This window comes from Malus sylvestris, chromosome 13 (genome assembly GCF_916048215.2).
Source record: "Malus sylvestris chromosome 13, drMalSylv7.2, whole genome shotgun sequence".
NCBI classification, from domain to species: domain Eukaryota; kingdom Viridiplantae; phylum Streptophyta; class Magnoliopsida; order Rosales; family Rosaceae; genus Malus; species Malus sylvestris.
This window is the reverse complement of record NC_062272.1, coordinates 26,625,996-26,698,084: the sequence shown is the minus strand read 5'-3', so window position 1 is coordinate 26,698,084 and position 72,089 is coordinate 26,625,996. Positions and strand designations below refer to the sequence as shown.

General features: G+C 37.6%; 1 protein-coding gene and 1 long non-coding RNA gene across 5 annotated transcripts; one reads left to right on the top strand and one right to left on the bottom strand.

The window, feature by feature from the left end:
- Positions 1–29,342: 29,342 nt before the first annotated feature.
- On the top strand, positions 29,343–31,587 carry LOC126595783 (uncharacterized). 2 transcript variants are annotated; one of them, XR_007613687.1, is made up of 2 exons: positions 29,343–29,717; positions 30,397–31,587. It is a non-coding gene; the product is annotated as an uncharacterized LOC126595783 (long non-coding RNA). The 2 variants fall into 2 exon arrangements; XR_007613688.1 differs by having other exon boundaries at positions 30,369–31,587.
- A 15,020-nt stretch (positions 31,588–46,607) lies between these two features.
- Positions 46,608–48,345, bottom strand: LOC126595613 (uncharacterized). 3 transcript variants are annotated; one of them, XR_007613625.1, is made up of 2 exons: positions 47,119–48,305; positions 46,608–46,956 (listed from the first exon to the last, which is right to left on the bottom strand). XR_007613625.1 is itself a non-coding variant. In XM_050261894.1 (2 exons), the coding sequence occupies exons 1-2, from the start codon at positions 47,984–47,986 to the stop codon at positions 46,899–46,901; spliced, it is 834 nt and encodes a 277-aa protein (XP_050117851.1). In that variant the 5' UTR covers positions 47,987–48,345; the 3' UTR covers positions 46,608–46,898. The 3 variants fall into 3 exon arrangements, 2 of the variants coding, with proteins under 2 accessions (XP_050117851.1, XP_050117852.1); XM_050261894.1 differs by having other exon boundaries at positions 47,211–48,345; XM_050261895.1 differs by having other exon boundaries at positions 47,177–48,322.
- Positions 48,346–72,089: the final 23,744 nt, after the last annotated feature.

The window sequence follows — 72,089 nt, the reverse complement described above, 5'->3', positions numbered from 1 at the left end:
ATTAAGAGTCAGGACAAAGATGTTTAGGCAAGTATATGTGTGTGTGTGCGCGCGCACGTGCATGTGTGTGTGTATAAGCAAAACAAAATAAAAGTACCTTGAGCCATGTCTCTAGATTTTGGAGCAAGAGTTTTATTTGGTCGATCACCGAAGATTTTGTTCTTGATTTCCTTGGTTGATGTGCCAAAGAAATCTTTGGTGTAGATTTCGCACCAGTCGGTGAAGGCACTAGTACCATAGGTTTCAGGGGTATTCAACTGAAGGCAGAATTTAATGCACCATTCTTGAAACTCTTGCTCTACTTCCTCACATTCCCTTTATGAAAAGCCAGAAAATCGTTATCAACTCAAAATGGAGCAAGAAGTGAGTAGAATTACATGATAACCCTGGAGATAGCCTAGTTATCGAGCCACAAAATGAGGATGGTAGACTTTCTAATTGACCCACCGAGCGTCACAACCAAAAAAAAGGTCGTCAGCTAGCACAGACAATCCCTAGATCTGCTGTAGATCGGTGCCTTCTATTTCCTCCCATATGAATGTGGGAAGCCTGATGGAGGATGGTTAATTTCTTCAATGACAGATCAAGAATTCATCTTTGGTAAGGTCGTCTAGGTAGAAGAAATATTTAAAATTTCTTCGACTAAGTGAGTCAGGTTTGGGCGTGAAGCTAGTTGAAGGCCCATTGCTTCAGACGAGTCGAAGTTGAAGTTCTATGGCCTGGTGATGGAAAAATAAACTTACAACCAAAGTTGAAAGACCCAGAGTGGGCCGTTCTGGTGTCAGTGGATTTTCCTAACAGTTGCCTTGACCAAGCAGCTCGGAAGGTTAGCAAGGATGGCGGGGCTAAGGGCCAAAGTGTGACCGCTGGCCACGGCTTCGGCCACTGGAATATTCTCAACAAGGCATTTATTTGACTTGGTAAAAAAGTTGAACTTGTTGTACCAGTAGAACAAGAAGGCCTCGTGTTCTCCCTTCTTGAGTTTTTCTTTTTGTCGGCTGGCAAAGTGATTGATGAGAGTGCTGTAGTTGAAGAAATTCTTGTGTATCTTGTTTACTTCATCTTTTAATACTTTCCCTTGGTTATCTTTTTTTAGAACTTCAAGAGCGCACTTGTCGAAGATTATTTTCAAATCCAAGTCGAATTGATACCAAGAGAGAGTGGTATTAACTAAAAGACCAAATGGTAAGGTGCCAAGGATAGCTATCACGTCTATAATGGTTGGAACAATAGGGCTGAGAGGAAACACCATGGTGTTAATGGCTGAGCACCCAAAGCTTAGAGCTGCCATCAGGAGCTTTCGGTCCATGCTGACCTCGATGATCAAGATCTTAATGGCATTGAAGGTGACAATTGACTTCCAGTCGTCACTGAAGTGTGGTTCCATTTGGCTAACCCAAGCAGCCCAGGCTATAGAGGTTGAAGGCGAGGCTTCCTGAGGTTTGGCTAATTCCCATTTCGACCAATTATAACCTTTGAATAAAAGACTCAGACAATGGCCCTTCATCATTTTAGTAATGACTTATGGGATGTCATCTTTAAACAAAAGGCGCATGATCTAGTTAGAGGCAACTGAATCCTCTTCAAATCAAAGAGTTTAGATGGCATTCCGATCGATAAAGTCATGACACTAGTCACATTCTTCGACAAGCTTAGTGATGAAGGTGTTAGCAGCTATTGAAGCGAGGGTTTAGTGGTTTTTTTGGGGTTTCAAATGAGGGATTTTCTTTCTGGGTTTCGAATGATCAGAGTAAAATGGCAAGAGTTCTGGGATTTTTGAAATCATAAACGATAAATGAGACCGAAATTGGTATTTATAGGCATTAGAGAGGAAGATCGATGGTTTCATATTTGAAAGTTGAGTGCTAAATCTAGCCGAATATTTTTCAATCATTACAAAAATAAAAAAATCAAGGCGAAGAGGCCGAAAAGCATGCGAATCAGGGTTGCACGATTGTGTGTGACGACGAACTTTAAGGCACAATCATTATGAAAGGATGTTTCAACATCTACGCGCCTCGAGTATGGGGAGCATACGTCACCAAAGCTAGACAACCGCAATGAGAAGCTGCCGCATGTCAAACATTTACGACGTTTAAGGATCAAAATGCAAGGTGGGAGATCGTGCCTAATAAAGGCATTTAAGAGGAGAATGTTCATCTTTGCAAGGATTTTTTGATTAACCGATAAGTGTAGGCTGAATGCTTATTTTTGTTTGGTAATAAATCGCTTATTTAAGGTCAAAGTTCGGCCAAGTCGAATACCTCAGAAGCGAGGGGGCAATGTTTCGGCCCAAAATAACACTTTGGGGTGAGCCTAGAGTTGCCCTCCGTCAAATAAGGATTATCAAGAATATTATATGTCATAGGCCGAGCCCAGTAGAGTTCTGTCGAATCCTATCAAAATGTGATTTCTGCCTGGATAAAGGTGAAGTGGCCAAATCCTAATTCAATAGAGATTCTTCATAGGCTAAAAGCTTCTGAATCAGAAATGATGCTGAAAGTCAAGGGTTAAATCTGAATGATTACAGAGCTTGGTTCATAATCCTATAGGAGTTAGGATTGGTTGAGGCTAAATCAGATTGGGATGAAGAATTCTAGTCTGAGTAAAATTCTAGTTCGGTAATTGGGGAAATTGCTACAATAAATAGAGAAAGGTGTGCATCATTCAAAGTCCCTTCCAATACACACAATTGCCTTACGCAAACCTCTCAAAAACCTTGAGATTTTTTTTTCTTTTTTTTCCCACCAACACATCTTCAATTTGGATAAACAACACTATGGAGGCAACCGGCAACATCTTCAGTTTGGATAAACAGCACTGGAGTAGTAGAATTAGTCGATCGATGAGCACCTTCAGTTTGGATAAACATCACTGATTCAAGACCGACTGGTTATTTATCCAAATTTCAGTCAACAAGGATTTATGAGTCCTTGTTGGAAAAGGTCATCTCATCAACCTTCTCGGCAAAGTAAGGTGTTACCAGGTTACTACATTCGACACATTGAAAGCCGAATTTGATATTGAAAGCAGAACTAGTAGCCTTGTCTTCAGGCTCTATAACCCGAAGGCCAAGATATGTTCCTTCCTTGGCCACAGTCACGCAATCAAGAAGTTAGCAGCACACCCAATGCCACATCAACATATTTTACTCCCCAGCTGAACTCGGTTGATGAGTTGGCACACTCTACATTTAACCGAAAGACGTAGTTAGCTTATTAATTACTCAGTCTGTGCGCCACGTAGGCTAGGTAGATTTTAGAGTCAACAATAAGCTTAGAGCAACTCCACTATAGGCAATAGCCCTGTGGACTGGCAACAAAACCAATCCAATCGCTTTCCAAAGTAAAGCCAGCCCAATCAAGCAATTGGGCTAAAGAGGAACCTGTGGGAGAAGTCAGGTGCAAGTCTAATGCCGGAGCACCTGAGAGGGGAGTGATGTAACCCACGTTATAAAAAATTTTGCGTCAGGCAAGTGCATAACACGTGCATGTGCGGGTACGTCTCCGACAACATTTCAGGCGGTGGGACCCGCGTGGTAGCCCATTCAATAGTCGGTTTTGGAAGCAATGTGGCTTCTTGTATGCTGTTGGATTTTCAACTGCTCTTTTTTCTAGACCATTAGATTTCCAGCTAAAAAAAAATTTCAAACCTTCCTCAACGGCTAGATGACATGACACATTTGAACCGTTTGATTTCCAAATCAACAATCCACTTTTTCAACTTTAAATTTTTTTTAAAAATAAGAAGAAAAAAAATCTTATATGTTACCATTAGGCCATGTGTCACAATCTGGACTGTTGGATTTCAAATTTTTTGTAATCCAATGGTCCAGATTAATTAAGTTAATAAAAAATTTTAAAAAAGATTAAAAATTAATAAAAAATCCCAAAATCTACATTGGGTAGAGGTTGTCTGCTAGGTAGTATGCTCCTGAGTGTACAGTTCCATTGATTATATATGTGACTGGAGGAGATCTTCTTGGCAAGACATCTTTGAACACTGAGGATTGGGCAAAGACATTGAGGTCATTTTGAGCTCTTGGAACACCAAAAAAAACATGTCAAATCCATGTATCAAATGATGTCACCACCTTCAAAATGATACTTTTGACTCATTTTTCTGTCTCTATAAACTTCTTGCCAGGCAGTTTTTCCAGGTCCAGTGCATACAATCGATGCTTCCAATCATGCCAGGAAAATCTCACATCTCACCCTTCTTCAGAAGCCTTTGCAGGTCAATTGTCATGGGACTCTGAAGGTACTCTTTGGTGTAGATAGCTTCGATCAGAGCAAAACCTCATCAAGGACTCAAGAATGGTTGATTTCCCCATCTGCTATATCTCATCTACTAGGTCTGCAGATGCTCTGTATACAAGCATCCGCAAGGTAGCAGTAATTTTTTGCTTAGGAAGAACACCCATGATTTTGTTGAACAAATGTCGTTGCATTCTAAAACAACGTCTAAAGTATGCATTAGTTAATGCACTGCTACAATAAAAATAATCATCCAAGAGATCTTTACCTCGTTGTTTGCAGACCGCCTGGGCTTAGAGATCTCAGCCGCCACAGCTTGGATGACTCGATGGGAATATGAGGCTTTCTCGCTTCTTGCTTCGTCATCTCTCCTTCTACGCTCCTCATCCTCTTCCTCTTCCATCTCATATTTCTCCCTCCTGGAGATTAAACATTTCTTCTTCCTTAAACAATTCTTTCTCTTGCTCCTCGATTTCCCACAAGATCCTTGAAGAAAACATTGTAAGAAGTCAAGATTTATAAACTATAAAGACGGATATAGATTTGAGAGATTTTGATTTCGGTCTGTGATTTCTTATGATGAATGGTGGGTTATATGGAGAAAAAAGAAAAGATTAGGTTGTAGATAATGCCACATGGCACACCGTGATTCGTTAAAAATCTTATCGAAATTTATCCTCAAAGATTCTAAACAGACAGTGACACATGAGACAACGGGATTGGTTAAAAATCTTATCGAAAATCTATCCTCAATGATTCTAAGCAGGTAACGACACATGACGTGACAGAATTAGATAAAATTTTTATTGAAATCTCTCACCAAAAAATATACTTTCAGATAATGACATATGGCGTGACAAGATCGGTTAAAAATCTTATCTAAAATTACAAATAAAATTATTTTATTATTTTATAATAAAAAAATATTAATATTTTAATACGAATTGTCTAAGGTATTCAGTTTAGGGGTGGAGATGCAATAGGCAATTACTATTTATTAAAGGTGGTTACTATTCACTTAAGGTGATTGATTTACCGATTACCATAGGGAGCCTTTACACACTGAAACTGCTCTTACAACAATTAACCACCATTGCAAAACACTCCTAAGGCATTCCTTAATAGTTAATGTCACAACCTGTCCTAAAATATCTATTCTCGACGGCGTGAGATTACTTATTTACCCTTGGACGTTTTGTGTGGTTAGGTGGGTGAAGTTTTATTTGAACCAATTCAAAGATTTTCCTAAGTTTTTGGAACACTTAGGACTTAAAAGAGTTGTTTTGTGTATTGGAAGACCAAGTAGGACCAACACACCCACACACACTTACCCAACCTTTCTCCAGTGCACTCTCTCTCCTCTCCCTTTCGATTTTTCTGCAACGTCTATAAAAGTGTACGGACAAATCTCGAACCCTCTCTTTCAGAAACGGATCGGGCTTGTAGACACCATCATCATCTTCATCTCATCGTCAAGATCCCATCCATACCATTTTTAGGACGTGAAAGCTTCAGGATCATGGGAACCAAGAACCCCGAATGGAGGTACTGTTCATGCACACGTTAATGTGGAGTTTTTGGAAGATTTCATGCTTATAGGGAGCTTAAGGACCTCTCCACGAAGCTCGGAGAAGAAAAATAGCATGATTTGGATGTCGAGAAGTCAAGATCGATGCATTTGAAGTTTGGCCGGATTATCGAAGGTTCTCTGGCAAATTTCCATGATTTTAGGTCCCAAATCAGGTATAGTTGTGTTATACTCGTCCTACGTTTCAAATTGGTGCAAGTTTTACTAATTTTAGTTAAGTATTGGATGAGATATGAAGGTTTTTGCATTTTCCCGGCAACTGCGGCGACTGGCGAGGTTCATCGGAAAAGAAAGAAGAATATTCCTAACGGCAGTTAGGGATTCCGTTAGGTTTCCATGCGCGTGGTCGCGCGTGTTGCCATGCACTTGCCGGCACGTGGCAGCGCGTGGGACGTCGGAATTTTTTTCTAAAAATATAAGGATGTTCATGAGGTTGTGTGGATCACGTTGGTATATTCAAATATCCCATTTGAGCAATGTATGAGAAGTTATTAGCTAGTATTGGTTATGTGCTTTAAATTAACGTTTTTATAGTTGTTTCGCATATAGGGGACATTTATCCTGAGGATAAGCGCAGTCAAGGGTGACACGACTTGGCGGCTATGACCATTCGACATACCAGTGAGTGGGTTTTTGGTTTGTAGTATATATTTATATACTTGATATTTTGCCAGAAAATGTGTTTAAATGAAAGTATGCTTTGAAATGCCATGCATATAAACTTATATTCAGCATATGAATAAGTATATGATGAATAATATGAATTGGTGTTGTGGACGCTCAGGTAAGTACTAGGTGAGTATTGTTTTGTTATATGAGATATTGATAATGTGACACGTGATTGAGAGCTCATAAACATGCACCCCGGGTGATTGTGATTTAGCCAGAGATATAGTACAAGCCTATTTATAATGTCACCTCCCGCACCATATGCTCACATGGGATCCAATTTAGGTGCACAGTCTTATCGTACAGGCCATTATAGGTAGTTCCAACTCGTAGGTGACTAGCGATTTATCGCACAGCTATCATGAGAGCGTAGCATTTAGCATAACTATATTACACCGAGTCTTGTCGTACAGACCCTTCCAGTGGTTCCAACTCGTGTGCAGTATAGTGTCGTATAGGTCACCTGTAGTGACTCCAGCTAGATTGACTAATAAGCTATGAATTCAGCCAAACAGACTTCTACTGGGGTTCCGACTAATATGTTATTTTCCATGAAATTATTTTCACCTAAGTTACTTACTCTGTTTTATATTTTGGCATGGCATATTTATGATTATGGATATGTGAAGCATGATTTGAATATATATATATATATGTTCATATGTTTGTATTCTAATTCTGGGAAAATTATACATGTTTTACTGTGACGGGTTAGAGCGTTTGATAAATGAAATGATTTTGAAAAGCTTTGTTTTTGCCCACTCACACTTTCTGTTTTGCGCCTCTCCATGTTTTAGGTAGACCCATCTGTTGGTGGCATTTGAGGATTTCGGCAGTTTTGACAGAATAAAATATTCGTAGGATATCTTCTGGTACTGTATAACTAGTACTTGTCCTATTAGACTGCACCGAGACATTCTATGATCTGATTAGGTGTATTTACACTTGTATCCCATTTCTAGCATTTTCTGCTTATTAGTGCACATTAGTAGCTTTCGGTTTTTAATTATTCTTATATTTCTTATCCTTATCGCTTTCGCACTGTGCCCATGGCTATGTCACCTTCACATGACGGCCAACATGCGCTGATTCGGGTCGAGGTGTCTCAGTTTGGTATCAGAGCCTAGGTTTAGCAGTCCTGTATATCTCGTGAATGATCTAATCATTATGATGTCTTATGCCAGAACTATGCCACCTCGTAAAGATCCATGTCACTCAGCTAAGCCTAGTTTCCCTGATATTACTCAGTTAGGGAAGGCTATAACTAATGCCATTCAGTTTTCGCTCCATCCTCCTTAAAGGACACCTCTTCAGACTGTGTATAACCTAAAGCTGAATCATTTCATGGGTAATGAAGGACATGAGGGAGCAGAGAAGTGGCTTAATCATGTCGAGAAGACTTTCCTTGTGATGCAGAGTCAGGGGAATCTTCCTCCTAATAGGTGGGTCGAGACGACTACCTGGTTTTTGGGTCCGGAGCTCGCATCCTGGTGGAGACAGGAGTCCTATCAGATGCCACCAGAGGTAGTAACCGATTGGAAGGTGTTTAAACAGTTGTTTCGGATATGGTTCATTCCCCCTGAGTATATTGATTGCAAGAAACAAGAGTTTACGCATCTGAAACAAGGAAAGATAACGACAAATGAGTATTACAGGAGGTTCACTTATTTGTCTCGATATGATCCGGAGGTTGCTGCTAATCCGGTTGAGATGCTCTATCGTTTCAAGTTAGGTACTAAGAAGAAATGGCGTTCTATAGCAACATCGACCCCTTGTGCTACTTACCAGGAGTTTTATGAGGTTTTACTGCAAATTGAAGACTCAGAGAACATGCCCAGTGAAAGTGAAGATGAAGAAGAAAAGAACGGGAACCAGATGTGATATGATAAAGGTAAAGGTCAATCATCTAAGGAACCTCGTAAGACCTAGAGTTTTAAGAGAAGTGGTGTCAGTTCCAGCTCTTCTAGTGGAGGTTTAAGCTCTCATGTGCAGAGGAGAGGTGGTAGATTTTCTGGAAGCCCGAGATTTCAGAGGCAGAAGGACTTTGGTGGTTCAAGTGGTTCAAGTGTTTCTTTATGCTGCAGGTGTAATAATAGGCATTTCGAGGAGTGTAGGAGAGGCACAGTGCATGCTATACTTGTGGACAGATGGGGCATAAGGCTACTCATTGTCCTCAGAATCAGCAAAGGCCCCAACAGCCTTCCTTACCACCACATGCGCCGACCTAGCAAGCTTCAGGACCTAGTGGTTATGCTCAGACTGATCGTAGAGGTGCTTATCATTATCAGGGCGATGTCATTCCTTATGCTACAGGGCAGTATCAGTACTCATAGGATCCTCATTTTCAGGGTGGTTACCCTAAGTATCAAGGAGGTTCTATGCCATATCAGCCACATTCAGCAAGTGGATCCCAGTGGTACCAGGGGGACAACCCCAGCAGTTAGAGATTGCTGCTAGCAGTGCAGGATCTTCGAGGCAGTCTGGTCAGCCGAGACAATGACGAGGTATTCATGCTAGCAGAAGTCGTGGTGGACGACAGCAGAATCAGAGATGTATCCATAATATGACACTGCAAGATGCTCAGAACAATCCTGATTTAATCATGGGTACGTTAAATATTCTTGGTCATTTTGCTAGAGTATTGATGGATTGTGGTGCTACGCATTCTGTTGTTTCTCATACATTTGCTCAAATGACACGACCTCGTCCTCCACCGCTAGGATATGATTTAGACTTTTCTATGCCTAGAGGGGAGAGATGTTATGTGGATCGGGTATATCCAGGATGTCCATTAATGGTGAAGGATGTTGTTATGCCAGCTAACCTTATTCCGTTAGACATTATTGATTTTGATGTGATTTTGGGCATTGATTGGTTGCACTACAATTGTGCCAAAATAGATTGTTATGGAAAGACAATCACATTCCATCGTCCTGGATTACCTGAAGTTACATTTGTAGGAGAGCCTAGCGGGGTGAGGCATGGTGTTATTTTTATCATGAAAGCCAAAATATTGTTGTTGAAAGGTTGTCAGGGATATTTGGCTCATGTGGTGTTGAATGATGATGCTCCTTGTAATGTGGAGGATGTGCGTGTGGTTAGGCATTTTCCGAATGTGTTCCCTGATCATTTGCCTGGATTACCGCCAGATAGAGATGTGGAGTTCACTATTGATTTGCTTCCAGGTACAGATCCTATATCTTTGACTCCATATAGAATGGCTCCTGCTGAATTAAGGGAATTGAAAGTTCAGTTGCAGGAATTGGTTGATAAGGGATTTATTCAACCTAGTACTTCACCTTGGGGAGCTCCAGTTTTATTTGTGAGGAAGAAAGACGGAACGTTGAAGCTATGCGTTGATTACAGGCAATTGAATCGAGTAATTATTAAAAACCGTTATCCATTACCGCGTATAGATGATTTGTTTGACCAACTCCGAGGTGCTTGTGTGTTCTCTAAGATTGACATGAGGTTTGGTTACTACCAGTTGAAGATTAGAAGTGAAGATGTCCCGAAAACAACATTCAGAACTTAATATGGCCATTATGAGTTTCTTGTGATGCCATTTGGGTTAACTAATGCACCAACAGCTTTCATGGATTTAATGAATCGAGTATTCCAGTCGTATTTGGACAGGTTTGTCATTGTTTTCATTGATGATATTCTGGTATACTCTAAGTCTAGGGCTGAGCATGCTAGACATCTTAAATTGGTGTTAAAAAGTTTGAGGGAACACCAGTTATATGCTAAGTTTAGCAAATGCCAATTCTGGTTAGATCAAGTGGCATTTTTGGGACACGTTATATCAACTCAAGGCATTCGAGTGGATTCTCAAAAAGTGGCAGCTGTGGAGAATTGGGAACAACCTTGAACCGTCACTGAGGTACAAAGTTTTCTTGGCCTTGCAAGGTATTATAGACGGTTTGTTAAGGATTTTTCAGTGATTGCTTTACCATTGACGAGGTTGACCAGAAAGGATGTTAAGTTTGAGTAGGATGATAATTGTGAGCGAAGTTTTTAGTAGTTAAAGTATTATCTCACTCATGCACCTGTTTTCGCATTCCTAGATGATAGTGGTAATTTCGAGGTCTACAGTGATGCTTCTTTGAATGGTTTGGGTTATGTGTTGATGCAACATGGTAGGGTGATTGCTTATGCTTCGAGACAGTTGAAACCTCATGAGAAGAATTACCCTACTCATGATCTGGAGTTAGCGGCTATCATCTTTGCTTTGAAGATTTGAAGACATTATCTTTATGGGGAGAAATGTAAGATCTCCACAGATCATAAGAGTCTTCAGTATCTTTTTACTCAGAGAGATCTGAATCTTCGACAGCGGAGATGGATTGAGTTACTTAGTGATTATGATTGCACAATTGAGTATCACCCTGGTCGTGCCAATACAGTGGCGGATGCACTTAGTAGGAAGACTCCAGCTAGACTTAATGCCATCTATGATTGTCATGTTCCTCTCCTTGCAGATAGATTTGAGGTCCACTAGAGTGAAGTTAGGAGTGGAAGATTGAAAGGAAGCATTACTTGCTAATTTTCAAGTCAGGCCAATTTTAATTGATCGTGTGCTTGAAGCTCAGATGCATGATGAAGGGACCTAGGAAATAATTCAAGCAAGGAATCAGGGGAAGAAGAAAGATTACAGAATTTGAGAAATTGATGGCATGCTTGCAAGAGAACAAAATGTATGTGTCGAATAATGCAGAGTTAAAGAAAGAAATCCTTGATGAAGCACATATTTCGACATATGCAATGCATCCAGGAAGCACTAAGATGTATCATACCATTCAACCATTTTATTATTGGCCAAGTATGAAAAGGGAAATTGCCGAGTATGTGAGTAGGTGTGCAATTGCCGTTTGGGTTGATACAGCCGCTTCCCGTTCCACAGTTGAAATGGGAAAATATTACTATGGATTTTGAGTACAAGCTTCCTCGTACACAAAATGGTTATGACGGCATTTAGATGATAGTTGATCGGCTCACTAAGTCAGCACACTTTATTCCAGTGAGGGAAAAATACTCATTAAGCTGATTACCTAAGTTGTTCATATCGAAGATTGTGAAGTACCATGGTGTTTCAGTTGATATTATCTCGGACCGGGATCCTAGATTTACTTCTAAGTTCTGGATATTATTCCAGGAAGCTCTTGGTACAAGATTACTTCATAGTACGGCATATCACCCTCAGACAAACGGACAATCTGAGAGGACTATTCAGACATTAGAAGATATGCTGAGATCTTCGGTGCTGCAATTTGGAAATGGTTGGCATAATTGTTTGGATTTGATGGAATTTGCCTACAACAACAGTTACCATTCGAGTATTGGTATGGCACCTTTTGAGGCACTCTATGGCAAGTCTTGTCGAACGCCATTATGTTGGTCAGAAGTTGGCGAAAGAGTTTTGGTGGGCCTGGAGATTGTGGATGAAACTACTCAGAATATTCATGTAATACCTCTTCAACCTTTGGAAATTAATTCGGATTTGACTTACGATGAGGAGCCAATGACTATTTTGGATTGGAAGGATAAGGAGCTGAAGAATAAGACAGTGTGTTTTGGTGAAAGTATTATGGAGAAATCATTCAGTGGAAGAAGCTACTTGGGAGACAGAGGACTAGATGAGAGAGATGTATCCACGCTTGTTTTATGATTATTAGTGGATTGTATGATTGTATAAATTTCAAGGATGAAATTTTATAAGGTAGGTAGATTATCACAGGCCGTCCTGAAATATCTACTCTCGATGGTGTGAGATTACATATTTACCCTTAGACGTTTTGTGTGGTTATGTGGGTGAAGTTTTATTTGGACCAATTCAAAGATTTTCCTCAGTTTTTGGAACACTTAGGACTTAAAAGAGTTCTTTTGTGTATTGGAAGACCAAGTAGGACCAACACACCCCCACACACTTACCTAACCTTTCTCCCGTGCACTCTCTCTCCCTTTCGATTTTTCTGCAACGTTCGTACAAGTGTACGGACAAATCTTGAACCCTCTCTTTCAGACGTGGATCGGGCTTGTAGACACCATCATCATCTTCATCTCATCGTCACGATCCCATCCATACCATTTTTAGGACGTGAAAGCTTCAGGATCGTGGGAACCAAGAACCCCGAATGGAGGTACTGTTCATGCACACGTGAATGTGGAGTTTTTGGGAGATTTGAAGCTTATAAGAAGCTTAAGGACCTCTCCATCAAGCTCGGAGAAGAAAAATAGCATGATTTGGACGTCGGGAAGTCAAGATCGATGCCTTTGAAGTTTGGCCGGATTATCGAAGGTTCGTCGGCAAATTTCCGTGGATTTTAGGTCCCAAATCAGGTATAGTTGTGTTATACTCGTCCTAATAAGCTTCAAAGTGGTGCAAGTTTTACTAATTTTGGTTAAGTATTGGACAAGATATGAAGGTTTTTTGCATTTTCCAATTTTCCAACGACGGCGGCGACCGGCGAGGTTCATCAGAGAAGAAAGAAGAATATTCCGTCAAAGTTGACGGAATATTCCCAATGGAGGGTAGGGGCATCAAGTAATTTGGATGAAATATTCCTTTATTTTAACGGAATATTCCTAACGGCAGTTAGGGATTCCGTTAGGTTTCCCTGTGCGTGGCCGCACGTGTTGCCGTGCACTTGCCGGCGCGTGGGACGTCGGAAATTTTTTCTAAATACATGGGGATGTTCGTGAGGTTATGTAGATCACGTTGGTATATTGAAACATCCCATTTGAGCAATGTATGAGAAGTTATTAGTTAATATTGGTTATGTGCTTTAAATTAACGTTTTTATAGTTGTTTCGCATATAGGGGAGACTTATCCCGAGGACGAGCGCAATCAAGGGCGACTCGGGGCCTACGACCCTTCAACATACCAGTGAGTGTGCGTTTTCAGTATATATTTATATACTTGATATTTTCCCAGAAAATGTATTTAAATGAAAGTATGCTTTGAAATATCATGCATATAAACTTATATTCAGAATATGAATTAGTATATGATGCATAATATGAATTGGTGCTGTGGACGCTCAGGTAAGTACCAGGTGAGTATTGTTTTGTTATATGAGATATTGATAATGTGACATGTGATTGAGAGCTCATAAACCTGCACCCCGGGTGATTGTGATTTAGCCAGAGATATAGTACAGGCCTATTTATAATGTCACCTCCCGCACCATATGCTCACATTAGATCCAATTTAGGTGCATAGTCTTGTCGTACAAACCATTATAGGTGGTTCCGACTCATAGGTGACTAGCGATTTATCGCACAGCTATCATGAGAAGCATAACTATATTACACCTAGTCTTGTCGTACAGACCATTCCAGTGGTTCCGACTCATGTGCAGTATAGTGCCGTATAGGTCACCTGTAATGACTCGGGCTAGATTGATTAATGAGCTATGAATTCAGCTGTACACACTTCTATTGGGGTTTCGGCTAATATGTTATTTTCCATGAAATTATTTTCACCTGAGTTACTTTGTTTTATATTTTAGCATGGCATATTTATGATTATGGATATGTGAAGCATGATTTGAATATATGTACATATATATATATATATATATATATGTACATATGTTTATATTCTAATTCTGGGAAAATTATACATGTTTTACGGCAAGGGGTTAAAGTGTTTGATAAATGAAATGATTTTGAAAAGCTTTGTTTTTGCCCACTCACACTTTCTGTTTTGCTCCCCTCCAGGTTTTAGGTAGACTTGCTTTTGGTGGCATTTGAGGATTTCGGTGGTTCTGACAGAATAAAATATTCGTAGGATATCTTCTGGTACTGTATAACTAGTACTTGTCCTATTGGACTGCACCTAGACTTTCTATGCTCTGATTAGGCGTATTTACACTTGTATCCCATTTCTAGCACTTTCTGCTTATTAGTGCATATTAGTAGCTTCCGGTTTTTAATTATTCGTATATTTTTTATCCTTATCGCTTCCGCACTGTGAACATGGCTACGTCACATGGCCAGTACGCCCTGATTCAGGTTGGGGTGTGTCAGTTGATGTCAGTTTGAGTTCAATATAAAAAAAAATAAAAAATCAGACTATAACATTATTATTGTACTATGCGAGTTTAATAGTTAAGGTTCACTATTTTATCAGATATCAAACTCCTATCATATTCAATTATTGGAAAATTGACTAAAATGGCCCATTGTTAAAATAAATGGCTTTCAGTAACGATCACTATGTCAGTTAATGATTGTCTGGTATCGATATTTGATAGATAAATAATTATGTTGAAAATTTTCAACTAACCATTTCACTAATCAAACTGAGAAAGAGAGAGAGAGATTAAGATGGAAGAGAATTCTTCTTCTTACATGGCCCTTTCGTTCCTAGCCATTCCAACGTTGGCAGAACCTATTCAGTCTACCAGTAGCATACTATGTAGTACGATTTATCTGGTGTGTTAGGACCGTTGTTTTTTGTGATTGCTTTTTTGATGCATTACTCCTTATATCCAACTTATAAAAGAGGTTAACTTGTTCTCTAATCCAAATCACCATTCATCAAAATTTTAAATTTTAGGTTATGAAGGATCTACGATACTTTTGGTGAAGATCATGGAGATCTATAAATCCTGTCCATTCATCATACATTGTACAGTCAGTTTTTATCAAGTATTTTTTGTATTTAATTTTAAATAAAATTGTGAGATCCCACATCGACCAACAGAGGGGGGTGATGAGCCTTATATGTACATGCAGTGGCGAAGCCAGGATTTACGGAGGGGAGGGGCGAAATTCCAAAAAATGCAAGGTTCAATTGAAGTGGTTGCTTTCACATTGGAGAGTGCAAAATTTTGAATCAATATTCATAACAGCAAACCATCTCTTCACCTTGACAAAAAAAAATAACCATCTTTTCACCAAAGTAGTTGTAAGCGGTACTATTAAAGCCATGTAAGAAGCTTAAATTAGTTAGGATTAGATTCTAAAAAAACGTTAAACACTAGTCAGACAGCGGACTGGAGCCTACAGCTAGGCGCCTAAGCGAGATTTAGGTAGGAGCCTAGATGGATTTAAATGAATTTCTTTTATTGTAAAATAAGCATTAAACAATATTTACATTATTTTTTAAAAATTAATGCAATATTTATAGATAATGTGAGAGTTTAAAATACATGAGGTATTCAAAAGAGGGAAAATACATACAAGAATGATAATAAAAAATAAAAAATAAAATAAAAAAGAGAAAGAAATTGATTAACAAACCAAAACAAAGGTGCGGTCAGAATAGAAAAAAAGAGGAGGGGAAATGGGAAAACAAAGTGGGGCAGAAGGGACCGAAGGAGAAGGGTGTGTCAATACAATCAGTATTAATTTTTAAGAGAGAAAAATGTAGACAAATGTGTCAGTACAATCAGTTTTAACTTTTAAGAGAGAAAAATATAAAAAAATGGTCAACATTGCCAAACGACATCGTTCGGTATAGGGAATATCAAACACGCCTTCATCTTCTTCGCAAGTTCCGTCGGTCTGCAACTACATTTTTTTTCAGATTGCCTTCTCCAAAATCTAATAAAAAAGAGGAAAAAAACAAATCCATCTTTGCTGCACAGCAGTAGAAACCAAATCACCGGAGCGGAAATTCTCATTTTCGACGAGAGCAGAGGGGCTGAACTAGCGCTCCTAGGCATGTTTTCTGGCAAAGGGAGGGGCGGCCGCTACTCCTCGTCCTCACGTAGCTTCGCCACTGTGTACATGTTCCCCTCCTTATAGCATAAGGCATTTTGGGAGCTCACTGGCTTCGGGTTCCATCAGAACTCCAAAGTTAAGCGAGTTCGGGCGAGAGCAATCCCAGGATGGGTGACCCACTGCGAAGTTGCTCGTGAGTTCCCAGAAAAAAAAAAAAAACCTTAAGGGCGTGGCCCAAAGCGGACAATATCATACTACGGTGGAGCCGGTCTGGGATATGACATAATGGTATCAGAGCCACTATGCTGTTCGGTGCGGATGTTCCGGCGAGGATGCCGGGTTCCCCTTAAGTGGGGTGGATTGTGAGATCCCACATCGACCAATGGGGAGGGAGTGATGTGCCGTATATGTACATGCTCTCCTCCCTATAGCACGAGGTCTTTTGAGAGCTCATTGGCTTCGGGTTCCATCGGAACTCCGAAGTTAAGCGAGTTCCGGCGAGAGCAATCCCAGAATGGGTGACCCACTGGGAACTTGCTCGTGAGTTCTCAGAAACAAAATTGTGAGGGCGTGGCACAAAGTGGACAATATTGTGCTACGGTGGAGCCTGTCTGGGATGTGACACTTTAATAGTCAGATTTCAGTTTATGTATTTATGCTCAATTACACGTATCTAGTGATATTTTTCTCAACTTTTAATTAATAGAAATAAGTTCTAATCCTATGAATGGCATTACACCCTTTTAATTTAAATATATTTTTCTATGAAAAACAGAAATCTATCAATTAAAATAACTGTAAATAATGTCCACAATTTCTCATGCATTCTTGAAAAAATTAAAAAGGAACTCATCAGACAAATTCCTCTCAAGGCTCTCTCATTTGCAAGTGGCTTGTAACTCAATTGGTAAAGAGCATTTATTCTTTCACCTGATGTTCCATGTTCGAATTCCCCTTCCCATAGTTTAGTATAGATTATCCTATAGTTTGCAAAATAAAACAATACAAAAAAGGAAATTGTTAGTGGCACTCTTAAATTCTCATTTTGCACTCCAAATTTTCTATATTTGAAAAGAAAAATACAATTGTGAGGCTTGGGGAATAAGATTTTTTGAGACAAAAATGCATAATCATATAAAAGCAACACGCATCTCCTACCCTTTTCTATCATTTCACTGTGAAAGTGAGAAAAAGAAAGACAAAACTGAATAGTAAAATGGGGACATTTCACTCCTTTCACTATGCTTAACTAACTTGTCTCTTAAAGAGCCCAGTTTTTCTGCCTCCTTCAATTTCAAGCAAAAATGAAATAAAAGAACCCAAGTAGAGGTAAAAACATAATCACACTATAGAATAAATAGTGTTTTAACTTAGCATTCGTGTCATGTTTTTCCTATTCGTGTTGTTTTCGTGTCATACCCGATATTTTAACAAGTCATCTCACATAATACCCATTAATATGAAGGGGTAAATGACCCGACCCGTTACTTGTTAAAGAAAATATATTTTAAACAATAAATAATCAAATGAAAAATATAATACTAAATTAGTATAAACATACCACATTATCACTTAAATACTACTTCAAAACATAAAAACACATTTGTCTTTCAAGTATTACATACCCCAAAATAAGAGCCTAATGAAAAAATATTAGTACATTACAAAATATCAAATGTTCAAGGATGCGCAAAATGAAGAAAGTTATGTTTCAAATGTTCAAAGATATGCAAAGTGAAGGGAGTATTGTAGAATTGTTTTCTTTCAAATTTTCTTTTCTCGAAAACATGATCTTTTAAAAGATGTAGGAAGATAAATGGTTCAGATGGTTGATATTACGTTTAGAGTTTTACCATTAGCGAAAATATTGCTCAGAGTTTCTTGAAGTTTATAAAGTTTCTAGAAACTATATAAGATTAACTCATTAGTGAAAAATGAACGATTCATATCGTTGATATCACGTTTTGATATTTATGGTTAATTGAAATATGAGTCAATATTATGTAGTTTCTAGAGACTTTATAAACTCCAATAACTCCGAGCAATATTTTCACTAGTGGTAAAGCCCTTTACATAATATCAACCATCTGAACCGTTCATCTTCCTGCATCCTCTAAAAGATCAGGTTTTCAAACTTGGGACGGTTAATGCGGTGTAATAGATGCATCTACTGCCCTGGAAGAAGGTTATGCCAGACAAAAGTTGGCTTTCGAAGCCGACCCCTTCACGAAACAAACGAGCGTGTGTTTGATACCTCTTGGATCACCACCTTTGTTCCAAGGCCTAGCAAGTTCATAATATCCTTCAGTTACTCCAAGATTCCCTTGGTAGGTCATTCGGGACATACCAGGTGAGAAGTTCGGCTAAGCTGGAAAGATTGGGGTTAGGCTTCTGTGTTCCCCCATTGTCCTCAAAAACTTAAAAGTTTTAATTTTCATTCAGTACCTAACTTGTTCATTTGAATGGAGAATTATATATTATATGAAGGCTTATGAAATGCCAAAGCATATCTCCATAAGTAATTCCCTCAAGTATACATAGAAGCAAATTGTTATGTATAAATTTCAAGGGAGAATGTGTCATGAAGTGTATAAAATCCCTAGAGGATTCAAATTGTTTAAAGCAAACCCTGGAAGATAAAATAAAAATTATGTACTCAATACCAATTGATGGTATAAATTGCCTTAGTGAGAATTTTCATCATGATATTTTTGCAACATATAAATCTCATGCAAGAGTTGTTGTTAGATCGGGACTCCTGAAGAGTCTAAAAAGATTATAAAGTGTGGAAAAGAATATTGTCTTGAGCTGCAAATCAAACAATATGCCAACACCATTCTTATCCATCAAAAGATTTATTGACACACCCAGACCCATAATGTCCACTAGGACTCCGAATCAAGCTGTGCTGGCCGACACCTGGAAGGTGACGAAGCCATAAAGTGTGATGATGATGTGGAAAATTTGTGAATAAATTTAAACCTAAGAGTGCCTAATTTCTAGAGTGCACTGGTGAGCGGGAATGTACCCACTTCACACGTGATGTTAGAGCATAAGCAAGTATAGAAAAGTGATATAAGAATCATACCCTCGAAATAGCCTCCGATACTAAGAATCACCGCCGAGTCTTTGGTGATAATAAAACTCAGCTAATAATACCTAAAAGGTGAAGACAAGACAAGGGTAAGTGGCCCTCTAAGTAAAATACCAATATAAAACATATAAAACATGTAATCACTCGCTACAACACCTGTATAATTTCCAGAGAAATCATAATGTACCACAGCACAACATCTCATCAATAATATCAAATAACCATGCGATTAATAACTCATAATAGTAAGCAAGTCGGAGTCACCAATGGTGATCTATACGACATATTCATATCTCATCTCATATCTCATCAATCATGGCTAGCATATAAGTTGGAGTCACCTCTAGTGACCTATACGACATATTATTATCTCATCACATATCTCATCAATCATGGCTAGCATATAAGTCGGAGTCACCTCTAGTGACCTATACGACATAGTCATATCTCATCAATCATGGCTAGCATATAAGTCGGAGTCACCTCTAATGACCTATACGACATATTCATATCCCATCACATATCTCATCAATCATGGCTAGCATATAAGTCGGAGTTACTTCTAGTGACCTATACGACATATTCATATCTTATCAATCATGGCTAGCATACAAGTCGGAGTCCCCTCTAGTGACCTATACATCATATTCACATCTCATCAATCATGGCTAGCATACAAGTCAAAGTCACCTCTATGACCTCTACGACATATTCATATCTCATCACTTATCTCATCAATCAAACTAATACCGTATACTTACTTGAGTTTACCTCAACTTACCTGAGTGTCTTGCATTCACCTTTGCACTTCAGAGAGTTCACAGCACCATAATTATATATAATGCATCATATACCAATTCATGTACAAATTATAAACTTATATGCATGGCATTTATGGCATACTTTCATTTAAACACATATTTCTAAGAAAATATCAAGTATATAATATATACTAAAAATCAAAAGCCCACACCTATTGCTCAATTCCTTAAACAAGGTTCTGGTCTCGATTATTTAATCTCATTTCTTATATGGTTGCATCTAACGTCTCGTTAGACTGCTCACGTACCCTAAACAGGGATCAAGCCATTCGTAGTTCGCATGAATCATTTATAGTAATACACATATGGATATATCACGATGAAATCTAATCTCAACCATCTCATAGTATTTTATAACATATAAATGTATATATTATATATATATATATATGTATGTATATCATGGCATAGATTTCTCATTTTTTATTTAAAAGCATTTATAGAATTATCACTCATGAAGAGTCTGCGCTACAACTTCCTAGCATAAACATTGAGGCGTCACAAACGATCAGCGCCTGTGACCAATTATCAAGCCATATCTCAGAATTCTCGTTGATACGATACATAACTTACATCGTATATGAGTCTACCGAACTCGTTCCAGAAGATTTACAAATTAGATCTCTGATCCGTAACATCTAAGGATCCACATTATTCTTCTAGAATAACATACTAAAGTTTCGAAACAATCCAACGGTCGGATCTACGCCAATTGCTAAAACCAATTCGAGAAGATCCGTACGTCGGATTCCCAATTCGTAAGTTCCTATATTATTCAAATATTATAACTAATAACCTATTAAAGTTTGATGATGATCCAACGATCTGGTCATCGATTCATATTTTGACCTATTCCCTTGTCGAAATGAAACTAAGCCCAAACAATGAAACTACGTCATACGGATCTCAATTATGAACCCAAGGCATCGAATAGTACTTAAATAACACATCATTAGCCTACAGGTCACGTTCCGCCGCATGCGCCGCCGCGGGTGGCAATCGGCCGCCCCGACTTGCCGGAAAATTCAACTATTTTCAAAAATTCTCAAAAATTATATAATTGAAGATCTCGAAGAGTAGAGTAAACTTTATACCTATGGCCAAGTCCCATTTGGCCTAGAAAGGCTCCAATTCCATCGAACCCATCGGAAAACCCTAGAAATTTGGTGGTTTCGATCCACCCCCTCTGGTGTTCCGCCGCCCCAACCAGAGCTTGGGACCTGTTCTTGGGTTCATGAGGAGTCGACCCATGGTGGTGGTCGACGGTGGTAGCTTCAGAAACAGCCAATCGCTGCCCTGGTGTCCCCGGAGTCCCTTGATGAGAATCATCACGAATCTGAGCCTATTTCCTTCAATTCAGAAGTGGAAATGGTAGATGGAGAGTCTTAGAGTCGTGTAAGGGTGGTGGTGACAGACAATTTATAGAGAAATCACCGAAATCGACATCAGGGTGGAATTCCAGAAGCGGGTCGAGTCACAGGTCGAAGAGGAACCCGGCCGGTTCCTCTCCTTCTTTCCTTCCTCCTTTCCCCTCCTTCCCCTTCTCTAATTCGTCCCTCACTTCTCTCTTCTTTCTAGTTGGCCCAACATCTTCCTCTCTCCTGTTCCGATTGGGCAACTCTGCCCATTCTCTGTCTCCCCTCCGTTTTTCCTTCTTTTCCTGACCTCCCCCTTTCCTTTTTCCCTGAATTCTCCCAATAACTAATAAAATAATAATACTTATAATTAAATACATATAAAAATATAAATAGTAACCAAAATAAAAGTATTTCTCAGTTTAGAGTACCTTAGAACTTTAACCGTAAATCCAAATCCTCTTTTGCTCATGCCTACGAGCCTGTGTTGTCGAATACTCCAGGGATACGCTAAAGCAAAGTTTCATACGCCTCACTATATGTTGATCAACAAAAAAAATCAAAACCCTTGCTTCTAAGGGCACATTCGTAAAATCATGCCTTTAAAATTCATAAATTCGTAAAATTAGGGACGGGCTGTCACAATCTACCCACCTTAAAAATTTCATCCTCAAAATTTAAAATCATTGTTATACAGCACTCGAAGATAGGAGTAACAAAATATAAATACGTAAAGCAGAAATCAAATTAGAATGTTTGTGCCAAGGAGAAAATGACATTCCATCGCGGTCGGAATGTAATTATTCCTCTTTCATATTTCCAAGCTCATACTATCTTCCTTTCTCTTTAAGTTGTTTCAAGATGTAACCATGGTTCAAATAAATTAGTGAGCTGCACTTCCACAGTATCATTGACATTTCACCAACCAAGGAAGAGGAGGAATTCACATTCTATAACCCTAATTGTCAATGGAATTAATTCTTACTAATCCCATAACCAAGAAAATATATGCTCGTTATCAGTTTGTTCGCAATATCAATTTCTAACAATGACCACTTATGACCCATGGCAACAAAAACAATGTATTAGTAATTATCCCCTTTCTCCATAAATTCCGTTTGTAATTATAAAATTTCACGTCTCACACAACTGAAAGTTTGTTTATATTTAAACAAACTCAAAATTTCGTTTCATAATCTTTATTCATATCCACCAATAATAAATGGAGAAAACTTTGGGGTCTTCCCACGACATGCTATTTGGAAAATTTACGTCGTAATTATTGGTAATGTCGCTTCCCATTACTTTTAGCAACATGAGTACCAGAAATTATGGCCATAATGATATTGGCACAATCAAATATCAAATTTCAAGCTGTGACCATTGTGGTTAACAAAATACTAGAATTTCACGCCATAATTCATTGATGGGAAACCAATCCATCAATTTTATAATTGTAAACTTTTCTCGTCAATTCTCCTCATCAAGTGAAAAAACCATTGGGACACGTTTATATTAAGTGAACTCAAGATCTCATTCCATATTTTCATTCAATAAATTGTAATGACTTTAATGATCACCAAATTTCCAACCACAATTATCATTTGCCAACACATTTTATATTTCTAGCCACACCTATCATTGTCAACACCATGATTCCATCACCATTTCTTAATAGGTTAAAGATAACTCCATATCGATACTCATATAAATAAAACAATGTAGTAAGAAATATTTGCACGACACAAATCAAAGCTCAAGACGAAAATGGACCTCGCCAAACATTCGTCATGTCACGAATTCCGCTAATGAGTTCGAATCATAGCTAACTCGCAAATGTTGTCGAAAAATGAGCGGTCTTGCCCACTTGTTTAATGAATCTAACAATTTGACCATTGACATTTAAACCTGCAGCCCGTAACACAGATAACTTATCGTCATCTCAACAACTAGTGAGAGGTTCCTGAGGATACCAAAATATCATTTTGTTCTTCCTGTGCGAATATGCATAATTTGTCTAACTCATAACTCGACCACGATACCATATTATCCCAAGGTGCACCAATTCGGCTACTAAAAGTGTTTCGGCGTTCACATTCCCACAGCTCAAAGTTGTTTAGGATTCATTTCGGTAAGTCTGGTAAACTTATAATAAGATTATATTTCAATGGTTCATGCTAGTATCGATATGAAAGTGGCGCAAACATCCTCCAAGTCGATCTATCATGAATTCCTCACTAACCAAGCGAGAAACCATGTCGAGGAGGTTAAAAGAATACTCAAGAATTTGAGGGTTAAAACAATTTCATGAAATCTAGGGTACAAGATATCTGAACTAAATGTACACTTTCCATGTCTACGTGGTCCTCCAAGATAGTGTGTCCCTATCTAAAATGATATGGGAAAACAAAAGGCCGGTGACTCTAAATCATCCCAATTACCTTTAATACCAGGAGGTAAAACTGGGGGTATAAACATAACAGGGGCAGACTAGAATATCAAAGAATCAAACAACCAATGAATTATGCCGAAAGACTAAACTCCGTTGTTATCTTAGGCCAAAAGTAACGTGGTCAAATTTAAGAATGAGCTAACAAGGTTCTTGATGATCAAATAGTAACATCATAAAAGTATTAACTAGTAGGGACCAAAAGTAATTTCCCAAAATGTTCCTCCGCCGAGTGCTACCACATTAGCACTACCACATTAGCACTACCTTACCACATGCGACACTTCTAGAGTCTTAACAAAAGTAGACTTCGCAAGAATTCTATTAGGTGATATTCAAACAATACTATCAAGAAATCAAAACTAGCTGAGATTTCCAATTTCAAAAGAATCGATTCTAACAACGGAAGAACGATGATGAAATTGGTTGGTAAAATCTCCGGTGATACATGGTTATCAATACATTAACTTAAACCATCAACTTGCCTCAAATCTACACATTTCTTCCATAAGGAATAACTTCGTTTTAATTCTAAGAACAAATGCCAAAATGATTTTCTAAAATGTTGTCAAGACCACAAAACTGCCCAAAACGGAAGAAAAGTTAACATGTTTTTCCGTATTCGACGAGGTGGCAAGATCGGACATTAGACACAAAACTAGAAATGCTCATATCATGCGTGTGATGAACAAAATACTACCCAACTTATGCTCTGAAACCAAACTGACACACCCCGACCCGGAATGTCCACTAGGACTTTGAATCAAGTTGTGATGGCCGACACCTGGAAGGTGACGAAGCCATAAAGTGAGATGATGTGGAAAATTTGTGAATAAATTTAAACCTAAGAGTGCCTACTTACCAGAGTGCACTGGTGAGTGGGAATGTATCCACTTCACACGTGATGTTAGAGCATAAACATGTACAGAAAAGTGATATAAGAATCATACCCTCGGAATAGCCTCTGATACTAAGAATCCCCGCAAGTCTTTGGTGATAATAAAACTCAGCTAATAATACCTGAAGGGTGAAGACAAGACAAGGGTGAGTGGCCCTGTAAGTAAAATACCAATAGAAAACATATAAAACATGTAATCCCTCGCTACAACACCTGTATAATTTCCAGAGAAATCATAATGTCCCATAACACAGCATCTCATCAATAATATCAAATAACCATGCGATTAATAACTCATAATAGTACGCAAGTCGGAGTCACCAAGGGTGACCTATACGACATATTCATATCTCATCTCATATCTCATCAATCATGGCTAGCATATAAGTCGGAGTCACCTCTAGTGACCTATACGACATATTCATATCTCATCTCATATCTCATCAATCATGCGGCTAGCATATAAGTCGGAGTCACCTCTAGTGACCTAGACGACATAGTCATATCTCATCAATCATGGCTAGCATATAAGTCGGAGTCATCTGTCACCTCTAGTGACCTATACGACATATTCATATTTCATCACTTATCTCATCAATCAAACTAATATTGTATACTTACTTGAGTTTACCTAAACTTACTTGAACTTACCTGAGTGTCCTGCATTCACCCTTGCACTTTAGAGCGTTCACAGCACCACAATTATATATAATGCATCATATACCAATTCGTGTACGAATTATAAACTTATATGCATGGCATTTATGGCATACTTTCATTCAAACACATATTTCTGGGAAAATATCAAGTATATAATATATACTGAAAACCAAAAGCCCACACCTATTGCCCACACCTATATACTGAAAATATCAAGACCAATCGCCGCCGTGGTGTCCTCGGAGTCCCTTGATGAGAATCATCATGAATCTGAGCCTATTTCCTTCAATTCAGAAATGGAAATGGTAGGGGGAGAGTCTTAGAGTCATGTAAGGGTGATGGCAATGGTCAATTTACAGAGAAATCGTCGGAATCGACATCGGGGTGGAATTCCAGAAGCGGGTCGAGTCACAGGTCGAAGAGGAACCCGACCGGTTCCTCTCCTTCCTTCCTTCCTCCTTTCCCCTCCTTTCCCTTCTTTGATTCGTCCCTCACTTCTCTCTTCTTTCTGGTTGGCCCAACATCTTCCTCTCTCCTGTTCCGATTGGGCAACTCTGCCCATTCTCTGTCTCCCCTCCGTTTTTTCCTTCTATTCCCAACCTCCCCCTTTCCTTTTTCCCTTAATTCTCCCAATAACTAATAAAATAATAATACTTATAATTAAATACATATAAAAATATAATTAGTAATCAAAATAAAAGTATTTCTCATTTTAGAGTTCCTTAGAACTTTAACCGTAACTCCAAATCCTCTTCTTCTTGTGCCTACGAGCCCGTGTTGTCGAATACTCTAAGGATACGCTAAAGCAAAGTTTCATACGCCTCACTATACGCTGATCAACAAAAAAATCAAAACCCTTGTCTCTAAGGGCACATTCGTAAAATCATGCCTTTAAAATTCATAAATTCATAAAATTAAGGACGGGCTGTCACATTTATGGTATTAAAGAACCATGTGGTTTGAAGATCATTTAGTTGAATACTCAAATGATTAGTCAATATTTGGACACTAAGAAAGATCATTCATCATCGTGAGGAAAATGATGAACGGATACTTGTTTCAAAAGTATCATATCTTAGTGAAGTATGTACCTTACTCTATTTAGCATAATATACTAAATCAAATGTTACATTTTCTATGAAGCACAATACCAACGTATGGGTATTCAAACAAAATGAAGCTTATCTATTGATATCTCCAAGAAATTATAGACATGTGCTGGTTCTATTCCAATGAAGTCACTAAGCCATAGTTTTGTTGGGCAAGCAAAATTTGAATAGCCTGTATACATATCGCTCATAAAAAGGATTTATATTTACATATAGAAATAGATTGATCATACAACGCTCAAAGAAGAAAACATTTGTTGCTACATCTTCATATCTCTTAGAAATACATATCTCCAATGTTTTTTAGTACATATGAGCTTCAGAAGGCTAAAGTTAGTTAAAGTCAGACAAATCTGTTCCAACGATAATCTGGCATACCTATTCACCAAATCCCTAGCAAAATGTACATTTCAGAAGTTGATGGGTGTTATCGAATTACGCCTACTTATTAATCATCAGATTGAAGAATGCGGAATCAATACACATCAAGGGGAGCATCCAACACACATGGTTCTAATGAGGCAACTAATATTGATATATGGGCATCTAAGGGGAGTGTTGTAAACTTGTGTAAATGCCTAAATCATTTGACTAAACATGGAAGAAATGAAATCAAGTTTGTAGGATAAGATTGTAGGCTTAAATAGTATAAGTTTGGTTTTTTACTATTTTGGTATGTAAAGTTCTCTTCGTACATTTAAAGAGGTGTTGGATCAAAACCTCTATATAAAGAGGTATTTGTATCATTGAAGAATACAACAACAAATAGAGAAATTCATGTAAGCTATGCCAAGGCTAGTGAGATAGAGAAAAAAATAGTGAGAATTATTTTTGTACTCCCATTATTTCAGATAATAAAAGAAAACACACACTACAAAAAAAGTAGTCATTACCGACGAAGATTTTCTGAGGGCCCCAAAAAACCTTCGTAAAAAACACATTTTGCTACCATAAAATATAGGTCGTCGGTAACATGGTATGAAACAAATTTTTATTACGAACACACATAATGTAATCGGAAAAAGTCTCAAGTTTCGTCAGAAATGCACTTTTGTTTGGCAAGAAGAATTGGCGCCAGTTTTATTAACGACGAGTAAAGTTCTTATCGGAAATAAAATGGTTATTTCCGAAGGTTTACTCATGTTGATGAAATTGATTTAGTATTTTCAAGGGAAATAAAGTCTTCTTGGTAATGTTTTTATATTTTTGAGGGAAAAAAAGTCCTCTTAGTAATGCTTTTATATTTTCGAGGGTGATTAGTTGTTGTCGGAAGTAATCATATTTTTTCTTTGTCAAAATAAATTTTTAAGGCATATGGTTTTGTTGGGATCAATTATTCACCAATGGTCACATGTGTCGTTGGAATATTCTTGAAATAAGTTTGATGCTTAATTTAAATTCTACAATAAATAGATCATATAACTTAGAATACATATTGAAAAATTCACAAAACTATATTAAAATAATACTATCCATTGGTGCAAATATTTTAAATTGAAGATCGAATTTGTTCGTCATTCTCTTATAGGGTTGAGGAGTGTAGTTGTAAAAAATCAGCAAAATTGGAGTTAAAATAACCGTTAAATCATGAGTTTTTGTTTATAACCGTCGAAAGATTTCGTCCCGTTACCTAATATCTAAATGTCTATTTTTTGCGATTTTTTACGTATTCAATCTTGGAGCCTATACAAACAAGTTTGACGGTTGGATTGTTGAAACTAGTTTTGTAGAATGTGTATCTCTTCAAAACGACAGATTCAACAAACACTTGGAGTTTATTTTATACTTCCATTAAGTAGAACATAATAATTTGTGGTATCCACTATTGCAAATATTTTAAATTGAAGATCGAATTCGTTCATCGTACTCTTGGAGGGTTGAGGAGTGTAGTTGTAAAAAATCAGAAAAATTAGAGTTAAAATAATTGTTAAATCGTGAGTTTTTGTTATAACTGTCAAAAGGTTTTGTCCCGCTACCTAATATATAAATGTCATTTTTTTGCGATGTTTTACATTTGTGATCTTGGAGTATATACAAACAAGTTTGACGATTGGATCGTTGAAACTAGTTTTGTAGAATGTGTATTCCTTCAAAATGATAGATCCAACAAACACTTGGAGTTTATTTTATACTTTCACTAAGTAGAACATAATATTTTGTGGTATCCACTAGTGCAAATATTTTAAATTGAAGATCGAATTCTTTTATCGTACTTTTATAGGGTTCAGGAGTGTATTTGTGACAAATCATCAAATTGGAGTTAAAATAAACGTTAAATCATGAGTTTTCGTTTATAACCGTCGAAAGGTTTCGTTCCGTTACCAAATATTTGAATGTTTGTTTTTTGCGATTTTTTACGTATGTCATCTTGGAGCATATACAAACGAGTTTGACTGTTAAATTATTGAAATTAATTTTGTAGAATGTGTATGAGATTATAGTATATAGACGTAAACGTCAATCAACTGTTAAATTTTAATCTATGGTTTATGAGATTATAGTGACAAATTTTGGAACTGACCTTTTCACAAAAGTTGTCTAGCTTGATATTACAAGCATTTGTATATTTTTTTACTTCTACATTAATTAAAAAAATATTAAAATCTTAACTACAATAATAGCCATGAGATTTAATCTTACATATGAGAGATTAAATTCTTACCATTGAATTTAATCTAGTAATTAAATCATAAAAGTGCATGGCGCTCAAAAACTAAATTGTATTTCCAAAGAACGTCGTTTAGCACTATCTCTTCCTTTTTATTTATATCTCACAACTTCTTTGCCCTTCCTCTCTCAGAAACAAAACCCTAGCCTCCATCCTTCATTTCTCAAAATCTCTCGCAGCAGCTTTTCTCTCCATCGCTTTGTCGCAATCCATGGCCTCCTCAAATGGGTGAAGTTTTCTCTTCCCCTCTTCTCATATTTTCTCCAGTATGACGGCATTTCGTTCCGAGCGAGGGAACTCAGAAGCTCTGTTTCTCTAGTTTGTTCACCTGCTACGCATCGTTACTGAAGCGGTCTAGGTTTATGAAGTCTGCCCAGTAGCTTCTCGACGATTTTTGCGTCTACTTGAATCGAATCCTCCACCGCCTAACTGATGTAGTTTTCGGGCCAAAGATCAAACGATTCCTCATGACCTCAAGTACCTTCTATACCTATTGCATGTTAAAATCTGTTTTAAATTTGTGATTTATGTAATTGGGCTTTAGAAGTTTTTTCTTGATTTTGTTAAATCGAAATTAATGATTAGAAAAAATTTCCGGGTCTTTTATAGGTTCGTGGGTGGGGCCGGGGTTTCTAGATTTTTCATGCCTTTCTTGCATTCTAAGTTTTTTTTTTTTTTTCAATTTTTGTGGGGTTGTGTATGTGCAATGGGATGGGGTTCTATCCATTTGGGATTCTCCAACAACACTAATCCTGAGCAGAACATTTTCACTGTGAATTACTTGGATTTCATAGGTAACCATAGAATTGTGTTCCATCAAATGGGTGATTTACTCGCATTACACACCATACTCTTTTGAATATTGAACAGTAACTCAAATTTTCTTACAGAATAAAGGATCAGATTTTTATTGCTCATTAAGGGAGGTTGGGTCAGTTATATTATTTAAAGTAGAGTTTTTTTGAGTGTGTTTGTGTTCATTTGTTGTGTGTATGTGCAAAAAGAGATTGATAGTGTTGAAGAATCACATGCTAAGGTTGAATGTTTTTCATATTTTTTATCATTTTTCTTTATAAATCTGGTTTTAAATTTGTAGGTACTTGCCTCTAATAGCTTTTTATTTTTCAGTATTTTTCTTTTTGCTGTGAACTTGCAGGATGAAATTATTTCTCTAGGATGCTTCTGTTTTTCTTGCAGTTTAGACGTAAAGTTTTCTGTGATGCTTCTTTTTTTCTACTGCATACAATATCCTCACTATTAATTTAACACATGTACTTTACCATCATATTTTTGTAGAGAAAAAAACTATTAAACGCACTTTTGTTTTGATCTGTTACCAAGTTCTATTGTTCTGCTGGATCGCTAACTGTTCTTGTCTTTACCTATTAGAACAGAATTTTCTTTCATTAGAAAGCTTGAATGGCATGAAAAAACTGATAGATTATGCCACTGAAATTCAGAAATGTAAAGGTACGGATATTCCGTTTCTTTGATCTTTCCCATTACCTTGTACATGTTCAGGTTGTTGGTACGCCTAAGAAACGTAATAATTCCAATTTGACTATGCTGATTTTCCTTGTTTAACATATCCATGTAAACATTGTTATGCATGTGCCATTCTAGCTTTGTGGCTGGTTTTGGATCTCAGCATGTGTGTGGTTCAGTTTAACTTCTCTGTGAACTTGTTATTTATACTTCTCTGTGAACTTGTGATTTGGCATTTACTTTAACTTCTTTGTGGTTCAGTTTATGTGATATAGTATGGTGCAATTAATGTGATATAGTTGTCCTTATAATCCTGAAAATGTGAAACATCATAATTGTTAAATTGTGCATATGGTTTTACTATTTTTTAGATTGTTTGGATTTATGAGCATCCTCTGATCTTAGGGTGGTACGAGAAAAATTGAAGAATGTATTTGAGGTGTGTTTAATTTTCACTTTAACTACTCACTGGCATTATTTATGGTATAGATTGGTGGATGCTATGCTCACACCTTGAGCTAAAATTATGCAAGATTGTTCATTAGAGTTTATGTTTATTTTCTGATTTTCATTGTTTGGGTTTCTTACCAATTGACAATTATATTGTGCTTGATATAAGTTGTCTTTTTTCTTTTTTTTTCTTTTTTTTTTTTGCAGAATAAAGATAATAATTGTGGATCAATGTTCGTAGCACTACATTTGAACTCCTTGACAGTTGGTTAAAGTGGACATGAAAAACTAGCGTTATAAGACATATCATATGATTGTAACAAGTACTTGTAAAATTTTTACATAGATTTTTTTTGTATATGTAGTTGAATATATGAATATTAATATAAAACAATTCTTTCATTTTGAAAAATCAATTCTGATTAAAAGAAAACTAGTAACGACAAGCCACAACTGTCGTAAATGAAGCATTTTCGACGGCCGATCGAAAAAAAAAATTTCCAATGGATCAATTTGCGACGCCTAGCGAGGCCTTTTCCCCATCGTAAATAAGTATTTGTGATGGCAAAATGACTTTTCCGACCACATTTGACCCTCGCAAATGACCCTTCTATTTGTAGTGACAATTGTTGCCCCGAGAACGTAAGCACACTTGCTGAATCTCGTAAACACTATTCTAAAAATTCCCGCCTAGCGCCGCCTAGGCCTCGTCTAGGCGTTAGGCGGCTGGCCACTACCCTGATTAATGGCTAAGCATTTGAAAATTAAGAAAGGTCTAGGCCCCCGCTTAGACCGCTTAGCCCACCCAGACCCGCCTAGGCACCGACTAGGTTACGACTCACTTAGACAGAAAATAGATAGCTTTCATTTAAAATTTTTTTTTCAATAAATTGTAAAAACTTGTTGAATACTTAAATGAACACACATTATATGCTTGTTCCCCATGTTTTCATTATGTCCAATACTTCATAATATATATATATATATATGTCATTCTATTTTGTAGTTTATGATGAAATTATATATATTTTAAGTATAAACAGATACTTATTTACATGAAATATAATAAATTTACTTAAATCCGCCTAGGCGCTAGGCTCCAGCACGCTTCACGACTAGCACCTTTTAGAACATTACTCATAAATATTGTGCCTTATTTACTTTACATTTCAATGCACACATATCCTCAATTTCACAACACACCTATCCTTTTTTTGCCAATATCTCTCTCACCTCTTTTTTCCTCTTGTTTTTGTCTCTAACCATGGCCATCCCAAGCCTAAGGAGTCGTGGTGACAATAATCGTCAAAAACTTCAAACTCTTTTCTTTTCAGTGGGGGCCACGACCGCCACTCCTTATCCCCCGAACTCAACGCCGTTAGCTGTCTTGGCTCTCCACCAGTCATGTTCCCATCGTCTTTACTGAAAGTCTCTGGCTACCACCGGTTAGTTGAGGCCATTGGTGGGTGTTTTTTGGACGAAACATTGGGGTGGGAGTTTATGAACTGGGTTTGGTAACGGTTGAGTTTTGTCAGTTTTTCTTCACAATTAAAAAAGGAATATTTAATATGAGAGTTAACTAAAGTTAGATTAAAGGACACGTGGTAGAGTTTAAAGTGTATAATGAGCGTCAACATAGCTTATGGTATTTAGCAAAAATACACCCTTTTCTATTAGCATAGATATTATATATTTTCGACATTCGTAATGGTGACAATATAATACTGGGGTCATGATTTATAGCATGGAGGTGTGATTACTAATCCTCATTTGCTTCGCATGCTAAAATATAATTGTTTAGCATTCATTGAGAATAAGTAGAACCAATGAAACTTATGATATGGTTTGAAACAATTATAACTTGGATTTTCCTTTATTTAAGACGCTTTGCCAAACTCATACGAAAACTCAAAGCATCATTTCTATATTAGACATGATTGTCACTAGATGGCTAGATTATTCGCCTTTCGTCTATGTGCTCAAATTTGAATGCTCCTTCTCATAAAATATCATTCGAATGACGAAAAAGGTTTTTCTTTATTGATAACAATTCTTTTAACCAAGTTCGCTAGCTTTGTGCCACTTAGTACTATAGTCTAGTGATATTCCTCTTCACTTGTAATTGAGAGGTCTTAGGTTCAATTCTCGCCAAAGGTAAATTTGAACCATATCATTATGATTCGTCCATTGTGAGGCTTAGCTGCCACTCCCCACTCCCCTTAGTGTAGATAATAAAGTTTGTTAAAAAAATTAAAAAAAATAAAATAAAAAGAGTTTGCTAGCTTTGTGCGTCAAATTTATGTTAGAAATTTAATATTTAGACATTATTTGAATGAAAATTAGTTGGGATATTTAATATATACTAGAATTCGGATGTTGGATGGAAAAGAAGAAAAGGGAAAGTTGAATAGGAAAAAATATAGAATTTACAACTCTTGAAACAACACTCATAGGAAAAGATGAATAATATCCGGATGTTTTTTTTTTTTAACAAACAATATTATATATACTAAGAAGGTGGTGCAGAAGGGAGCTAAGTCTCACAATAGACTAGTGATAATATGGTTCAAATTCGCCTTTATCGAGAATCGAATCTAAAACGTACATGTCACTTACTATCCAGATGTTAGTAATAGATAGATAATATTATTAGAGTACATGGTATTAAATAAACATTATAAAACTGAAATGTTTCTAGCAAGTGTCTGTACATGGCATTTAGGATAAGTCTCTTCCTATAAACCAGGTTGCGGCTTTTTAATTGAAAACATTTTAAAAACAGATGATTCTGGTTGGGAATAGGTATTTTGTGCCTATGAATATAGCAACGTCCTGAAGCATTCATTAAATTTTTAGATTACAATTAGTTCTCATAGTCACATTAGACTGTCTGCTTTGAGAGTTCTAATACTATTTGGTTAGCTATATTTTGTGGATTGAAGTGCTATTTCCGTTAAGTGAAAGATCATTGTATTCTGAGAGACATTTGAAAATACAAATATTAAGACAACAATGAGGAGCAATCTTGTCTTGAGGACATAATATCCAATACTAGACTCAATATCAAGTTTCAGGTTTTTCTAACCCATATTCATATCCATTTAGTAATGTTTTTGCTTAAGCTTTGCAATTGATTGGTATTTATTTACATGATTTGTTTATTGTAATTTTTATGTGATAAATATAGCAATTTAACCTTAATTTTTTCCAACAATGTATAGTGGTACTGAATTATGAATACAATTTTCACATGACAAAAATGGAATTTGATTTTTTTGCATAACTATTTATATATCTAGATTGATTGCCTGCAAATTCAAAAGAGGTCAACGAAATAAGTTCACATCATCATCATTATTGAAATTGGCTAAAGCATATTAGAACATATTTTCTATGCATTATGCCAATACCTTTCACATAATTCAAATACAATATCTGGTAAAGCATATTAGAACATATTTTTGTCAAAGAGAGAACATTTTTCACATCTTAAATATAGGTGATTAGCCAACTTGCCTTTAAACATGTGGTACAACTAATGTTTCAATCAAGTAGTTTTGTTAAACTCCCCCTCCCTTAAGTGTAAAAATATCAATGTACTTAAAAAAAAAAAAAAATTAGGTCGTATACCATATTGTCGGCCAAATAGATGTAGCCAAAAAGAAACATCCGGTAAGCTAGCATTGTGGATATTTACAGTTTAATACCAATATAATTAAACATGGACAGTTGGACTTGCTAATTTTTATATATTTTTTATTAGATTTAAATTTCCTTTTTTTTTTTATTAACTTACATGTCAATATCAATACCTCATTGTTAACGTAAATATATGCCATCCCCCTCCACTAATCACCAAAATCCAACCGTGTAGATAACAACTATATAATTAGAAATATAAAAAAAAAAAAATTCTTTGCTTCTAGCTTCATGCGGTTGTGCACTTGTGCCGGTGCACGATTCACTAATCCAAACGTTTCAATTTGTTAATGAATGATGATTATATCGTTGAGATTACAAATTAAAGACTAAATCAATTGATTTCATGTCTTTATTTATGAATTTTATTTTATTATAAAGCATATTTGTCATGATATCATCCTGCCAAACTCCACAATATAACTTCAATAAAATCGAAAATATTCGAAACTCAAACTGATAGGATCCTGTGTGATAACTAAATTGGTTGATAAGTGAGCATTGTATTAGTGCTGACTAGGACAAATATGTGTGGTTAAAAGGATAAGGTTGTTAGTAGTAAGCTTACGGAGGAAGCTAACTAGCTACTATATTAGGAAGGGTTGTAAGCGGAAAAAGGGTTGTTGTTGTATTTGTTGTTAATTGCAATAGAAAATTACTCGTTACTGCTACACAGAAGTCAAGATGCAAAGTTAGGGTTCTATCATTGGTATCACAGCCAGTGCATTCGATCCTACTTGATCCTTCTTCGTGTATGACTCGGCTCGGTTCCAAACGCACCATGGAAACGAGAGTATCCAAGCTTGACTCCCTGTTTGTTGATTTCCAGAAAGAGTTCAAAGATTCCAGGCATGAATTTCAAGAATCAAGAACTAAATTTCGAACTACCCATTAGCTAATTTTGCAGCAATTGCAGGCATTATCGACGAGGGGTAGTAGGTTGGTGGGTGAATCGTCAAAGAGAACACATTCCGATCACAATTTGCCGCCGGGAGTGAATCCTCCGTGTGGCCCTCAGTTGTTTCGTCAAGAATCGATTCCGTTGCCTCGACAACCATTTATCAAGATCGATTTTCCCAGATTTGGTGATGGCGATGAACCCTTGGGGTGGATCTACAAAGCAAAATACTATTTTGATTTCTTCGGTGTCGACGATTTCAAGAAAGTGAAAATGGCATCATTCCATCTGGATGGCCAACCTCTACAATGGTTCCAATGGGCTAATTGTATTCGGACATACCCTAGGTGGGAAGATTTCACACAAGCTCTTTGTCAAGAATTTGGTCCGTCGGAGTTCAACAATTCGGTAGAAAGCTTGGTTAAACTTCACCAAACGGGATCTCTGCGTGATTACATCTTGGAGTTTCGAAGACTAGCTAATCGTACAAGGGAAGTTACCCCATCTCTTTTGCGATCTTGTTTCATTGGTGGTCTTAAATCGGAGTTGCGTCATGACGTCAAAATTCTGAAGCCCAAAGACGTTCTTGAGGCCACTGCTTATGCTCAACAGATCGATGCCAAGTTGTCTGAATAAAAGGTCAAATCTTTTCCTCATTCATCTGTTAATTCTTTGTTTCATCCTCCATTACAAAATGTTGTTGATACTGTTGCAAGAAATAACAAATTAAAACATGAGAATGTGAGGAGATTGACACCAGACGAGGTTGAATATTGTCGAAAACATGGTCTTTGCTTCCATTGTAAGGAAAAATTTGTTCGCGGCCACACTTGTGAGAAGAAACAACTTTTATTGATTAATGTTCAGTATGGTAATGATAATGAAGCCTCTGACACTAAGCATTTAGAACTTGAGTTTACAGCATGTGCCCTTTTTGGTACCCCAGCTCCTAAGTCAATTAAAACCATGAAGGTTCTTGGTAGTATTAGGAATTGTCCGGTTGTAATACTTATCGATTCTGGTAGTTCCCACAACTTCGTGGATTCTGTTTTGGTCAAGAAAATCAATGGACAATTGAATACAACTCATTCTTTTAGTGTCAAGATTGCGGATGGGGGAAAAGTTAATACTACAGGTTCTTTAGGGGCTATCTCACTCAAGATTCAAGACTATCAGTGTACTACTGATTTGTATGCCATGGCCTTGGGAGGTTGTGATGTGGTGTTAGGGGTTCAATGGCTAAAGACATTGGGTCCAGTCCTTTGGGATTTCAAGTCTAGAAGCACCGAATGAACATTGTTTATACCATATTTAGGGCCTTGTATTTAGATCTCATACAAATACTCGGGGGACTTAAATGTAATTATGTGATAAAGGCAGGGGCAAATATGTAATAAGTGAGGAGTCCTTATTCTATAAAATGACCCATCACCCTCACAATTAGGGGGGGCTCATTCTCACCCTCGAAGGCCATTCCTAAGCTTTCTCCCCCCTCTCACTTCCCCTCTCGTATTACAGAGGCTCTCTCCCTCACTTCTCAGAGAAATACAATACAATCAGTGTGGACGTAGCCCAACCTTGAGGTGAACCACGATACATCTTGTCTTATTTACATTTCATGCAGATTCACGGTCGGATTTACTTTGTTCCAAGACCTCCGGTTTTGTGCATCAACATTTGGCGCCGTCTGTGGGAATCGACATGAAAAGTTATGTCGGTTCTCTCTTAATTTTTCACCTCCGCCGTGAATCTGCAAAATCACAAAAAACCCATAAAATCTTATACCTCAATTCAACAGCACCAGCATCACTCAAAGTTGGCAACCTTGTTCCTTTGTTCCTAAAAGATTCTTCATTTTTCATACTGTGGGAGAAATTGGGATGAAAGAAATGAAACAAGTGAGGCTGTTGGCAATTCTGTTGGGGGTTGTTGTTACAACCCTTCAAGTTGAGAAGGCAAGCTCGCATGGAGATCACCCTCTTTCCAGAATTGCTATTCATAGAGCAACCTTTGCACTTGATGAGATTGCTTACATTCAAGCTTCTCCTTGTGTTCTTGGATTAAGGGGGCAAAACACAGGGTGAGTGAAGTTGGAATTTGGTACAGAAAACTCGAAAATCAATGATTGGATTTGAGTGTTTACTCCTGCTAATTTCAGTGCTTCCACCTGCCCTGAGGAGAATCCGAGAGTTTATCCTCTGTTTTTGTGTTATGTGCCGATTAAGTATCAGTATGCGAATTACTCCACTCCCGACTACAAAGACACCGGGAAAGGGTTCTTGAAGCTTCAGCTGATCAACCAGAGATCGGACTTCTCTTTCGCATTATTTTCTGGCGGTTTTTTGAATCCAAAGGTGGTGGCGGTGTCAAATCATGTAGCTTTCGCTAATCCAGATGCACCAGTTTGCCCTCGCATAGCACAAGGAAAAGAATGGAATGAAAAAGGGGTCTCCGGCGACAATCTCAGGTGAGCGGAGGCCAGAAAACCAAATCATCGAACCTATCTTCGTCAACGCACCGGAGGACCTATCAATCTCGACGATCGCCCAAGAAGCACCACCAACACCATTCCAAGCCTATTGATATTCTCAAGCCATGCTCTTCCGTTCCCGTATTGGTGGGGTCAATTGGCAGCAATTTCTACGAGAAGGAGGAGGGTTTTCGTGTTCTAGCCATGTGGTCGGAGCCGGAGGGCATTTTGTTCAGACCTCACACTTGTATAGGCATCTTTGCTCCTTCTCCTTCTCTGATGATGGTGCAGCCCTTGTCCTTCTCTCCCCAGAAGGCAGAGAACAGTGCGAAGGAGAGTGGGTGAAGAAAATGGTGACGACGGGGCAAGTCACCTGAGGTCTGACGGCGTACGATCGCCACGTCTTGATGGCAGTAAACGCTAGAGCGATGAGCCTATCGTTCATTGGGTTGGGGTTCATCGTCCTCTGTTACGTCCTCTTCAAAGAGCTCCGCAAGCTCTCCTTCAAGCTCGTCTTCTACCTCGCGCTCTCCGATATGCTTTTTAGTTTGTTCAGCACGGTTGTGGACTTCATTAGTTGTGATGGTTGTGTGCTCTATTGGTGATAACCACAGCCACCTGGGTACATGGTGTCGGTCACACTCAGGGCGTACTGGAAAGTTGTCCCAACCACGGCCCAGCAGACTCTCTGCGATGTCCACCGGGTTACAGAGTGACAGAACGGACACAGGATGTTTGGTACGAAGATGAGCAGCCACAGGGAGTCCACCACCCCACTATCTGAAAAAACACCCATAAAGAAGCAAAGCAAAATCACTAACAAAAGCAATTGTATTGGCAGATTTAGATCATTTTCCCGTTCTTCCACAATCTCGGCCTTCTCGTCCACCGTGTTTGGTTCATTCTCTTTTCCATTATTGTCAGACCCCTCTCAATATTGTGGAATATTTTGACAGACACAATCGAGGAGGAACGTGGGAAAGGAATATTTTGACCATACTTTCTTAGTCTCTAGTGCTTTGAGTTGTCATCCGAAGCTTTACCCATTAAGATAAAAGAATTCAGACATAATGATGCCAAGATGGTTGCCATCTCACAGGTCGCAGCACCAACCAGGCCGAAAGCAAAAGAAAAGAGAAAGTAAAAGCAAAAGTAGAAAGCAAAAGAGGATAAAAAGAAGCAGACATAATTATGGTGGTGATGGCATTATGGCATGACCCATTGAACAGATGATTGGATTTATTTTAGAATGATGTAATTTATTTTTATTATCTTTCAGAGACATTTGTATAAACCCCATCAGAGGGTAATATGTATAAACCCCATCAGAGGGTTTAAAAAAAATAAAAAAGGCAAAGCCCAAAATAAATAGGCTGGAATATTGTGTGGAGATCGAAGGCCGATAAGCCCAAAATAGCTCTAACAAGGCGATCAAAAGTACGCCCAGTACTCCACAATTATTCGACAACCTATTACCACCAACCAAGTGATCAAAAGTACGCTCAGTACTCCAAAATTATCCGGCAACCTGCCTCTATTACCACCAACCAGGTGATCAAATGTACAACCCGTACTCTAATAACATTTGGCAACTAGCCATTCATGCCACCAACCAGGTGATGAAAAGTACAACCCGTACTCTAAATATCATTTGGCAACTAGCCATTCATGCCACCAACCAGGTGATGAAATGTACAACCCGTACTTTCCTTCATGCCACCAACCAGGTGATCAAAAGTACACCCAGTACTTCAAATTATACATGAGCATTACTCATGTCAATTATACATAAACATTCATGAGCATCACTTATGACAATCATACATAAACATTCATGACCATCGTTCATGTCAACATTCATGAGCATCACTCATGTTAACATTCATGAGCATCACTCATGACAACATCCATGAGCATCACTCATGTCAATCAACATAAATATTCATGAGCATCACTCATGTCAATCAGCTTCAAAAGCTTCATTTACAGAGCTCTAGCTTCAAAAGCTTCATTTACAGAACTCTAGCTTCAAAAAACTTCATTTACAGAGCTCTAACTTCAAAAGCTTCATTTACAAAAGTTCCAGCTTTGAAAGCTTCATTTACAGAGCTCTAGCTTCAAAGCTTCACTTGCAGAGCTTCACCTACAAAGCTTCAGTGCAGGGTATACAAATACCGCCTCCGAACAACCGTCACTTCGGCCCATACATGGATTCAATTTGAAGTTTCCAGCCAATAAACTTTATTGACCGAAGACTTGGGGGACTACATTATGTACCATATATTAGGCCTCATGAAAAATACTTTGGGGACTGAGCCCATTACTTATGTATTGAGGAGCGAGCCCTTATTCTATAAAAGGGACTCCCTCACTTTCATCAGAGAGCACCCATTGTTCATGTACTAAGGAGCGAGCCCTTATTTTATAAAAGGGACTCCCTCACCATCATTAGAGAGCAACGCCGCTAGCTGAGCAACCGCCTCTATATGAACATCACTCCTAACCCATCACTTATGTATTAAGGAGCGAGCCCTTATTCTATAAAAGGGACTCCCTCACCTTCAATCGCTGCAAGCCGAGCCAACCAAGACAACATAAGCCACGAGCCGAGCAACCTCGCAGCGTGTGCTACTTCTAGTTGAGCGTCATTTCAGATTGAGCACTACCTCATATCGAGCATCAGTTCAAGATAACATCTAGTTACTTCGGCCCACACATGGACTGAATTTCAAGTCTCCAGCCAAAAGACTATCTTAACTGAAGACTTAGGGGACTACTGTTTATACCATATTTAGGGCCTCATATTTAGATCTCGTACAAATACTTGGGGGACTTAAATGTAATTATGTGATAAAGGCAGGGGCAAATATGTAATAAGTGAGGAGTCCTTATTCTATAAAATGACCCCTCACCCTCACAATTAGGGGGGGCTCATTCTCACCCTCATAATTAAGGGGGGGCTCATTCTCACCCTCCTAAGCCTTCTCACCCCTCTCACATCCCCTCTCATGTTACAGAGGCTCTCTCCCTCACTTCTCAGAGAAATACAATACAATCAGTGTGGACGTAGCCTAAACCTTGGGGTGAACCATGATACATCTTGTCTTATTTACATTTCATGCAGATTCACGATCGGATTTACGTTGTTCCAAGACCTCCAGTTTTGTGCATCAACAAACATATTCAGGATGTTTCTATCTTTCACATGGAAAAGTTGCTTCACCAAGAATCTTCTGTGGGTGCTTTTCTCTTTCAAATTCAACAAGAAGACATGGTGGAACATAAGACTGTATTGTCCGCAATTCAATCTCATCAGTTGGAACAACTTCTGCAAGATAATGAGGTAGTTTTTCTTGCTCCTACTTGTTTGCCTCCTCACAGATCACATGACCACAGAATTCCCTTGATAGAAGGAAGTAAACCACCTAGTATGAGACCTTACAGATATGGTCCTTTACAGAAAACAGAAATTGAAAAGTGTGTTCGAGAATTATTAAATGCTGGTTTTATCAGGGTCAATAATAGTCCTTATTCTTCTCCAGTTATTTTAGTAAGGAAAAAGGATGACAGTTGGAGAATGTGTATGGATTATAGAGGCCTTAATCTCATCATTATTAAGGACAAATTTCCCATTCCGCTAATTGATGAGTTGCTGGATGAGTTGTATAGAGCCCAGTTTTTCTCTAAGTTAGACCTGCGATCTGGCTACCATCAAATTCGAATGCATCCAAGTGATATTGAGAAGACTGCATTCCTAACTCATGATGGGCATTATGAGTTTTTGGTTATGCCCTTTGGGTTAACCAATGCTCCGACCACATTCTAAAGTCTTATGAACTAAATTTTCAAACCTTATCTCCGGAAATTTATCCTAGTATTTTTTGATGACATATTAGTGTATAGCAAGTCTTGGGAGTCTCATTTGGAGCATCTGAGAGTGGTCTTTCAACTTTTGTAAGGCCATACCTTGTTTGTCAAGAAAACAAAGTGTGCATTTGGTCAAACCCAAGTGGAGTATCTGGGCCATATAATATCTAAAGAAGGGGTTGCAACTGATCCTTCTAAATTGAAGGCTATTACTAAGTGGCCTATTCCCACTTCCATTAAAGCATTGCGAGGATTTCTTGGATTGATGGGCTACTACAGGAAATTTATTCCTGGTTTTGAAGGGAAAATTATGAGTTTAACACATGGGATTTCTAAATGACTAGCATGCATATACAATTCAAAATTTATATACATAAGCAACGGAAGCATGTTATCAAATAATATCAAAGCTATAGTCATGCAAATCCCCTTCAAGGTTCATAGGTTTATATATAATGCATCTAAAACATTTAAGTTAAGAACAAAGTGAAGGTATAGGTCTATACCTCTTGATCTTGATTTTAGACCAAGGATGGACCACCTCCAAGTCCTTTGCTCCTTGAAGTCCTTGAGCCTAGCCTCCCTTCTTGCCTCCTCCACTTTGTTAGTAAGAGTGCTCCAAGGTTCTCCTTTAGTCTCCAAAAGAGAAGACCTCTAAATATCCACACCCACTAGTGTAGTGAGATGGATGGAGGAATAACCAAAAGGGTGAAAGATTGTTAGCTAAATCACCCTCAAGGTGGCCGGCCTTTGGTGTTTTTAGAGAGATGTTTCTTTTGCCTCTTTGTTGTTTTAAAACACACAAAAACCCTAAGGAATAAATCTCTATAAAGTTCCTTATATAGACAAAAAGAAACCTAGTCAACAAATTGACTAACATCTCTCCCTCTCCACTTTAAATGGCCGGCCCCTTTGTGTTGGTTTGGGCTTTGGGATTTTATTTATTTCTAGTCATCCAATGCTTGAATAAAAGCCCAATGGGTTTAGGCCCAATGGACCCAATTAAACCCGAACGTTTCTTTAAGCCCAAAACGATCTTTTATCGCTTTTATGATTTCTTTAGACTTTCTAAATTAATCACAACACTTAATTAATCCAATTAATTATTTCCATCATCCATTAATTACTCACTACAAGAGTGTATCGGTGTACAATCATTTTAGGTTCTAATTAGCAAGGCAGTGAGGTGATTGACATCAATCCAATTGATTATATTTAATCCAATCACTTAGTGAATTAAAACTTCCTTTTAATTCACCTTTCTTCTTTGATGACTACATTTAATCATCTAGAAGAACTCACAAGCTATGAGTGACATCTAACCATATGTCATAGCTACCCAAGCTAATGTAGAAGTTGTTCGGAGAACCTATTCAGTTGGAATTACAATGTAATTCGATCATTCTCTAAAACAATACTCTCAATCACATTACTAGGGTATGAATATATTATGTCAAACCCCTAATGTGATTATTCCTTCTTATATGATTCTATTGAGTCGTATAGGAACACTTTCCTTTATTACACTCGATACTTCGGCCGAAGGTTCCCGAATCATATCGTAGAGTATTCTTCCTCTCTTATCGAGGATTAGAGATTCCTTGTTGCGCATTCACTTGCCTTCATGACTAAGTGGCTTAACCCCAATTATGCCGTGGACACCCACGAATGGGGTGACTTTGACATAATCAAAGATTAAGTACTTAGCCACAAGACAACGACGATGCCTCAGGTCAAAGGACTACTTACATTATTCCAACCATTAGAGTTACTTGCTTGACATGTGAGTAGACCTCCATGCAAGTACTCTCGTTCGATTGTGTTCAGTGAACTCATTCCCTTAATGAGCACCTACATACTTGTCTTAGTGTCACTACACAAATGGGATGAGACTTTCCATTCTTTCATTTGAAGCGGACACAGTATGTACCGGTCTAAGCATTGTCAGTTTCCCTCTGACAATCCAATGACCAGGAACTTTTTGGACATAATGGATATGTGAAGAAGGTCTCTGTAGTCTAACATCATTAGATTACTTCTTCAATCGATCCATTGTCCATGGATTCATTATTTAGGGCATATATCGTTAATTGAGATAGTCCTAAATAGTATCTTTGCCATTTGATGTATAAGAGTCATCTATACATCGATTCATTTATCCTGAAAGGTTTCTTCCAAAGATTGACTTTCAGGGCATATTTTCAACAGGTTTCGGCAAGATTGTTAGTCCTCTCACAATACTCACCAGGAAAGACAATTTCAAGTGGTCTGATTCAGTAAATGCAGCATTCAAGGAACTGAAACAGGCTATGTTGTCTCCACAAGTCCTAGCCCTACCGGATTTTTCCCAACCTTTCGTTATCGAAAGTGATATATCAGGCTTTAGAATTGGAGCTGTCCTCCAGCAAGGTGGCAAACCTATTGCCTTTACTAGTAAGGCACTCAGTGTAAGGAACCAAAACTTGTCTGCTTATGAAAGGGAGATGATGGCTATCATACATGCCATTAAAAAATGGCAGTCATACTTGGTAGGGAGACACTTCATCATCAAAACAGATCATCATAGTCTGAAATACTTTTTGCAAAATAGGGCCAATACTCCATTTCAGCAAAAATGGGTGTCTAAATTGCTTGGTTTTGATTACGAGATTCAATATAAGAAAGGCTATGATAATCAGGTGGCAGATGCACTTTCCAGAATTCCTATTGATGAAGTTTCTCAACATTATAGTATGGAATTGGCTGCAATTTCATACCCGTATCTCAGTTGGTTAGATGATTTGAGACGTCACACTAAACAAGATGCTTGGATACTAGACAAGATTCAGGAAGTCCTACATCCTTCCAACTCTACATCACTGAATTCCTTGAAGTTTAATGTTGAGAATGGGTTTCTAAGATACAAAGGGAGAATTGTTTTGAGTCCTACAAGTTCATAGCGACAGAAAGTCTTCGAAGAACATCATAGTAGTCATGTTGCTAGTCATGCTGGATTTTTTAAGACATATAAGAGGCTTTCTCGGTCTTTTTATTGGGTTGGCATGAAAAACGACATTAAGGACAGGGTTGCCAACTGTCAGATATGCCAACAACACAAGTACGAGACCTTAGCTCCTGTAGGATTGCTGCAGCCCTTGCCTATTCCTTCACGGGCCTGGACTGACATATCCATGGATTTGATCATTGGTCTACCTCCATGTCGAGGAAAAACTGTCATTTGGGTAGTTGTGGCTCGCTTATCCAAATATGCCCATTTTTACCCCTATCTCATCCTTATACTGCAACTTCGGTGGCAACTTTATTTGTGGAGTATATTTTTAAACTTCATGGCATGCCTGCATCTATTATCTGTGATAGAGACCCGGTTTTTATGAGCAAGTTTTGGAAATAATTTTTTTCATTGCACGGATCCTCACTATGTTTCAGCTCCGGTTATCACCCATAAACTGATGGCCAAACAGAGGTGGTAAATCGGTGTTTGGAAACTTACTTGGGGTGTTTTTGTAGTCTTCAACCCAAAAAATGGACCCTTTGGTTACCGTGGGTAGAGTGGAGCTTTAATACAGCCTATCACTCTGCTACTAAACTCTGCCCTTTTGAAGTGGTGTATGGTTAGCCACCACCTGAGATTCCCGTGTATGAAGCTGGTACTACTAAATTGGAAATGGTGGATCGATGTTTGTTGAAAAGAAATCGCGTTTTATCTCTCTTGAAGGCCAATTTAGCAGCAGCATAAAATCAAATGACAGTACAGGCTAATAAGCATTGAACTAAAAGAGTTTTTGAGGTGGGTGACTTAATCTATCTGAGGCTGGTACCTTATCAGCATATGTCATTGGCCTCTCACCCATTTCACAAGTTGCAGCCTCGGTTTTATGGTAAAGTGTTAGCACGGGTGGGTTCTGTTGCTTATAGGTTGAAACTCCCAGACAACTCTAAGCTTCATCTAGTGTTCCATGTTTCTTGTCTTAAGAAACATTTAGGGGCTGCTATTCAACCTACGATTCAACTACCTATGCTAACTGATGATGGTATTTTACAAGATGTTCCTGTGGCTATTTTGGACAGACGAATGGTGAAGAAGGGTACAACTGCAATTACAGAAGTGTTGGTACATTGGCAAAATCATACTTCAGACGAAGCTACATGGGAGACTTACTCAGACTTGAAGCTGCGTTTTCCAGGAGTTGCTCAGCTTTAATACATTGTCTTATGCAAATTTTTCTGTTTTTCAAGTCTTGTATACAAGCCTTGTTTTGAGGGGGGGGGGTATTGATAGGATTTTGTGTGATAACTGAATTGGTTGATAAGTGAGCATTGTATTAGTGCTGACTAGGACAGATATGTGTGGTTAAAAGGATAAGGTTGTTAGTAGTAAGCTTACGGAGGAAGCTAACTAGCTACTATATTAGGAAGAGTTGTAAACGGAAAAAGGGTTGTTGTTGTTGTATTTGTTGTTAATTGCAACAGAAAATTACTCGTTAGTGCTACACAGAAATCAAGATGCAAAGTTAGGGTTCTATCACAAACCGATATATTTATTACGAGCAACACAAAAGAATTAACATTACAATGAATAAATAAATAAATAAATAAAAACAAACACACAAGAATTTAATGTCGTAATCGGATTCTCGTGGTATTCATTAATTTCATTTTATGTGGCCACCAAACAACAAAACCTGCTTCTCTTCATCCTCAATTAATAAGCAGATGGAGGGGCGCCATCGTCGACCATGGCTCTTCTACTGTACACCCCTTTGCTTCTACGGAACGTCATAAACCATAATTATATTAATTTATCCTCACGTCCAAACAAATCCAGAATTTTAATGACCATTTTGCCCCTCTCATGCAAAACCAATCATCATAAGAAAAGTTCTATGGTGACCTAGTCTTCCACGTTAGTTAATAAATTGTCAGTATGAACCGTTGATTCAATAAATCTTTGTTTAAATGTGATATTCAAATGACAATTTACTAACGTAATGTGACAAAAGAATATTTACCTAAAATCATATAATCATATTCATGGGTTAGCTAGGGGGACTAGGGATATGATATTACAGTGCATGGCACGTGATCAGAAATAGCCTCTCACACTTGTGTACAGTACGGCGGCGTTACAGCAACACTTGCATGGTCCTTGCAGCTCAATGCCCTGAGCAGTCTCCAGGAGCCCTTTTCGGAGCTCCGATTGTCAGAGGCTTCACTCCGGAAGAGCGTGGTGGATGGGTTTCGTCGAATCTGCCGGTTCTTGATGTCGCTTAGGTCCATCTCAGACGGAAACCTCACAATCCCAAACATGAGAAAAAACCACTTTGGCTTGTTACCACTCTTCTTATCGTATTTTCCAACACTCTTCGTGGAAGAATTCCTCTCCATCTCTGCCGGGGTCGGGGATACCATCGAAGATTGCCGGTGAAGCTTTTGATAATCCAAGGATCTGCTGTTCCTCATCATGATCTGATTCTTTGTGCTGCTTGATCGTGCTACCGAACTTTGTAACCCAGGCAGCGACTCCGACCGCCTTCGAAAAGATGAATCTTTTTTGTGATAACCATTGTTAGTACATGTCGTCTTAGGGGCTTCATTTGTGTGATCTTTGAAGGGTATGAGTTTCCCGCAGACGATGATATCTTCGGCTGAACACATGAAGCTGTCGGAGCTGAAGTCACTGAAGAACTCGAAAAACTGATCGGCTGAAGAACGGCGAGTGTGCAGGTGCTTGGAGGACATGTCGTGGACTTCGTTGACTTGTTCGTGGATATTGTCTAGTGGAAGGTCGCTGAGAGAGAGTGCTTCTTCTGCATCTTCTTCTTCTTCTGATTGATCTCGATAACGAGGAATATTCTCAACGTAATTTTCGCCCTCCATTGTTGAAGAAATGATGAGGAAATGAAGGTTTTAGGCTTATTGGGTAGTTTAGAGAAGAATGGAGAATGGTTTTGTGTTGGAAAAATGGCTTGGCTTGTATATATTTCTAGAGAATTGAGAAGAGACCAAAGAGGGAATATATACATGGATCAGGATCCTCTCCTCTCCTGAGCTTAAGAGGCTGAGCCTCCTGAGCAAATCAATCGTGCCGTTGATTTTTGATCCAACGGTTACAATTATTATAACTTTTAGAATGGCCCTCTATTTGCAACCGTTAGATCAAAAATCAATGGCCCGTATGATTTGCTCAGGAAGCTCAGCCTCCTAAGCTCAGGAAAGGATCCTGATCCTATATACATAAATCAATGGGTACCACCAAGAGAGAGAAAGTGTAATGTCGATGATTTCTTTAGGAATAATATTAGTCCTAAATTTTATTTTATTTTTGTTTTGGAGTTTTTACAAAGCAACATATTTTGGGAGCGTTGTTATAGTAGTATTCTAGAAGAGAAGAGAAAGGTAAAGGAAGGAAGAAGATAGACAAGGGGATTTATCTAGAAAGTTCAAAACAAAGTAACTGAGAGAGTGACTGAAATACCAGATGAGTCCACAGAGAAAGAGGGGATTAGAGGCCTCAAATGCTCAGATCTAGTAAATTAATGTTATTAAAATGTAATAGCAGAAGTTTTTGGGTACCTTGCAATTTGTTGAAGCCATCGTTAGGTCATAGATGGTGGTTATTGGTTGATGTCACGTTTGCAGCATAACATTTTCTTGGGGCAGTTTACAAAATACCCTAACAAAGTTAGATCATTCTGACCAACATATTTCTAATTTTCCTTGACAATTTTCGGCAAAAAGATATATAACAGATAAGAATTGCCATCAATAGCATATGCATATGTAACTATAATAAATCGATTTTGATGGACTATAATTTTATGATGTAATTGGTACTCCGTTAAAAAGATGGGTTATAAAATTATGGGAGATTTTGCATATAGTTTCTAACTACTAATGTTTTTTTTACTAAAACCTTATTAGTTTTTTTTATTGAAGTTCATGACATTAATGTATTAATTATTTCCAAGTCGGTTATTATATTTTTTAACTTTTTTCATTTCATTTTCTTTTTTTTTCCTTTTTTTTTCGATATTTTTTAAACTAAAAAAACTACCATGAACCCTTAAAAATTGAAATTTTGAGTTGCTTATATTAATGAGATTTTAAAATAAAACTCATGATTTGTGAGATTGAAAATATTAAAAGAAATTTTATCCTCCACCTCAAGGAAGAAAATTCAAAATCAATAGAAAATCATGTTTTTCCATAAAAAGTATGCATATATACATACATACATATATATATATATATATATATATATATATATGGGTACATTCATCAAAATTAAGCAAAAATTTATTATACCATAAAACGTTTAGTAGATTTTTCAAACTAAAAACATGCACACATTCTTCAAAACTGCAAAAAAATAATAATAAAAACAATAGGCTTAATAAAATTAATAAATTTCTTCAAATAAACTTGACATAGATACATTTTAAAAACAACGAAGAAGAATTGTACCCTATAAGTTTAAAAATGGATTAAAAAAAAGTGAATGGAATTTACATAAAATAAATAGGAATGGTTTACATTTAAAAAAATACATATAACAAATTGGTATATTTAAGAATGTAAATTTAAGATAAAAAAGTAAGAAAATTATAGGAATGGATACATTTAAGAATAAAAATTGGAAATCATTTTATACACATTAATGAGTACAAATTTTTTTTTTTTTTTTTTTGGAACAAATCCTTAGCAAAAGACAAGTAAAATTTGGAACAACACTTGAAGTGTTTCCAACAAAATGCACATAATTGTTACTTTTTGCAGGAAGCGTACTATGGTTTGGTAGTCACTACTAGAAATTTCGGCTTTACCAACAAAATTTGTTTGTCGGCAAAAGTCAAAATTTGTCGGCAAAGAGTATTTTTGTCGGCCATTTTGTCACACAAAGCATGTCGTGCAAGGACTTTCCTGACGAATTTTGGTATTTCGTCGGCTAAGGTTCAACTTTTCCCGACAAACTCCTTTTTGTCGGCATTTACATCTTCCCCGACAAATATTTTCATCGATAGAGGCTTTTTAAGCTGACAAATAGTACTTTTCAGCCAACAAAATGTGTTTGTTGCCATGGATATTTCGTCGGCAAAGTCTTCTATCTCCCGACAAAATTAGTTTCGTCGGGAAGACAATTAATTTATAAAAAAAAATAATAAATGCTTTAATGCTTAGCTACTACATATGCACATCAAAATAGAATACACAAAAATCAAAATACAGTACACAAAAATTGTTAAGAAATAATACTTTATTGATTGATAAGTTTGGAACATACATCTAGAGTACTTATACAAAAGCATGTCACATAATAAAATTATCCTACTATCATTCCTCAAAATTGGCTGCCATGTAGCATCACAACACATCTTGCATCTTGCCCCTATATACTCAAAACCATCTAGCACTAGCACCTGCAAATCACAACCATCTTGCACCTGCAGCATACTTGAGAGCAAAGAACATGTAACAATATACCCAATAGGGAAGATTAATACCTATATCACATATGACACAACTTCCTAGCCAACAAACACATTGCCAATATACTTAGAAAAGTAATGTCTACGATTAATAATATCTCTGATGTGTATAATTTGAAGATCATTTCAAGTTACTAGTCATCAATTACCCAGATGAATCTTCACTTATTCCACCAAAACCTTATTAATCCTTTCATGCAGCTGTAGCTCATATTGACAATCCTAAATGTGAACCATCCACTCTATTTAAAATTCAAAATATATATGGCAGCTATTTGTGATGAAGTTAAATAAAGATAAATTTATTGAATGGCTACATGGTGAATAAAGGCTTTCAGCACAAAGTAGTAGTTCTTACAACATGATCCAAACCGACACATACAATTGTGCAATAGCATTTAAGGGTTCAGGGATTTGAAATTAACCTTCTAGTGAATGCATTCTTTGTTCATGATAACATGCCTTTCCCTCTACTACTACAAGTGAGTATGTCACAAGCTGCCAATCTATGAATTTTTGTCAATGAAGAGAAATAAAACTTGCAAACTTTCAAAGAAACACTTTCAAGTCTAACTAAGTTTGTAAGGAAACTTACATCCTTAGATTCATTCTGTAACTTTAGTATTGACAATTGTATGAAAAATTTACTACTTCATTCTCTTCATAAGCAGTTCCTATAAAACCACCTTTAGTAAATAATGCCTCACCAACAAACCAAAAGGTATCTATGTTGCATAAAGAAATAATTCATATTCGAATAGAATTAAACTAATCAAAAGTTTAAAGGAAGAAAACTAATCACAGAATTTCAGCCACAAACACACGTTGCAAAAAAAAAATGATTAAAGTATGTATAAGCATGGATACTTAGTCATCTATTAAATCATGAGCAAACAAAAGGTTTGCAATTAGGTACAAACAAACCCATTTCACCAAAATGCCAAAACAATACTAAACCACATTTTTTAAATTGATAATAAAATCACAACCTTACCTTTGTTCACTTTTGAATAGGCATGACATTACAGCCTGCTCAAATTGGTTAAGAATTCAAAAACCAGAAAGGGAGCATTCCCAGTTTTAAATCAAATGGCCAGCCCAAACAAGAACACAAACTACAACATACTTTAAAATAAGAATTAACCATCACAAGGCACTTGTAAATGTAAGAAGCTGTTATCAAGTATATGGTTGCCATTACTCACACCACCCCATCAACGCAATTTCATTGCTCTTAACATTTTGGGACCATTTTTCTTGATAATTCAGTTTCAATGTCAAGCTTGGAATTAAAAATAAATAAATAAACAGTTTATTATATTGAAATAGTAAAATATACAGAAAATGACAATCTCACAAGTAGTCAAGTACCATGACCAAATTTCAATTGATTAAACAGAGGAATTGAAGATTATATTGCAAAGACTCACAATTAATTTTAACTATAAAACTATTACTGCAGATTAATTGAAGTTTCCCAGAAATTGAAGTTAAAAGCAATTTCTAGAACATGGATTAAGCATCCTCAATCCCAGGAAACCTAGAAAGAGAAACTACAAAACCTAACTAAGGATCCTCAATCAAATCATTGCCTAAAACCCCTCAAAATTACAGTGGAAAAGCAATCTAAGGAAGGAACCATAAAATTGAGATTAAATAGAGAGCTGAGGGGAAAAATAGAATAGATAGGCTTGAAAACATTACCCCAAATGTTTAAGATAAACGAAATGCGGAGAAACACTTTGTATTGGAGATTTCGAAGCTAGAATAGAAGGGGCCCTTCAGCAGCAACGGAGTGTAGATGAAGCCACGGCGACGGCGAGAAAAAACACAATGTAGATGGAAAGCCAAGAGCGGCGCCTTGTGAGAGAGAGAGAGAGAGAGAGAAGAGGGGACGGTTATCCACAAATAATAGGGTTTGTCAAACATTGTATCTAGATTTAAGGGGAAAATTCTTTCGAAGAAAAAATTAAGTGGGGTAATCGAAAAGACAAAACATAAAGGGGCGGGAAGGAATTAATAATTTGCGCCTCTCTCTTGATGACGAACCGGCATGTTTTCGCCGACCTTTAGTTTATTCGTCGGCTTGAATGTTCTCTGCCAACAACATTTTGGTAGGCGTAGGTCTAGAAGTTTGGAGCCTATAAATTAAAATGTTCGTCGGAGGAAAATTTTTGTGCCGACAAAAATTTGTTTTGTCGGCTTTATATTTGTCAGCAAAATGATATTTTCTAGTAGTGAGTATTCCTCTTCACTTGGAAGTAAGAGGTCTTAGGTGTGAATCTTGTGGGTTGCGAATTCGATACCAAATTAAGTTGTTCATTGTGTGGCTTAGCCAAACTCCCCCTCCCCTTATTGTAAAAATATTAAGTCATCCGAGACGATTCTCAAGCAAAACACCATAAAAGCATTTCAAATTAAAGCTAATTAAGTCATCCGAGACGATGAATTGCGCAGGTAATTAGAGTAATACATGAATACAGAATGACTTGATTTGAAGGCCAATGCGACGTGACTCAGTTATCATTGGCACCCCCACCGATGCATATATCTAAAATCAGTTCAGTTGTGATCCAGAGAGTAGTATGGGTAATTTTGCATTTTCACTGATCCTACAGTCTACAGCTGCATGACTTATTGGGTGAGATGTAACTATACACATGTTGATTTCTAGCCTTCTAATCTTAAAAAATGTCCATCCTCATGTCTCCATGCTTGCACCATCCAATCTTGGCCCAAAAATGCTCCAAAGTGCTCCAAATAGCATTTTGTTGCCAACTTTGTTATTTGAACTTACAAACACACGAAAATAGCTTAAAATACATAATTAACTAAGAAATAACAACACAAATGCACAAGAACAAGCTAACTAAGTCGCATAAATATGCTCCTATCATCTAGTGGACCCACATTGGTTAGAGAGTGACTTGAATGTATGTGATATGGTTATTACCTTAATTTCTTATATTAATATCATTTGTGAATATGACTTGGTTTTATAAATGTAATTTCTTTTGAAATGTGATTTTTTTTATATAGCCATAGACCTACGTTTATTAAATATGATTTGGCTTGTGTATTGATGATTGTAATATATGTGTGTTCAATTATCTCTTTTTAGCAATGTGAATGATAAGTATGATAAATGCTATGACTGTGATCTTAGAATCCTATTAGAAGTATTCTGTAGAATTTATATGCCTGTGTGGCATATTAGTTGGTGGCCATGAGAAGTTGATGGTGTAGTGACTACGTTGTAACCTATAGGGGTTAAGTTGTCGGTAGGTTGTGTTTAATTTCCTGCACCATGTAGCAGTGGTATATAGATGGTCCTGCTTAGTTAATCCACAATAAGGAACCATACTATTTATGGGTTGTGCTTGGTTAATCCGCGATAGGCGATCCTTTGGGCCATACATACTTAAGGGTGATCATGCTTGGTTAATCCGCATAAGTGATCACTGCCTAACAGATGCATAGGAGTGACTCTGCTTGGTTAATCCGCGATAGGGGGTCACTGCCTACTTGGTTAATTCGCGATAGGGGCCACTTCCTGTTTAGTTACTTAAGTAGACTTGGCTTAACTGTGTCACTCTAACCTTAGTTTTTATATATTTGTGACAATGGTTTCAAGAATCTTGTGAATTGAGTTAGAAAAGTTGTTGGATGTCTGTGTAACATCCCAAAAATTTTAAGTGGGGATTAAGAGTGAATCACTTGTGGTCTTTGTTAGCAAAAATTGATTTGCCTTATTTGAGGTTAGATCAATTGGCCTTTGGCCATTAAAAGTTCTAAAAAAAAAAAAAAAAAAGTAAAGCTGACATTTAGGATAAAAAGGGGGATGGGTTCTAGAAACCCCCCATTTAGCTCCTTTCCCTTACAGCCGAAAGAAATGAAAGGGGTTTATCCCTTTTAGCTCATAACTTGCCAAAAAGAAAATCTAAGGAAGAGGAGTTTAGTTTCTTTGCTTGGGAAGATTAAAACAAGTGAGGATCTTTCCTTTGTCTCCATTTAAGGTATCTATTTCTTACCTTTGGGATATATTTGATTTTTGGTTTATTAACCCATGAATTAGTTTGGGTGGGAGTAGGAAACATGAAGGTATCATAGTTCATGTTATAGTTTTAGAGTTGAGCACCAAGTGTTTGATTAAAGTCCCCAATTAACCTTGAATGAGGGTATGTTGTTAGATATTTGTATAAGTGGTGTGTGATGATTTTTCTTGCTTATAGATAAAGAAGAGAGGGGCAAGGGAACTACGGCACTAGTCGACGAACACCCTGGAAGTTGAATGTCAAGAAATTTAGTTTAAGGTAGGGGAGCTTTAACTATAAAAGTATTTTGATTTTTCATTTTTACTTGATCAAGGATTGTTGGCATTTGAGCATTATTTCAAGCTTATTTGAAATGTTTTTCCATTTTCGATTATGTGGAAGAAGTGAAGCAAATATTACTCTTTAGATTGACTTTAATAATTCGAATTTCGTTGCTATAACTTTGGGGAGTTTAAAGTGATTGCCATGATTTTTTTTTAAATTTGTGTTTTGACGTGCATGCCTCTCATTTTACTCAATATCAATTTCTGAAGCATCTTGATACGAATGTTCAAATTGTGAAAGTAGATGGAAAGTGGTGTAATACCTGTGTAGTTGAGAATGTTGAGAAATGTATGAATGGGCACAATGACCTGTGAAGTTGTTTGATTATGGGCACAATGACCCAAGGTTCCCCGGGGAAATTTCCATGTGTGGGGGCTGTGAGAATGAGTTACGAAAGTGATAAATACATGTGATATGTATATTGGCCAGGTATATTATGGTTCTTTCCAATTTGCTTATCACTTGTTGGGATAAAAGAAGATCTTCGTGATTTGATGTGCTAGTGATTCTTTAATGATAATGGCTTTGTTATCCTTATGACAAAGAAGTGATTTTGAACTTGTATGTAGTACCGTTGTTATCAAGCTACTAGTGCTCCAAAACCTTTGGTTTTTCTGTCATATGTTACTTTCCATAAATTTTTGAGCATATTTCAAATTGTTGGATGACGTAGTAGTGAATATAAACGGTTTTGAATCACTCTTATTACTTTCGGCATGCACTAGAGATTTTAAATGACTATGAACTTACCCCTATTGGGCATTTTATGCTCACCCCATTTTTCCTAAACATGTACTTTCAGGTGTGTAGAGTTGACTAGCTGAGTTTCAAGTGGCAGCTCTAGTGTGGGCTAGTTGAAGGGAGTCCAGGTGTACATGTCTTTTGGGTGAGCTACCAAAGTGTTGTATAGTGGGTCTCTGTCTATAATTGATCTTTTTGTTGTGTAGTAGACTAAGTTGTTGTAGACCTCAGTGGGTTAGAGTCTCTACTTACCTGGGCCATGAGAACCATGTATATATATACTACTCGTTTTTTGGCTTGAATATGTTTCATTGTAAGAAGCCTTGAAGGCCTTTTGTGAACTCATTATAATATGTAAGGTTTTATGAGTGGCTTTTGAAGAACCACTATGAACTTGGTTATGTTTAAAATCGTGGGTGTGTATATCCTACGTAGGTGACTTTTTGGCAAAGTTCAGAATTTTACCCTTTGGAATATAGTCAATTTTATTTACAAGTAACTTGGTGCTGCTGAAAAAGTTTTTTTCAGTAAAACAGCAGCATGTCTATTTTAGATTTAAATTTTCCTATACTTCCCTAACTCGAAAATCAATGAAATTTTAACACAACCTAGTTTCATGTGTCTACTTTGAATCTGGAAATTTTCACATATTATGGTTGAACTAGTTATTTTTGGTAAATTTTACGGTTCAGGTCATTTTTGTAGTTCGTATTACCACAAGAAGTCTTTAGCTCTATTTATGTATGTATGTTAGCTTTGTAGTTTGGATTAATGTATTTGCTGAGTTTAGATTTTTCAATGACAAAAACGTAAGCTAATCTTTGTTTCAGACCCTTAAACAACCACTTTGTTCTATTTATTTTACTTAATCTCACACCTCTGGATTGTAACATCCCACATCGCCTAGGGGAGTGGATCCTGTAAGTCTTATATGTATATTCTCATCTCTACCTAGCACGAGGCATTTTGGGAGCTCACTGGCTTCGGGTTCCATTGGAACTCCGAAGTTAAGTGAATTCGCGCGTGGTCAGGGCCCAAAGTGGACAATATCGTGCTACGGTGGAGTCAAGCCCTGGATGTGGTGAGGGCACGAGCTAGGATGTGACAATTTGGTATCAGAGCCAATCCCTGGCCGGAAGTGTGCCGATAAGGATGTCGGGCCCCTAAAGGGGGTGGATTGTAATATCCCACATCGCCTAAGGGAGTGGATCCTGTAAGCCTTATATGTATATTTTCATTTCTACCTAGCACGAGGCCTTTTAAGAGCTCACTGGCTTCGGGTTCTATCGGAACTCCGAAGTTAAGCGAGTTCGCACGAGAGTAATCCCATGATGGGTGACCCACTGGGAAGTTCTTGTGTGAGTTCCCAGAAACAAAACTGTGAGGGTGTGGTCAGGGCCCAAAACGGACAATATCGTCCTAGAAACAAAACTGTGTGGGCGTGGTCAGGGCCCAAAACAAACAATATCGTGCTACAATGAAGTCAAGCCCGAGATGTGGTGAGTGCCCGGGCCGGGATGTGACATCTGGGTGACTCCTTTGGGATTTTCTACAATTCGATTATGATTTCATAAGGTTTGAATTTAGAAGATATGGGAATGATTGTTATTATTTTGATCAGATTAATTAATTAATGTGGCTAGAGAATGGTTTTGTGCTTCGTCGGCTCTTAAATATGATGTATGTTGTGAATTGTGATATCATGATGAGAAATAATGATTCATATGTTGGATGGAGGAGAAATCATGATTTTCGTGGAGGGTTGTTATGTAGCCTGAGTCCAAGAATTTCATGCTGTCAGGTTATAATAAATGATTGACAAATGCTATGTTTTTTTGCTTGAACTCAATGGGATAAACGTCTGATTTTGTGAATGGTGAACTACGAATGGCTTGATCCCTATTGAGGGTACGTAGGCAATCTAACAAGAAGGTTAGATGCAGCCATAAAGTATACGAAAAATTACTTTGCGATTCGATTCTCGAGTTGTGATTTACCATGTCCCGAAGGCGGGGTATGTTTAAGATACGACTATTTGGTGACATCACGTGTCAATCTTGGACATATGTTGGGATCGGGGCGTGACAAGGTCTTTGGAAGGAACTACCTCAAGTGCGTCCAAGATGTGAAGCTCCACCTCACTGCAAAGAATTTGTGTCCCACATTGAAGATGAGATGGACAACCCGGTTGGCGAAGCTGAGAAAGCCACTGCCATGATCTTTATCCGAAAACATATTCATGATGCACTGCAAACCAAGTACCTTGCGGAGGAGGATCCACGAGCACTATGAGTCGTTTTGGCTGATCGCTTTGATCACCAAAAGGACATCTTCTTGCCTGATGCAAAACATGACTGGCAACATTTGGGCTTCCAAGACTTTAAGCCTATGAATGAATATAATTATGAAATTTGTCGAATCCGATCACTTATCAAGTTTTGTAATGAAAATTTAATTAAAGAGGATCTTCTAGATGAGACCTATTAGACCTTCTCTGTTACTAATATTGTCTTACAGGAACAATATAGAGCTCAGAAGTTCGTTCTCTGATTTGATCTCTGTTTTACTTCTCGTTGAAAAACAGAATCATCAAACTTGACCTATTGGGGCGACTGTTGTGCCTGAAGCACACTATAGCATGAACCAATGGCCAAAACGCCAAAAGAGGTGTGGTAGGAGCAATTAGAAGCCACCCCGTCAAGGTCAACAGAGTCAAGGCCCATCTAAGGGAGGAAACAAAGCCCAAAAGCGCCATAATCTTTCTCCCAAGGCCCTAAACTTCAAGAATAAGGGCAAATCACCCAAAACTATGGATGCGAATATGTGCTATCACAATGGTTCAAAGGACCATTGGTCCCGTGTTTGTCGAGCTCCCCAAAAGGTTATAGTTGCTTGTCGTAAGAAGTTTGAATCAAACTTTGTGCAAGTGGACAAACCGGAGAGTGCCAAGATGGAGGTTTCTGACTTTCAAGAGGCTATCACCCCTATGGAAGATTAGAATCTTAGACATAAACTATTTTTCTAGTTGAAATTTAGACATTGGGGCCGAATTCCACCTAGTGGCCGAACCCCCATGTGTTTTTTGTTAAATTTTGAACAATTTTCCTTTATGTTTGGATTATTTGTTAGTGATTTATTTTTGGATATTAAGTTTTAAATTAATTACCATCCTTGAATACTTAAAATTATTTTGAATGGATATTTGTTTTTTTTAGAACTTTTATGCATGTGATCTATTCAAATTAATTTTCATTCTAGGTATGACTAGTGGGGAAGTTAGTTGTTTGGTAGATAGTGCAACATGCACACCGTTTTACGTGAATGTATCTATTTCACTAACTTCATACCTAAGAATGCCCTGTTTTGCAACATGTGTGCTTGTTGTCCATAAGGAACGTTGCATTCTCTAAATTGTTGGCTCATGTTATCAAGCTCAGGGCCCACCACCCTGATTATCTGATCAAATCTATTCGATTGGATAATGCTGGAGAATTCACATCTAAAACTTTTGATGACTATTGCATGTCGGTTGGGGTTGAAATTGAACATTCAGTACCCTATGGTCACATCCAGAATGGCCTAACAGAGGCATTCATTAAGTTCTTACAAATGATTGCTTGATCGTTGGTCATACATACCAAGCTCTCGGTCACTACTTGGGGCTATGCAATATTGCACGCAACCATGTTGGTCCGCCTAAGGCCTGTTGTGACCCAACCATATAACACCCTTCAATTGATTATCGAACACGAACTCGACATATCGCATCTGTGTGTTTTTGGTTGTGCGGTCTATGTGCTGATTTCGCCGCCCTTACGTACAAAAATGGGGCCTTAGCGAATGATGGGAATCTATGTCAGATATGATTCTCCTTCGCTTATTTGTTATTTAGAACCTTTGACATACGATCTGTTTACCGCTCGTTTTGTGGATTGCCACTTCTATGAGTCAATCTTCCCGTAGTTAAGGGGAGATAAGAATGTCAATGTTTCGGAAGAACGAAGCGAATTATCGTGGATGACTTCCACTTTGTCTCATTTAGATCCCCGCACCGCTCAGTTTGAAACTGAAGTGCAGCGTATATTAGATCTTCAAAATATAGCTCAAAGCATGCCAGATGCTTTCACCGATCTAGCGCGAGTGACAATATCACATATTCCATCTAGGAAAGTGCCTGCAAAGATGGATGTACCAAATATACGACGGACTTCTCTCCTGGAAGCCCGAGAAGCCAACTTTGGTGATCCACGTACATTAGCGGCTAGCCAATCATCTACCCATACACAAAAGCATGACAGACATCTTGGTTCAAAGGATTCACACCCCCGGAAGAGGAAACCCACGACACATGCACCTGAAGAGCTTACCATGAATCGCTTGCTCATTCTATCTAACTCATAAGGAAATTCTATATTACGGAAGCATCCTTGAAGAGATGAATCCACCTCTCGAGAATTATGAGATTTCGGTCTACTATGCTAGCTTAGATGATGTGTGGTGTAGATGAGATGATCGTCGACGATGCATAGTATATGCAGTAGCTACTGAGATCATGTTGATGACATTGAACTCTGTTTTGTTGATGAATGTCGACGTAGAAACCAATTCGTCAAATTGGAAACAAGCAATCCAATTCGAACTCGATTCGCTTGCAAAACATAAGGTGTTTGGACCTGTCACTCCTACTCCTCCACACGTGAAGCACATTGGCTACAAGTGGGTTTTCGTTCGGAAGTGTAATAAGAAAAATGAAATTGTGCATTACAAAGCTCGTCTTCTTGCGCAAGGCTTCTCACAATGCCCCAGGATTGACTATGATGAAACTTATTCACTCGTTATGGATGTGATTACTTTTCGCTACCTTATTAGTTTAGTAGTTTTTGAAAAATTAAGTATGTTTGTACCATACTTGACCAATCCCAAAACTACTGAGCACCGGTCAACGTTATACCGTCAAGGACCCAGAAGAGTTTCCTTCCAACCAAGAGGCCAATCACAGCGCGACACGTGTCGACATCAGAAGCTAATCATAGCACGACAAGTGTCAACATCACAAGCCAATCACAAGACGACACGTGTCAATGTCAGAATGAAACTAGAAACTCTCTTCTATAAATAGAGATCATTCTCTCACAATATTTCCTAATGTCATTTGTACTAAATCCTTCACTAGTACTCACTAAAGGAGAGCTTGAACCTATGTACTTGTGTAAACCTTTCACAATTAATGAGAACTCCTCAACTCCATGGACATAGCCAATTTGCTTCCCTGTCCCTATCCATTTACATACTTATCCACACTAGTGACCGGAGCAATCTAGCGAAGGTCATAAACTTAACATTTTCTGTTGTACCAAAGTCCTCACTGATTTTGTGCATCAACATTTGGCGCCGTCTGTGGGAACAAAACTTATTCCCACTCTCTTCAGCTTTGTCAAGCTGGTTTCCACCATTCGTACACTCTCTTTTGACCAGGCATCCCTCTCCAACATGGGGAGCAAAGGAAGCCACAACACACAGAATGACACCTCTTGCACGTAGTGCAAAGTAACGAAAGAATGAAGGAAAGAGGGTTGTTTTTCAAGCTAAAGTCGACGAGTTAGAAGCTTAGAACAACAAGATAGCAATGAAGAATGAGGTCTTCCAAGAGTAGTACAAGAAGCTCTTTGAAACGCTCCACGAAACTAGGCATACTCAAACACGCAGCTCGTTGCCCTTATGGATATCAACCATCATCTGGGTGCCCCCCAACACAGAGGGTTACCTTCATTCGACATGGGTATCCCTAATGAGGAGCGAGCTAATCATCAAAATATTGATCAACATGAGACTTTTCTTCACCCAGCTATTTCGACCCGAAGCAGGAGAAGTGGAGGAAGACACCTCCTTACAGAAGGGTTGGAAGGATCGAAAGCTGTTTCTCGTGATTGCCGAGACTTCCTAAAGCAACGTCGAGAGAATACCCTCCACATATGCTCGAAGATCAATGACCCAAGGGTTTCTGAAAGACTCGGTCCCCTCCCACGACCTAGTGTTGGAAATGTGCCCTAAAACCAATCATATGATGATACTTTACTGACATTTCACATGTTAAACTAATCTAGTTTAATATCAAGGGCAAAGATTATTGTTTGAGCTGTCTCATATAAATGTTATACCCTTAAACGATAAGTCCAAGGAATATGTGATTGGGAGAATGCGATCTAAAGAAGTTAGATTCATGAGACCATTCTTTCGTAGACACATCCTAAACGTTCCTGATCATAGGATTGCCAATTGGGCATTGACAGTCCGTTAAGATCAGTACGTGCTGTGTCTTCTCTCAGAGAGAGTGACTAGTCTCAAGTCATTGGTGTGTGTGACATCAAGACAAGAATGTAGGTGCTCAATAATGAATGAGTCCACTAAACACGATCAACGAGGAGTTCTCATACTCATGTCACATGAGAACTCATGGTTGGGATAATGCAAAGTAGTCATTTGACCTGAGGCATCATAGTTGTCTTGTGGTTAAGTCCTTGATCTTTGATTATGTCAAAGTCACTCCATCAGGAGGGTGTCCACGGCATCGTCGGGGTTAAGCCACTTAGCCATGGAGGCAAGTGAATGCGCAACAAGGGATCTCTAACCTTCAAACCGTTTGGGGGAGAATACTCTATGATATGATTAAGAATCTCTGGCCAGAGTATGAATGAGATTTAGGAAGTCGTTCCAAATCACATTCAAGGTAATCATATAAGCACACGAATCACATTGGATAGTAGACATGAATAAACTATCAAACCAAACAATGTGGTCAAGAGTATTGTATTAGAGAAAGACCGTATTGCATTTGTAATCCTAAACTGAATAGGTTCTCCACCTCTTCTGATTAGCTTGGGTAACCATGATATACTGCTAGGTGTCACTCATGGTTTGTGGAAGCCCTAAATGTGTATAATCACTAAAGGGGGAATTGAAAGTAAGTTTCAATTCACAATCGATTTGAAATGGTTTTAATCGCCCACTGCCTCGCTAAAAGGAACCTAATGGATCGTACACCGTGTAAGGTGGAGATTGAAGAAACAATGGAGATGAGTAAGAATAATTAAATGGTTTAATTATTTATGGCAATGATTAATTAATATGTTAATTAATCAAATGAATAAGTTCGTTAAAGACCTCGGGATAGTTTTGGGCCTCAAGGCCCAATGGGCTTCGAACGTCAAGCCCATTGACTTAAGTTGTATGACAACTTAATGAAAAATAATTCACAAAGGCCTTAAAAGCCCAATGAAACAAAATGGCCGGCCATTTTGTTAAAGGAGTGGGTTTTGGACTTAATTACAAGTTTACCACTCCAATGAATAAAGGTATAAATATGACTTTATAGCCAAAATTCATTTAGGGTTTTCTTTTGGGGAAAGGATGAGAACATAAGCTTTCCTTTCTCTCTAAAGTGGCCAGCCTCCTTTGAGGGTTTAGCTAGCAATCCTACTACTCCAAGGTCACTCATTTCTTCTCCAATCTAACCTTGGTGAAGAGACTTAGAGGTTCTCAATTTTGGGAACTTGGAGAACCATTTCATCCATCCAAATCCATAGATCTTAGATGCAAGGAATGAAGGCCCTCTCTTTGGGTGATTAGCCTTTGCTTATGCAAAGAGGAATCTACAAAGGTATAATTTCTCAACTAACAAATGTTGTTTTATGTTGAGTCAAGGTTCACCAATCTATTAGGCTTTGAATTTCATGGTTAATGTTTTGTTTTTAAGTGCATACAAGCATGATTCCGCCTTTTAATTGTTAATTGCATGCTATAGATGTTGCTTAAATGAACATGTTTTTCACAAAATTTCCTTCAAGTGGTATCAGAGCCTAGGTCGAGTAGTTGGTGAATCCTTTTGGGTTTTGTAGTTCATAGTCTTTGATTCAAATGTTGTAATATGTTACAAGCTTTATTCTTGCTTCTTTGAATGTAAATTTTGTTAGAAAATTTGCCATCTCAAATGTTGTAGATGTAGTTCATATGAGCATGAATATTGGAGCTAAAATTTGGTGCCATGTTTTTGGGAATTTTCGGCCAAATCCAAAGGGTGGATTTTTGGGTTCTTGTTTGACTTGTTAAAAATGCTTTCAATTAACTTTTGGAACCCCTATGTACCCTAGTTTGGTTATATGTTATTTCCCTTAAGTTTGAATGGTTTTGGAATGTTTTTGGGTGAAAAATGTTCATGGAAATTTTTGAGTTTTTCATGAGTGTTCTTCATTGTTCTTGACATTTTTTGCCAATAACAAAAAGTTTGGTGTTTTGATTCAAAGTTTTGATTTATTTCATAAAGTTTATGTTTTATATTTTTCAAATGTTTAAACGTGTTAGATGTTTATTTAGAAAGGTGTAAGAAATATTGGTGGGTGTGTAAGGATTAATTCCCTTTCACACACACCACTTGCATGACATTTATGTCATGCACCACTTGCATGACTTTATGTCTAAAATTACAAATCAACACACACATCACTCCCTTCTATCTAAAACCGGCCACCCTATTAAAATAGGGTACTTTTGGGGCTTTTATGCAATTACATAAAGTTTTGATACTTTTGTGTATTTGCACTTTGGCCCAAAAGTTTACGTTTTTACGTTTAGGTCCAAAAACGCTAAAGGACAAATTGTTTTGTTCCTTTAATGATGTTTTTCAATTTGTTGAAATTTTTGGGTTCTAGTTGTGATTACATGAAGTAGTGGACTTTTGTGTTTTTACAAAGTGACCCCAAAAGTTTATGTTTTTGCAATATATCCCAAAAAGTTGTGGTAATTGCATTTTGGCCCAAATTAGGTTGAGAACAAAATTGTTTTGTCTCTTTAAATGAGAATTGGATTTTCATTTCATTTAGCTCCATTTAAATCAATTTTATGGATACAAAAACCAAATGAAAATGTTGCATTCAATTTAATTAGTTAAAGTGTTAATTAATTAAAGGGTGATTATGAACCTAAGCCTACGATAATTGAGCTATGTGAAAGGCCATTTCAAATTTGTTTGAACCATGGGAATGTGTAGATTAGATTTTGGTTGTAATTTGATTTGATCAAATGTTGTAAAAGAGCATAAGCTCTTCTTTACTTTAAAGTAATTTGTTTTATTCAAATGTTGTAAAGAGCATAAGCTCATCTTTACTTTGAAGTACTCCTTTCTTGTATTATTTGATATGCATGAAAATGGAGTAGAGGGTCCAACGCCCCTAAGACAACACGCCTTAATGTGATTAAACGCGTAACTAAAATCAATCACTATCCCTAGACCGAGATTCAACACTAGGCTCGTGTTGAATCTAAACAAAGGTTCATAGTCATCCTAAGGCCCTAAGGCAACTATATAGTCCATCAAATGAATGCAAAGTTTATGTTAGTAATATCATATACTCTTGCTTTAAAAACCGTTTTATAAGCATAGTGGGAATATTATATACAACTAAATTCAATCATATGGACCAATAGTTGTAATAGGACCAAAATTGTTTTAATAAAGATTAAAATGAATATTTATATGTGATGAGACCTAAAAACCCTCAACCAAACCATTATTAAGTTGAGAAGCGTGAGAGTGGTTTGAACACTCTTTCGTGGCCTTCCACCGTGGTAGGCTCCGATCGTTTGTGACTTGTACACCGGCTTCACCCTATCATGGGGGAGTACAAAGTGCGTGCTTACACTCAGGAGGAGTCTATATGCATACTTGATGTTGTGAAAGGTAGGCAACGAGAATAGCCAACATTATATCATTGTGAGGTTGTTCTTGTTGGAAATGTGCCCTAAAACCAATCATATGATGATACTTTACGGACATTTCACATGTTAAACTAATCTAGTTTAATATCAAGGGCAAAGATTATTGTTTGAGCCGTCTCATATAAATGTTATATGCTTAAACGATAAGTCCAAGGAATATGTGATTGGGAGAATGTGATCTAAAGAAGTTAGATTCATGAGACCATTCTTTCGTAGACACATCCTAAACGTTCCTGATCATAGGATTGCCAATTGGGCATTGACAGTGTTGGAAGTATGCCCACAAAGCCACTCATTTGATGTAATAGCTTTTGGAATACTTATTGTATTAAACTTTTATATGTTTAATGAAGGGCAAAGCTTATTGTTAATCACTATTTATTGTATCATGTGTTTAAGCAATAAGGGAATCCAAGGAATGTATTTGTTCTAAGAGATAAGTGATCTAATGAGTTAGATTATCGAGACCTTTCTCTTATGTTCATTCCTAAAACGTTCCTAGCCATAGGATTGCCAATTGGGCATTGACAATCCGCTAAGGTTAGTATGTGTTATGTTGACTCAAACGTGAGTATGAACTAGTCTCAAGTCATTTGGTGTTGGACACTTAGACAAACACATAGGTGCTCGAAAAGGTAATCGAGTACACTGAACGTCGATCAAAAGAGAGTTCGAACATACATGTCATGTATGAACTCTAAAGTTGCAATATGCAAAGTAGTCCTTTGACCTGAGGCATCATAGATGTCTAATGGTTAGGTCCTTGATCTTTGATCATGTCAACGGCATTCCTTCGGATTGTCCACGGCATTGTTGGGGTCAAGCTATCTAGTCATGTAGGCATATGAATGCACAACAAGGGATCTCTAACCTTCCATGGTGGAAGGAGAATACTCTAAGATATGATTCCAAAGTCTTTGGCCAAAGCATATGAATATGACTTAGGAAGTTTGTTCCAAATCATATTCAAAGGAATCATATAGGAAAGTATCACATTGGATAGTAGACATGAAACAAACTATCACTTAAACAATGTGATTAAGAGTATTGTATTAGAGAAGGACCGTATTGCATTGTAGTTGTAACTGGATAGGTTCTCCAACCAATTCTACTTAGCTTGGGTAACCATGATATGCTGCTAGGTGTCACTCATGGTTTGTGGAAGCCCTGAAGATTAGCAAACACTAATCTTAAGGGAGAATTGAAATGTGGTTTCAATTCACAATCGATCGTTAAGAGTAACATCGCCCACTGCCTCGCTAATTGGAACCTAATGGATCGCACACCACATAAGGATGTTAGTGAAGAAATTATATGAAATGGATAAGCAATTAAATGGTTTAATTGAAGAATGGTCAAGATTAATTAATTAGTTAATTAATTATACGAAAAGTTCGTATTGGGCTTATATGTTGGTTTTGGGTTTCGGGGCCCAAAAGTGTTTTGGTCCACAAGGCCCATTATGTTTAAGTTGTATGACAACTAAAACAAAATGGGCAAATTAGCCCAATAACAAGGAGAGGCCGGCCATTAGGGTGAATGGGCAAGCTTGCTTAATTACAAGTTTGCCACTCACCAAAGAAAATGTTATAAAAGCAACTTTATAGCAATTTTCTCATTGGGGGTTTTCTAATAGAAATTGGGTGAAACATTTTCTCTCATTTTCTACATAGAGGCCGGCCACTTAGAGGATTTTTACTAGCATCTAAAATCTCTCTAAGTCATCCATATCTTCTTCACAATATACACCTTGGTGAAGAGACTTAGAGACATCAAGCTTTTGATGTTTTTGGAGAACAAATCCTTATTTCCTCAAATCATCAAAGGAGCACTAAAGGGAGGAAAACACAAGGAGGATTCAAAGAGCTTGGAGGTGACTTGAAGGCCCTCCACTTGGGTGAATCCCTTGTGTAATCAAGGATGAGCTTCAAGGGTAAAGAATCACTAAATCTTTACTTCTCTTTAATGTTGTTAAAGAGTTTATTTTGGTTCACCATATACTAGGCTTTGAAAGTCATGGGTTTTATGAATTGTTTTTGGATGCATGCCTACTTTAAAGTGTTGATAGCTTGCATGTGTATTCAAATGTTCATACTTGTTCTTAGCTAGGACAAAATTTTTCCTTCAAGTGGTATCAGAGCCTAGGCCTAGTTTATGGTGAATCCTTTTGGGTTTTGTGATGTTCATATTTTGTGATTTAAATGTTGTAAATGTTACAAGCTTTGTTCTTGCTTTTGAATATATAAATTTTGCTAGAAAATTTAGCATCTCAAATGTTGTAGATGTATTTCATTTAAGCATGAATATTGGAACTAAAATTTGGTGCCATGAGTTTTGGGAAATTCGGCCAAATCCTTAGGGTGACTTTTTGGGTTCATGTTTGTCTTGTTAAAATGGTTTTAAGGTGACTTTTGGAACCCCTAAGTACCCTAGGATATTAGCCCTCTTTTGAGAGGTGAAAAATTGAGTTTTGGTGAATGAAAACATCCATGGAACTATTATGAGTTTTCATGGTGTTCTTCATTGTTCTTGGTGTTCTTGCCAAGAACATAAAGTTTTGAAGTTTTGATTCAAAAGTTTTATGTTTATCATAAAGTTTTGGTATATAATTGATTTATTATTTGATGGGTGATGTTATTGGTGAGATGTGATGAAATGTTTTAATGTTTTGTCATAGACTTTAAGTTTTTCTTACAAACCATCACCTTCACCTTTAACCTCACCTAATAAAATCAACTTGCAAAAACTTTTTAGAAATTTTTTCTTTTTTTCTCCAAATGGCCGGCCACCCCTAGTGGGGGTGCTTTTGGGGCCTTTTGTGCAATTACATAAAGTTTTAGATACTTTTGTGTATTTGCATTTTGGCCCAAAAGTTTACGTTTTTACGTTAAGGCCCTAAAACTCTAAAGGACAAATTGTTTTGATCCTTTAATGATGTTTTTACATTATTAAAATTTTGGGATCTAGTTGTATTTACATGAAGTTGTGGACTATTGTGTTTATACAAAGTGACCCCAAAAATTTTTTGTATTTGCATTATGGCCCAATTGTTGTGGTCATAGTTTCCTTTTGGCCCAAATAAAATGAGAACAAAATTGTTTTGTCTCTTTAATGAGAATTGGATTTTCATTCTATTTAGTTCCATTTAAATCAATTCTATGGATCCAAAAACCAATTGTTTAAAGTTGTTTTCTTAGTTAATGTGGTTGATTAAGAAAAGGGTGATTATGAACCAAAGGCCACGATAATTGAGCTATATGATTGGCCGATATACATTTTGAATGTTTGGGTTTTAGTAGTATAGATTTGAATGTAATTTGATTAATTCTATTTGTTGTAAATGGACATAAGTCCATCATTTGATTTATGTTGTAAAAGGGCATAAGCCCTTATTATTATTTCATGTATTCCTTATTGTTTATATGTATGCAAAATGGAATAGTTGGGTCCAACGCCCAATAGGAAATAACGGTTTAATTGGATTAAACGCGTAACTAAAATCAACAACTATCTACCTTAAACCCAAGGTCCAACACAAGGCTCGTGTTGGATCAAATCAAACGGTTCATAATCATCCTAAAACCTAATATGACTATATAGTCCATATGAGGATGCAATGCATTCGTTAGTAGTTCCATATAGTCTCGCTTGTTTCAACGAAACAGTGGGAGTATTATATCCTACTAATTCATATTGACTTGGACCAATAGTTGTGATAGGCCCAAGTTCTTTTAATGTGATTAAAATGTTTTGATGTAGCCCAAAACTACTCCCTCGACAAACGAATATTAAGTTGATAAGCGAGAGATGTTTTGAACATCTCTTCGTAGGCCTTCCACCATGGTGGGCTCCAATCGTTTGTGACTCATGCACCGGCTTCACCCTATCATGGGGGAGTACAAAGTATGTGCTTACATCCAGGAGGAGTCCATAAACAAATGATGAGGTGAGTGTAGGCAACGAGGATAGCCGATATCATATCATTGTGAGGCTATTCTTGAACCCCTTCATGAACTAAGCATGGTGGGAATGACTTAACTAAGTGCAATGGTGCCGATATCGTATCATCGTGAGGCAACATTCTCTAGAGGCCAAACGGATGGGTAATTACAAAAGTTGTAAATGAATAATGCGTTATTCTCTCATCATTATTTTTGCTAACCAATATCGTATCATCGTGAGGTGGGCTTGGTAATGGTGAGTCTCCCATAACCCGCTAAGAGTTCAATATAACTCTCGAATTCTATTGAGGGATGTGGAATTTGCCAAAAATAGTGGGTGGTACTATTTGATTCAAAGACCCAATCAAATAGCTTTAAACAAACAATCTAATACGATTTCTGTTATGTTATGTAGTGAACGACATGCCTAAAATTATACCCACCATTATACTTGACAAAAGGGGCCTTAAGGGCCAACGTTTCCTTGCTTGGTATCGCCACATTGAGAATGTCTCAAAGGTTAAAGACATATTGTATGTGCTTAAGCAATCCCCTCCTCATGTACCTCCTACGAAATTAGCTTCAAAGGAGGAGTGTCAAAATTATGTTAGACATTATGAGGATGACTTACAAGCCAAATGCTTGATCCTTACTTCACTTAGTGAGGAGCTTATGAAGCTACATAAGCACATGGACACTTCTTGTGCCATGGTTGAAAGTTTGCATAAGATGCATGACATTGAGACTAGTAATGTACGATTCTCAAATGTTTGTAGTCTAATGAATGCCAAAATGGCAATGGGGACATCGGTCCATAAACATGGACAAAAGATGGAAAAGATATTTAAAGATCTTAAAAGTTTAGGAACTTCCATCGATGGGAAAATGGCCCAAGACTTTTTCCTTGCATCTCTCTCGGATGATTTCACTAAGTTTATTGTAAACTATAAAGTGAATAGATTCGATCATTCTTTGAAAGAGATGATTGACATGTGCTGTAGATTTGAAAAAGGTTTCAAAATGGACAGTGGGAGTGAGATTGCAAACATAACGAAAAGGTTGCATAAGAAGAAGGCAAAGAAATCCAAAGGAACATGCTTTCATTGTGGAAAGGATGAACGTTGGAAGAAGAAATACAGGGTGCGCGTTGCGAGCCTTATGACACGAACTTTTGAAGAGACTATTTCTGTCATAGAGAGTGCTTTTACAGTGAGCTCCAGTTCCTGGATATTTGATTCAGGAGCTAGTCAACATATCTGTAATACGATGCAGGGACTAGTGGGGAGCAAATCACTGCGCAATAATGAGATGGTTGTGCGAGTTGGGAACGGCACTAAAATCTCAGCAAAAGCAATAGGCACCTACATGCTTAACCTACCCTCTGGGGAAGTCCTGGAACTTAAAAATTGTTTATATTTTCCTTCATGTATAAAGAATTTGATTTCCATCTCTAAGCTTTTACGAGATGGGCACTCAGTATTGTTTGACAAAATGAGTTGTACTTTATACTTGAACGGTCGTATTATCTCTCATGGTAATATGATAGAGGGACTTTTTCACCTAGAGACAAATAGTGGGTTGCACTGTATTGAAAGCGGGAATACCTCAAAACCCAAAAGGGCTAGAGAAGAAGTTAACCAAGAAAAGATGTGGCATCTTAAACTTGGACATGTGAACCTTGATAAGATTCGCAAGATGTCGAAAGACGGATATTTCCGCCCATTAGGTGATGACCGGATGGGTACTTGTGAATGTTGCTTGAAAGGGAAAATGACCAAATCTCCATTTACTGGAAAAGGAGAGCGTGCCACTGAAATTCTAGGGTTAATCCACACTGATGTATGTGGACCTATGTCTACTACGTCGAGAGGAGGCTTCTCCTACTATATCACATTCACCGACGATCACTTTCGGTTTGGCTATGTGTATCTTATGAAGTACAAGTCAGAATCCTTTGAAAGGTTCAAAGAATTCAAGAATGAAGTTGAGAAGCAAACTGGGAAACAGATAAAGATCCTAAGATCGGATCGAGGGGGTGAATATCTGAGTAACGAGTTCTTAGATTACCTCAAAGAGTGTGGAATAATATCACAGTGGACTCCACCGGGAACTCCACAACTCAATGGAGTTTCTGAAAGGAGAAATCGAACCTTGATGAACATGGTTCGTTCTATGATGAGTTCTGCTGATCTACCAGTAACATTCTGGGGATACGCTCTATATACAGCAGCTTACTTGCTTAATAGAGTACCTTCCAAGTCAGTTCCACAAACGCCCTATGAGATATGGCATGGAAGAAAGCCAAGTCTTAAACATGTTAAGATTTGGGGTTGTGAAGCATATGTCAAGAAGCTTGAAGCTACTAAGCTTGAAGCGAGGTCAGTAAGATGTTATTTTGTGGGATATCCTAAAGAAACTATGGGATATGAGTTCTACCATCCTGACGACCAGAAAGTCTTTGTCGCCAGAAATGCTATGTTTCTTGAAGAACAATTTGTTCTCAAAGGAACTGTAAGCAAACAGATGGAAATTAATGAGATTAATAATGAACCACAAACAAGCACTCGACATATTGACAACCCTGTTCCTGAACCCCTAGCTCCACGTAGATCTGAACGGGTTAGTAAGCCACCTAAGAGGTATGGCTTAGACAATGACTTTG

What these genes read in the sequence shown, in the direction of transcription:
- LOC126595613 (XM_050261894.1), bottom strand. Translation starts at nt 47,986, where the DNA reads ATGGAGGGCGAAAATTACGTTGAGAATATTCCTCGTTATCGAGATCAA. An exon ending in CCGCCGTACTGTACACAAGT is followed by an intron (nt 46,957 to 47,210) that starts GTGAGAGGCTAT and finishes TTTGCATGAGAG; the next exon opens with GGGCAAAATGGTCATTAAAA.